At 35.1% G+C, this 72,089-nt stretch overlaps 3 protein-coding genes, 1 long non-coding RNA gene and 3 pseudogenes across 4 annotated transcripts; 2 read left to right on the forward strand and 5 right to left on the reverse strand.

Annotated features, from left to right (window-relative positions):
- Window positions 1-7,609, reverse strand: part of LOC100792765 (UDP-glycosyltransferase 83A1-like) — a 9,144-nt pseudogene extending 1,535 nt beyond the window's left edge.
- A 7,753-nt stretch (window positions 7,610-15,362) lies between these two features.
- Window positions 15,363-18,304, forward strand: LOC121175321 (uncharacterized). Its single transcript, XR_005892645.1, has 2 exons — window positions 15,363-16,011; window positions 18,186-18,304. It is a non-coding gene; the product is annotated as an uncharacterized lncRNA (long non-coding RNA).
- Window positions 18,305-18,368: 64 nt separating this feature from the next.
- LOC102670354 (replication protein A 70 kDa DNA-binding subunit A) lies at window positions 18,369-20,516 on the forward strand. Its single transcript, XM_006586380.2, has 11 exons — window positions 18,369-18,453; window positions 18,545-18,629; window positions 18,734-18,861; window positions 18,931-19,021; window positions 19,119-19,236; window positions 19,337-19,494; window positions 19,568-19,688; window positions 19,783-19,953; window positions 20,042-20,101; window positions 20,196-20,267; window positions 20,361-20,516. The coding sequence occupies exons 1-11, from the start codon at window positions 18,369-18,371 to the stop codon at window positions 20,514-20,516; spliced, it is 1,245 nt and encodes a 414-aa protein (XP_006586443.2).
- Window positions 20,517-41,450: 20,934 nt separating this feature from the next.
- LOC100794346 (uncharacterized) lies at window positions 41,451-42,234 on the reverse strand (annotated as a pseudogene).
- A 193-nt stretch (window positions 42,235-42,427) lies between these two features.
- Window positions 42,428-48,307, reverse strand: LOC102659424 (UDP-glycosyltransferase 83A1-like; annotated as a pseudogene).
- Window positions 48,308-51,573: 3,266 nt separating this feature from the next.
- Window positions 51,574-53,613, reverse strand: LOC100794866 (UDP-glycosyltransferase 83A1). Its single transcript, XM_003530384.5, has 2 exons — window positions 52,873-53,613; window positions 51,574-52,619 (listed from the first exon to the last, which is right to left on the reverse strand). The coding sequence occupies exons 1-2, from the start codon at window positions 53,363-53,365 to the stop codon at window positions 51,769-51,771; spliced, it is 1,344 nt and encodes a 447-aa protein (XP_003530432.1). The 5' UTR covers window positions 53,366-53,613; the 3' UTR covers window positions 51,574-51,768.
- Window positions 53,614-56,355: 2,742 nt separating this feature from the next.
- On the reverse strand, window positions 56,356-58,640 carry LOC100795401 (UDP-glycosyltransferase 83A1). Its single transcript, XM_003530385.5, has 2 exons — window positions 58,093-58,640; window positions 56,356-57,353 (listed from the first exon to the last, which is right to left on the reverse strand). The coding sequence occupies exons 1-2, from the start codon at window positions 58,571-58,573 to the stop codon at window positions 56,506-56,508; spliced, it is 1,329 nt and encodes a 442-aa protein (XP_003530433.1). The 5' UTR covers window positions 58,574-58,640; the 3' UTR covers window positions 56,356-56,505.
- Between the last annotated feature and the right edge of the window lie 13,449 nt (window positions 58,641-72,089).

Here is a 72,089-nt window from a genome sequence, read left to right on the forward strand (position 1 = left end):
GTGATTACATTTATCACCTATTGGTTCAGGTGTTGAATAAATAGTAAACATAAATAAGATCAATACTTCAGAAATATTGTTAATCTCATAAATGCTCTTTGCCTCAGCCTTTGAAAAAAAAAATGCACCTTTGATGATAATTGGTAGAACCTGAAATTTGAGAATTGCCTTGACCACGAGGTGTCAAAACTGACCGGACCTCAATGCCTAATTCAAAAAACATACACATATGGAATCAATATCAAAGGTCAGGAAAAAAATAATCAAACTATGTTAACCACACCAGCAAAATACCTCTGCTTGAATTCTTGAATTTCAACCATCGGTTGATTAATAAGTAACTTTGAAGCCTTCAAAGAATTATTCACTGAGGGTGGATAGGATCCTACATTTGTCAAAAATAGGAACATAAGATGCTATTTAATAAGCAGAAGAATCGAAAAATTCCACATGAAACTATACCCTAGGCTTCTTTAATTCTAGCATGGGTCAACAGAACAATTGTGGGGCCATCATTTTCAAGCTCATTTAAGTACTCTTAAAACTGCAAGCAATAATCTTCCTAGAGAGTGCAAGATACCAATTGGTCACTATCATAAACAAATAATGATGACAGTATTAGTCTACAATAATCCAACATGGACATAACATTACAAAGCAAGCAAATTAAATTGAGTCAACCATTAATAAGATAGGACCCAATTTTAAAAATGAAAGGGTAAATTGGACAACATAACCTCAAGTCCTTCAGTTTAAAAACAACCCTTGTACTCCTTGAGGAAACATGGCGGAAGATCACCTCATCAACGACACCAATAATGTCTTAAGAAAGTAGAAAAATGAAAGGCATGTTATAAAAAGATAGCTAGAATTTTGTGAACAAAGTCAGTGGCTGAATTGTAGCTGAACTTACCAACCAACAGGCCAGGTTGGAAGCGACCAACAATGACATTGGCAAATTCAGCAAATTTGAATTTTTTAAAAGGAAGACCATCCAAATCAGATTGCCTAACAACAGTAACTCTAGTAAATGCTAATTAATATTGGTGGTCACGAACTCTATATTGACCATCATTCTTGATGACTTTAAAATTGTGCATGACATAAGTACAATTTTCCTTCAAATCCATCTTCCAAGACTTTAGCTGATCTTGCTTACAAACAACATGGATTTCATCACCCTGGTCATGGGCAAAGTATATAACAAACTGTTAGAATGATAAATAATGGATCAAACACAACATAAAATCATACATCAGAGTCCACTATAACCATCTCAGCTTGTTCAATCTTGTCGGGTGTCCCAACAAACCAAAGATCAGTTATCCTCACAGCAAGTTTAAGGGTTTCTTTTGATCCATTGATGTCTTTTATCTTATCCGGAATACGAGCCATAATTCTGCATAAAACTGAAACAACAATGTATAATTTTGACCACAAAACAAACAGATAAGACGACAACAACTAACACAATGATGACACAAAAAAACAACAATAATGATGGAAAGAAAGAAGAAAAATAGAGATCAAACAACAAATGACATTCCTCAGCTATTAAGAACAATTTAAATCAACTGATCTTGTCATCAACCAACACAAAGGTTGAATAACATTAGGCAACAGATTGGAAAACACAAAAAACTTTTATAAACAGACTAAAGTACATGCTAAACATTGAATAAGACATGTAAAAAACGATTTGGACCAAAACATTTATGGTCAGAACTGCACTGAATATCAATGATGAATGTCAATGGCAAAACGAACAAAATAACAAAGAAGAAAATATTTAATAGGAAAAGAATATCGTATTAGGCACACAAAAATAGTTCTGTATGCTTCTTCCTGGATGACCTTGTAAATGGAAAAGCATCACCACTGGCAACAAACAAAGTCAGAGTATCAGTTACGAAGCAAACATGCATGACAATAGACAAAATAAAAACTTGCCTGATGTATGCTTCTTCCGGGATGACCTTGTAAATGGAAAAGCATCACCACCAGAAACAAACAAAGTGAGGCTATCAGTTATGAAGCAAATATGCATGACAACACACAAATAAAAAACTTGCCTACTGGATGGTTCTTCCTGGATGCAGTTGCAAGTGACAAAATCAATAAGAAAGCAAACATGAATAAGTATGAGTCAATGTTAGTGGAAAAGCGTCACTACCTGAAACAAACAAAGTGAGGCTATCAGTTATGAAGCATGACAATAGACAAATAAAAAACTTGCCTATTGGATGGTTCTTCCTGGACGCAGTTGCAACTGACAAAATCAGTAAGAAAGCAAACATGCATAAATATGAGTCAATGTCAGTGGAAAAGTGTCACTACCAGAAACAAACAAAGTGAAAGGTGTCACTACCTGAAACTAACAAAGTGAGGCTATCAGTTATGAAGCATGAAAACAAACAAATAAAAAACTTGCCTGCTGGATGGTGCTTCCTGGATGCAGTTGCAAGTGACAAAATCAGTAAGAAAGCAAACATGCATAAATATGAGTCAATGTCAGTGGAAAAACGTCACTACCAGAAACAAACAAAGTGAAAAGTGTCCCTACCTGAAACAAACAAAGTGAGGCTATCAGTTACGAAGCAAACATGCATGACAACAGACAAAATAAAAACTTGCCTACTGGATGCTTCTTCCTGGATAGCCTTGCAAGCAAAAAAATCAGTAAAGAAGCAAAATCAAAGCGGAAAAATCAGTAAGGAAGCAAATACACGAAACAAAGAACTATAACTTACGACGAACAACATGCATAACAGAAAACATAACAAAAGTAAAACCTTGACTCTGCAACCAAACATTCACAACAACAAAGTGGCAAAAAAAGGATGACCAGAGGGAAACTGAAGAACGAAGGAAACTAAAGAAGGAAGAAATAAACAATGATACAAAAGTGGAATGGGGTTTTCTGGATGGGACATGGGAGGAAGCGTGTTGCAGGTACACAAAGGTATACAATGACATGAACGGAGAAGGTTGGACAACAAAACATGTGGGAGAATTGGGAGAACCAACAGAGGAAAAAAATGGAGGGGCAAAATGACCAAAAAAATCGAGAAAAGTGCCAAGTGTCAACATTTTAGGTATGGGTATAATAGGGTTTTCATTGGGCATCTCTTTTATTAGAGTTATATTATAGATGGTAACATGGACTAGGAGGGTGTCTTAGGATCATTACAGGCTAGAGTATATATGGTCGTGGCTTGTGGCTTCATGTAAATACTAAATACTAGTATTTGTTTTAGAGATCACACATTATCTTCTGTATATGATAATTATGTTTATGTTGAATAAAACTATTATTAAGTAACAATTAAACTCATAATTTTTAAGGCAATTATAATTTTAAAATTTAAATTTGAGAAAATTAAAACAATTTTGCATTGTCGATTAATTTAAGTGTCCAATTGTAAATACTAAATAGCATAAACATAATACTAGATACACAAATCAAATAGAGATCAATATCAAGAAACTCATTCAATTTATTAAGTAAGATGTATGAGTATTATAAACCTTTTGATATTATATTCAATTTTTACATATAAAATAAATAGAGACTAACACAATACAAGTGTGATCAACTTCAAGGGAATCTCAAAACGACTTCAACCTATCATTTTTATTCGTCGGTTTATTGAAAATCATTTTGTATATCATTAAATATTCATATCGTATTCTAAGTATCAAATACTTTTTGCCTTTCTCAACTTAAAAATGCAAAAAAGTAGAAAAAAGGTTCGACGAAAAATACCATTAACCCTTGGCCCAAATGATAAACTTTTTGAGATTCTTTGAAGATTGACCACCTTCAGCAGAGTTATTCATGGTCAAATCCTTCTTCTTCAATGATCTTGCCTTTATCTCTTCATTTCCATGCAATTGCTCCACCTTCTTCCTTATCTACCTCCCTTCAATATTAATCCATTTTCATCCTTGTTTAGTCCTAGTCCAACTTTCCACACATCACAAACATATGACTTGTTAATGAATTGGTCACTGAAAAATGGCCAACATAAGAAAGGTATGCCACCACATACACCTTCAATGATAGAATTCCAACCACAATAGGTATTGAAGCAAGCTACGAGGGTGGTTCAATATCATCTTTTATGGAGCCCAACCAATAGTTTTACCTTTAGATCCATGGAATTCATTTGGGTATGGATTGTTTACCTTGTTGTTATCATTACTTGGACGTACAACCCAAAGAAAAGGCTTCTTAAGGAGATCAATCGACAAATTGACCAAACTGGGTAACTATTTCCCAATAAGGGTCCATTTTGAAACATATTACGAAGGGGTCTGTTTTGGTAGGCATTTCACCAATTACTGTTGGCGAAACAAGGACACATGGCAGCATGCAGGACATTTTGCCATTGTTGTTGGCGAAACAGGGACACGTGGCAGTCCTTCAGTGTATTTCGCCATTACGAATGGTGAAATATTTTCGCAGTACGAAAAGTTAATTGAACTTATATATTTCAAATCGTTGTAACTTTTGAAAGAAATGTTCGTTTGAGGCCCATAATATATCAAAATGCTTGAAATTGAATGAGGAATCCCTTGACAAATTCCCAAAGGGGATTTGGTCAACTGATTTTTCAAGGGATTTGGTCCCCTGAAAAATCCTATTTTTCACCTGGTTGAATCTTAAATCCTATTTTTCACCTACTTAAAAAAAACGCCTCTAAGTAGGTGAAAAATAGGATTTAAGATTCAACCAAGTGAAAAATAGGATTTTTCAGGGGACCAAATCCCCTGAAAAATCAGTTGACCAAATCCCCTTCAGGAATTTGCCAAGGGATTTCTCCTTCAATTTTGAGCATTTTGACATATTATGGGCCTCAAACGGACATTTCTATCAAAAGTTACAACCGTTTGAAGTTTATATGTTCAATTAACTTTCCATATTGCGAAAGTATTTCGCTATTCGTAATGGCAAAATATACTGAAGGATTGCCAGTGTCCCTGTTTCGTCAATAGCAATGGCGAAATGCCCTGCATGCTGCCACGTGTCCCTGCTTCGCCAACAGTAATAGCGAAATGCTTACCAAAATAGACCCCCTTCGTAATATATTTCAAAATGAATCCTTATTGAAAAATAGTTTGTAAAAGTAACCCAGTTTGGTCAATTTGCCGAGATCAATCCCAAGAGCTAGTTCTTTGAATTGGTTTGGGTCCACAATCATCAAACAATATACATAAAAAAATGCATATCAAGAAGGAAGAAAATTATATAATTCATCTAATTTCAAATATAAGAAAAAAATGATATAGTGATTAAAAAAAGTTAATTAATTGTATTAATTTTAATTAAAAATATTTTTTTAAATTTATCTTTCATTGAAATTTAGTATAATGATAAAAAATAGTTATTGAAACTAGAACATCAATTAAATCAAAGATATTTCAGAGATATAGTAATATTAAATAATGTGAAATTAGTTATTTTTTATATTTGAGATTAAAAAAATATATTTTTTCCTTATATTTGAAAACAAGGGAGTACAAATATTTTCGCCATTGATATTTTAGATGCTTTAATTGTCACCGACTTGCATGATTTCAATTCCTGGTGAAGTTTAATTTTTTTTTAAAAGGCAAATGATTTATTAATAACACTTAATTTAGCACAAGTGGTGCCCAACCAAGCCAAACACCTTACAACAAATTATGAATCTAGTACAAAGGTGATCAAAATAAGAGACACCAATATATCCACCGGGAATTTCACAACTGTGCAGTACGAAAACTACACAAAGCTTATGAACCATTACATACTGAAATATTAATATTATATGCCCAAAGCTTATGAAAAGTGAACCTTCTCAAACGCTGCCTTCAAAGGTGAGTTGAAAACACTTGGCAATAATAAACAACATTCAAGTTATGTAAAACACTTAGCAAGATCACCTAACATAATAGAGTCTTTTAATTAATATCCAAATAATAGGTCAACTAACATAATAGAGTATGGCTAATAAGTGTCACAGAAAAATATACAAAAAATTATAAAAAAAAATACAATTCTACACATCTCAATAAAAAAATTATTCTTAGTTTCTTAACTAGTGATCTTAGGAAACTAATTAACATTTTTCAACAGAATATAATATAGTAATTAGTTTGTTCTTACCAGTTTGAGAGTCTATAATTCCTTCATCAATAAGCCTTATGGACTCAAAAGAGGCCAATGAAGTAGCTGAAGCAGGCCACAGAAGAGCCCCTTTAATTCCCAATTTGTGTGCAACTTCCAAGGCCCATCCTATGTTCTTAGAAACAACCAGACAAGTGATCTTGTTGTTGTTGTCAGCATCCAAAGCATTATTATTATTGATGTCAAGTATGAGCTCGTGAAGCTTAGTAGGCATGGTGCTTTTGAGTGACAAAATCACCTTTGGCTGGTCACTTCTGTCATCTTCTGGATCCAAACCATGTGGGAGTGTCACTAATTTTATCTGTGCTCCCAAGTGGTCTATTTCACTCTTCATTCTCTTTTGGTTGAACTCAGTGATAAAAAAAATGTTATTTTGCAGCCATGGTTGGCCAGAACCTGAGAGAACTGAAGAAGTGGATTCATGTGTCCTAGAATTGGATAAGGCACAACAAGAAAGTGTGGATAACTCATGTCTGTTGATGTAAACGTGAAGAGATAATGAGAAAAGTAGAAGGCTGAGTGAAAGGTGTGAATTTTTAGTACTTGCTATTTGTTGCTCAGTGGGAAGTTATTTATATATGATGTTAATGATAACTTATTAGTTGTAAGGAAAATGATCTATGTGAACACTCACATGCTAGAAAGGGAAAATGATAGAATGAATAAAAATATAGGCATAATAGTAATATGTTGTGACAAAAACAAAAAGAGAAATAAAAAAAAAATCAATTGGGTATTAGCCAATTAGAGTGTCCATATACAAGTACTCTATTAAATGTTATTGTTGCTTGAATCAGTTGGCTTCTTCAAGTTATACGTGGGTTTCAAGAAATCAAACAAAAAAACAAAATATAATATACGTTTTTATCCGATTCTTAAGTATCCGTTTCTTAAATAGTGTGTGGGTCTCAAGAGGTGATCTACTCAAGTGATAAAAACAAATGTTTTTTTTTTCTCTGATTTACAGGGGTTTAACAACCAAAAAAAACCAGAAAACACACATACACCCTTCCTATTGCTGATTTCTCTGCCAGCAAAATAGGGAGAGCAAAACTAGGGGTTTGCACAAAAAAAAAAAAAAAATCCAGCCCTTGATGCAACCCAAGAGCATGTTTAGCAAAGGCATCAACTGATTCATTACATTCTTTGAAAATGTGCTTGAAAGACACCACCATTGGAGGGTCAATGCTGCTCTTTATAGCTCGACAAATTTGAAAACAACCATGATCTTCACTGGACCCATCAAGTATAAGCTGTATGGCTTCTGTTGAGTCAAATTGACATCCTACTTGTAAAATTTGTTGTTCTCTAGCAAGTTGAATGCCATGGAAGATGACCTATAACTCTGATTGAAGAACTGAAACTACTCCCAATAAACAAGCAAAGCCCACCATAAAATCACCTGCATCATTTATGAGAAGACCACCACACGATATAACTCCATTTGCTCGAGATCTAGCACCATCACAATTGAGAGTGAACTGATTTCCTTGGGGTGGACTCCAAATGAACTTATTAACTTGAGCATTGCTGGATCTATTCTTGATAATTCTTTTTTGGTTCTTGGTAGCATAATTCCAAGCTAGCCCATCTTATGTAGCTAGACCATAATATCCTTCTTGCTCCATTTGTTTTTTATCTTTGAGAACTTTAGCATTCCTTTGTTGCCAAAGTAAATCAATCGTGAAGCCAAACATCTGAGGCCAATTTAGAAGGAATGAACCACCATCTTTTAAATTTGCCAATGCCCATTGATGAATAATACTTGCAAAAAAGAAGTTGTTAGATAAAAAAAGGGTTGACCTCCATCCATATTGCTATTGCCTCATAATTTCTCAAGCAACAAAAAATTGTCTCCTTTTCACTCTCCCACATTATACAACTCCAACTATCAGTGAAACCCCTTTGCCATGTCTTTTCATTTGTAGCTAAGGATCCATTTGCAACCTTCCAAAGGTGAGCATGCACACGCTCAACACCATTCCACTTTCATATAAATTTGAATAATGGGATATTAGGTGAGCCATCAAATTTTGCAATTAACGAGTAAGTACTCCTAACAGAAAACACTCCATCAATAGAATTCTTTCACCTCATATCACTGAGCCCTATCATCTCACAATTCAAAAGAAAACAGTCCCACATATGTTTCACACCATTCCATAAATTTGACCCTGCTATCTTTTTCTCCACTATGGGCATAACTCCTTCCCCACAACCATATTTTGACCGAACTACCTGAACCCACAACATCCAACTTTATTACAGAAGTCCCAAGCCACATTCATCATAAAGGAGTCATTTAATATCTCCAACTAGCCTCAATCCCAAACCTCATTTCTCTTTCAGTTTACATAAAGAACTCCAAGCTTTCCAGTGAACTTTCCATGAGGATTCAAAATCTCCCCATAGGATGTTCCTGCATGTTTGATCCAATTTATTGCTCACATACCTTGGTATAAAATCAGATTGCATGGTATATAAAGGTAGTGCACTCAAACTAGACTTTGCTAACATCAATCTTCCTGCAAAAGAAAGATTCTTAGCCTTCCAAGCACTCAATCTTTGTTGAGCCCTTTCTAAAATATGATCATAAGAATTTCTAAACACCCTTTCATGGTGAAGTTTAACTCCCAAATACTTCCCTAGATCATCAGTGCGTTGAAAGCCAATGGTGTCACTAATCTCCTCCCTAAGTCTCCAATTAAAATTATTAGAGAAGAAAATTCTAATTTTCTTATTACTAACTTTGCCACCTGAGCTATCACAAAAGAAATCAAGACAAGCTAAGGTTACCCCTACTTGCTCCAAGGAAGATTCTGCAAAGAGAATATGATCATCTACAAAAGCAAGATAAGTCAATTCCGGCCTACATGGATTGACTTCCAAAGATTACTATCCACAACTACAAATATCAATTGACTCAACCTCTCCATACATAATACAAAAAGATAAGGAGATAAAGGAACCCCTTGCCTGATACCTCTACTTGGCGAGAAAGCCTCCCCTTTCTGAAGCATGCTGACAAAAAAGATGATATACAGTGATAGACTACATCAATAAAGGAAGTAGGAAGCCCAATTTCCTTTAGGGTGTCGATGATGAAGTTCCAATTAAGCCTATCATAAGCCTGTTGCAGACCAATGTTTATGGCCATCCAACCTTTCTTCCCTTTTTTCCTTCTCATAGAGTGAATGACCTCTTGAGTGATAATGATATTGTCCTGACTTTGTCTATTAGGCACAAAACTACATTGAGTTGGACTCAATTTTATCCATAACTAATCTAAGCTTGGTAGCCAACACCTTAGCAAAAGCCGTATATGAGACATTACACAGGCTAATTGGTCTAAATTGGTTCAACTGACTAGCATCTTCCTCTTTTGGAATCAAACACACCAAGGTCTTGTTCAAGACTCTTATTCCATAAGGTTTATTCCATAACCCCTTAATAAGAGAACACAAAGAAGGACCCATCACATTGACTTTGATAGAACAAAGCATGGAATCCATCCTCCCTTGGAGCTTTAAAGCTTCTCATACCAAAAATGCCCCTTCTAATCTCCTCATCTGTAATCCCCCTCCCTAACATCTCCACCTCTGTAAAATCAAGGCTAGGAAATTTACCTTTGAGGCAAAGTTGTTCATGCTCACCCTCTTCTTTAAATAAATTTTTGAGAAAGCTAGTTACCATCTCTTCAATCCTACCCCTATCAGTAATCTAATCCCCATTCCTATCCATCAGTCGATCAACCAAATTCTTTTGGTGATGGACAATGGTATTACAATGGAAATATCTCGATTTCTTATCTCCAAATTGTAACCATTTGCTCCTAGACTTCTGGAACCATAACGTCTCCTCCTGGAACAAAATATCCTCTAACTCACTCCATAATTCTTTTTGAAGTCGAGTAAGAAAATCATTTGGCCCCTGGACGAGAGTTTTTTCAATGCCTCTCAGTCTTCTATGAATATCTCTTTTCCTTCCAATGATATCACCAAATGCATTCTTATTCCATTGTTTAAGCACTTTAGTGAAATCTCCTAGATGTTCATTCCACTCCTTATCCTCTCTCCAATTATTTTTGGACTACAGAATCAAATCCATCATGTGATAACCATGTTGCTTGAAACCTAAAAGGATGCCTCCTTCTATTAATAGGCCTCCCACATCAAGATCGATATGAAGTGGTCGATGATATGACTTATAGTAGTATAGGTGTGTCACCTTTGCTTGTGGAAAATTTAGCCACCATTGTTGGTTCACAAGCATGCTGTCCAATCTCACTTAAAGATCACCTCTCTTCCAAGTGAACTTTGGTCCTTTGAATCCCACGTCAATCAACTGACACCACTCAATCACCTTCCTGAAAGCTTTCATCCCAATACTATTTGGACGAGCCACACCACCTTGTCTCTCACTGTCAGACAAAATGGCATTGAAGTCACCCATCACTGTCTAAGGACCACTTATACTTGCACTAATCCTTTTAAGGAAACTCCGCAAAGAATTCCTATACACAGGAATCGGACTACCATAAACTGCAGTAAAGAACCAAGGTTCTTGTAATCCATACCTTACTTCCAAAAGGACAAATTGAGTATCCTAATTTAGAATCTTTATTTTCCAAACATTAGAGTTGATCACATAATGAGAATCAAATCCCATTCTTTTTATAATAACTTTTGCTTTCTGTTTTGACATATACGTCTCTAACAAAAAACACAAAAAAAAGCAGATACTCTTGCATAAGATTATTAATAAGTTTAGAGAAACCTTTATCATGAGTCTCTCTTTCTCGTCTATTGCACCATAATAAGACAACTTCCCTTTTCTGCTTCATTCACATTCTCTCCCATCTTCTATCCCTTCCCCTTCTCAACCTCCATATCATCATTCGTTATTTGCACTTCCAATGAATTTTGTTTAATTTTCTCTTGTTTAATGTTATTCAGAAAATTAACAACTTCCATATCAACCTAGGTCTTAACTACTGGTAAAAATCCCAACCTTAGTTCATGCCATGCACTAAACTAAATCTTGTCATCTGATTCAATAGAGAAGGAGCTTTGTTTGTGCATTTAGTCATTTCTGAAACTTTATTATGATTATACTCATCCGAACCTCTAAGCTTCAAATTAGGTCCCTTTGCACTACTCACCTTCTTCATATTTTTTTCCTGTAAATTTTTCTTCCTATGCTGAGGATTTTTTCCACCATAAGTGTTCCTAATTTTAGTAACCATCATTTGTGGAACTGCATTCAATCCACTAGGTTCACCTGGCTTGTTGTTACTTGAACTACTCCATGGGATTGTTTTTTTGTAAATCATGTAATGATATCTCTACACCCATAATATCTTCTTTATTGAAATTCAAATCAATTCCATAACGACCATAGTAGGAATTAATTTGTTTTGATTTCGTTTATTCTCTCCCTCAATATTTGTTATTATTCTTTCCACCAATGCAGATACCACCTCAGATTCCTTGTTAAGAACCACAAATCTTGATCCAAAATCTACGTTACTAGATTTACTCAGATTATTCTTTCTCTCCAACATATTTTTATCTTTCCTTGTCCCCATGTGCGCTGGCTCATCCTTCTTTTTCAAAATCCCATTATTTTTTTACATTAACACTACTGTACAAAGCACTTTCTACGTCGATTAAAAGTCACATTCGACATTGGTTATTAATCGTCGTCGTAGCCAACGTCATAGAAAGTCTTCACCTTCTATAATGATTTTTCAGAAAACCATCTTAGAATATATTTTTTAAAAAAATATTTTGAGGATTCTAAGACAATTTTCCAAGACGGCTTTTCAGAGAACCGTCTTGGAATGTGTAATAATGCCAAATGAACACAATTTTGATTGAAAAATAAGTATAATGCCATTTATATTAAGTAATAAATAACATTTTCATAATCATTCACAGGGAAAAATGAAAAAGCAATCAACTGACATGATGCATGCAAAATATCTTTTTTGAAGACAATTACTCTAAAGAATATCACTAATTGAACCAAATGTCAGGGTGGATAACATAACATCAGAAGGTACCTGCAGAGGATAACATGTGGTATGGTTAGACAACATATATCAGCATAAAGTGAGGCACATGGAATGAATGAAAGCATATTAACCAGCAATAGCATAATGCATTTCATTATATTATAGGACAGGGTCCAATGAAATTTTAGAAACAACAATTGTACTTGCTGCTAACTTTGTTCCAGTATGAATAACATACTATACCAACATGAATAGCATACACCAGATAGTAAAATCACCTATATGCTGCAAAATTTAAGAAAAAGGAAGTCATCAAAGATGTAACCATTCAACATAGACAATTTATGTCCATAAATCCCACTAGGAATCATTCTATACGACAATTGCAAGAAACTTGTTTGAAGTACAGCCAAAAACTTCATCAAACTTAGTTTATCTACATGTTGATTGTTAAGTTTATTTGAATCAGCTGATACTTGGCCAGTTCATGAGTTTTCTAATCCAATTAGTGGGTTCAATAGTAGCTTACTAACCAATTGTAGTTGAAAAGGAAGCTCTCATCTCTGAGTGGCCTTAAGAACTAATTGTCCATGAACCTTACTAACCAGTAGTAGCTTGAGGGCTCTAGAGAAGGTATCTTCAAAAGACAAAAAATGTCATGAACATGTAGTAGTACAAAGGAGTGACCCTACTCATTATCTGCTTCGTGTTCCTCCGCTTTCACTTGGCATGAATGAGCCGGATAAAGACATAAAGTATTTGGACTTCAAGAGTCATACTGTCATGAACCAACAAGAATTCAAGTAATAAACAAAAAACATGTGAATAATTTTATGATTTACATCTTTAGTACTCCCCGAGACACAATAAATATTTGGACTTCAAGTGTAGATAATACAAGTCTACCTATGACGAAAAGGATGATACCATACCATACCGGTTATATAGAAAGACTAGTCTAAAAGTTAATACCATACCATAAGTGTTCAAACTATTACATAAAAACATGAGAATAATTTTATATAATATATATCTCTAACAATGAGCACATGAACACTATTCCACATTATTTGTAGTACTGTGCATCACCATTAACCATCGAATAGTTTTTTTTAAGCATTAACCATAATAGTTATAACTTATAAATAATGTATTTATGAAAAGTAAAAATATTTTAATAAAATTATTTCAATTAAAATAAATTAACACAACCTTGAAACAATTTAGAGTTAATCTAATCTACTATATTATAAAAGAGAACCACAGGAAAATTACTGGTGTGACCCTTCTTAGAACATTGGCACCTGTCCCTTTTGCTGGGTTTATTGTCATTTTTATGTGTTTTTGGTTTGTCCTCAGCTTCTACACGTGGGTGGTTTACGTGTTGATTTTTTTATCTGCAAGTGGTTTACGTGTTAATTGTTTTGATCAGCAAGGAATTTTTGTGCCATGTGTCTGATGGCTAAGGTAGCTTGCACTCTTTGATTGGGCATGTGGTTTGGGGGTTTTGTGCAATCCCATTGATTGTTGTTGTGTCATTTTGGTTTGTTTCTTTTTCAAGTTTGAAAGCAAAAATGGATTTGAAGGTGTGAGGCTCGACCTTGGTCGTTTCTTTACTAACTTTTATGTGCATGGCTGTGATTTTCATTTTAGTTTTGCGGTTTGGTTTTGTTCTGTTGTTGGGGTTGTTCTGTTTTTTTGTTGTGACATTTTATTTTGTTTCTTTTTCAAGTTTGAAAGCAAAACTGGATTTGAAGGTGTGAGGCTCTGCCTTGGTCGTTTCTTTTCGAACTTTTATCTGCATGTCTGTGCTTTCGTTTTTGTTTTCCAATATGGTTTTGTTCTGTTGTTGGGGTTGTTCTATTTTTTTGTTTAATGTCTTTGTGTTCGGTTTGGTTTTAGTTTGTATGTGTGTTAGTCTTTTTCGCTATTTTTTTTTCTTTGGTGCTTTGTTTACTAACTTTTATATTGTGCATGACTGTGATTTTACAGTTTTTCTTTGGTTGACAAGTTTCTTTTGGGGTTTGCTTTTCCTCCGTTGCTGGGTTTGACTGTGAGAAGAAAAGGTAATGTTTATGTTGTGCATGTGTGTTTTAGCTTTCGTTTGGCTTTTGCTGGGTTTGTTCTGATTTTGTTGTCCTTTTGTTTTCTTCTTCGGGTGGATCACGTCTGTGGTTTACGTGTTTGTTTTTTTCCTCAAAAAGGAGCTGTTGTGCCATGTGTCTGATGGATAAGGTAGCTTGCATTGTTTGATTGGACAGGTGGTTTGGGTGTTTTGCAGAATGGTGTTGGCCGTTGTTGTGTTATTTTCGTTTGTTTTAGTTTTCAGTTTGAGAGCAAAACTGTTTGTTTGATTGGTCGTTTGTTTTCTAACTTTTATGTTGTGCATGGCTCCTATATTATAAAAGAGAAGCATAGGAAAATTACTGGTGTGACCCTTCTTAGAAAATTGGCACCTGTCCCTTTGGTTGAGTTTATTGTTATTTTGATCAGTTTTTGGTTTGTCCTGAGCTTCTACAAGTGGGTGCTTTACGTGTTGATTTTTTTATCAGCAAGTGGTTTACGTGTTAAGCAAATGGTTTACATGTTAACTTTTTTATCAGCAAGGAATTTTTGTGTCATGTGTTTAATGGCTAAGCTAGCTTCCACTCTTTGATTGGGCACGTGGTTTGGGGGTTTTGTGCAATGCCGTTGGTTGTTGTTGTGTCATTTTCGTTTCTTTCACAGTTTGGTTTATCTATGTTGTTCGGTTGGTTGTGAGAATAAAACGTAATGTTTTTTTTGTTGAATGTCTTTGTCTAATTTTTCTATTGTGCATGGCTGTGATTTTACATTTTTCCTTTGGTTGAGAAGTTTGTTTTGCAGTTTAGTTTTGCTGAGGTTGATTGGGAGAAACTAAGGTAATGTTCATGTTGTGCATTCTTTGTTTGAGAGGTTTGTTTTACAGTTTGTTTCATTTTCAAGTTTTAGAGGAAAACTTTTTGTTTGTTTGGTCATTTGTTTTCTAACATTTATGTTGTGCATGACTGTGATTTTCCTTTTTGTTTCCCAGTTTGGTTTAGCTCTGGTGTTCCGTTGGTTGTGAGAACAAAAGGTGATGTTTCTTTTGTTGAATGTCTTCATCTAATTTTTCTATTGTGCATGGCTGTGGTTTTGCAGGTGTTTTTTGGTTCACAATTTTGTTTTGCAGTTTAGTTTTGCTGAGTTTGATCGGGAGAAGCTAAGGTTATATTCATGTTGTGGATTCTTTGGCTGAGTAGTTTGTTTTACAGTTTGGCTTTGTTTGGCTGTTAGTTTATAGTGTGACAAATGGAAATTATACTTTTGTACCCAAGTTTGGGTTTGTCAGAAAGAAGTTGAGGTTTAAGTTGAGGATGACTATTTTTGTATGGTTTGTTAATTTGGGTGTTAATGGATTTTTATATGTTAATTTTGTTTAGTCACATGTGCAGATGTTTTGTCCACATGTTTATTTTTACTGATTTATATGAAGTTTATTGTGGTCTTATATGTGTTTTATGAATTTTCTTCTTTGTTTTATTGGTGACAGGCTGTTAGCTTTGGTTTGCAGTGGTTGAGGTGGTAGTTTAGTTTTTTGCTCGTTTGACTATATGCTTGGTTTTTTTTACTAATGTTCTGTTTTTTCTTGGAGTTGTTGTTCAGGGTTTGCGATTATAAAGTTATGGCACGTGTTGTTGATAAAATAAAATTGATAGATGGATCAAGGGAAGCTCTTAAGCTTTCTATAAGGATTACTAATCTTTGGTTCATTGGGATTCCCGAAAAGACTGAACAAGCCGAAATGGTGGTTGTTGATTCTGATGTATGTTTTTGCCGGTTTTTTGGAATTAAAAATTATGTTATCATATTATTGGTCATCCAATGAAGTATTTATATGTGTCATACCTTAATTTCGTCCGGGGACCATTGTTTGATGGCATGCAACCTTCGTTTGACCGCTTCGAGGAACTTGACACTCATCGTTAAGCAATCCGTGAAGTTCCGCGACATGTCGGGAGTCGAAAGGAAACATTATTGCACAATCCGTAAAGTTTCGTAACATTCCAAAAGTCGAAGAGGGGATGGTTGCGTAATCCGTAAAGTTCATGATATTACGGAAAGAAAACAAGTATTATTACGTAATTCATGAGGTTCCGTAACTTTACGGAAAAAGAATCAGCAAAAAAGGGGCAAAAGGGGGTGTATTTAGTAAAATGGAGGATGCAAATAGTAATTTTTAAATCTGGGCCCTTCTAGAGGTTTCTGGGCATTTTCTTTCTTAAGGTGGAAGCAACCTAGCTCGCCTTGGCGAGCCGAGCTCACCTGGGCGAGCTAGGTGGCAACCACTTCCCCCGTTTTGTTAAAAAATGGGCTTCCGGGACACCCGTAATGCTTTCGTAAAATTTCTATAACCCTAAATAAGCAAATTTCACTTAATATGGGTGAGAAAGAAGAGAAAAAAAAGAAGAAAATCAAGTCTTATAGGCTTCCGTAACTTTTTCGTAAACTACGAAAGAAGGGGTGAACTTATCAAAATGGGGGGGGTGCAAATAGCAATTTTGAAATTTTGAGTTGGGCCTTCCTTAGTGTTTTTCGAAGCTGGATTGCTTCTAGAGGAAGCAACCCAGGTCGCCTAGGCGAGCTGGGCGGCAACCTCCTCCCCTTTTTCCTATAAAAAGGCAAAATGGGGCTGTTCTAAAGGTCCCTGATCCCTGGCTATGCTTTTCACTATTTTGGATGAAAAAAAAAATTTCCGTGAAGAAAATCCAAGCCGAGGTGCTTCCGTAATGCTTCCGAGATGTTTCCATAAGCAAATCCGTGAAGGTTTTCCTCCGTTCTTCACCGTTCTTCATCCGTTCTTCGTTCTTCAACGGGTAAGTTTCCAAATCCGAGACTTTTAATTCATTTCATGTTTTTTGGCTTTCATCTTTATTTCGTTCAATTTCGGTTTCTTTTCTTCCATTTTTAACGAGCTTTAACCGATCGTTTAAGTCGTTTTCTCGCCTAATAAATGATTAAATGAATTTCAACCGATCATTTGCGTTGTAATCTCGTTTAATCACTGTTAAAACAAAATCTAACCGATCGTTCACGCTGTAACCTCGGTTAAACCAAAAAAAGGAAAAATAATAATAAAATAATCAAAATATCTTTAAATAAAATAATAAAAAAAAATTGATCAGACGTTTTTCTTTGGAAGTTTCCTTGAATGAATTGACTAATAACCAAAGTGAAACTAAGGCTAAAATCAACTCACAAATCAAGCTTTGTCCGCAAAAATCACTAAAAACCATTTTAAGGTCCAACGCCTTAAACAGTCCTCTTTGCTTTTATCGGTTAACACGGACTGTTCAAAAGCATAAAATCAACATGTAACTTTACAATTTGCAAGAACTACGTAGGTCTGATTTCCTCTTCGATGGAGGATACGTAGGAGCAAAAACCCCGCTTTTGTTGACCTCGTGAGATGGTTAGAGGTCCAACGCCTTAGCTTTCTCACCAAGTAAAATGGATCATTTTTAAGGTCCAACGCCTTAAATGACCACTTTCCAAGTAAAAAGAATCACTTGATTCGCCCCTTTTGAAAGAACTACGTAGATCTGATTTCCTTATCACAATTGAGGAATACGTAGGAGCAAGGGAAACACCCTTGTCGACCACAAAAAGATAAAAAAATACAAGGCATAAAAAGACATAAACATAAAAAAGGGGAAAATAAAAAAATTTGAAGTCATCTTTGCACACTTGATTAAAGGTTGTCGTCCCTTGTGATGGACGTGTGGGGTGCTAATACCTTCCCCGTGCGTAAATACAACTCCCGAACCTTTCACACTTAAAGTTCGTAGACCACGTCTTTTCTGGTTTTTCCGACATTTTCCTCAAATAAACGTTGGTGGCGACTCCGCGCATCTTCCTCCCATGGAAGACGCACCCGCGAGCCCCACGTCGCCCTCCCGCCGAAGGGTAGGTTGCGACAATATGCTTTCTATATTGTAGGGAGACGAAATCCATGTTGTTTGCAAGCAGGATCAGCTGAAGTCTCGCAAGGCTGATTTGAAAGAAAATTTGACTTATGTGATGCATAATTTTAAAGTTATCAAGAATGATGGGAAATTCAGAGTTTGTGATCATGAATATAAATTATGTTTTACTGGAGTTACTGTTGTTAGGCAATGTGATATGGAACAGTTACCTTTTAGGAAATTCAGATTTGTTGCTTTTTCCAGTGTCATTGCTGGTCATTTTAAAATTGGACTCTTGGTTGGTAAGATCGTTGTTTGCAATTTGTGGATTCATTTTGATTGACTTGCTTATGGCTTTTCAAGTAAGATACGTTTACCTTGTGGTTGTTTTAGATGTTATTGGCGTGGTTGATGAAGTGGTATTCCGATATGTGTCATCCAAAAATACGAGGGTTGTTTTGAATTTAAAGGATTTAAGGTTATCTTTTACCATTTAATTTGAGTGTGTGTGATTGTTGCTTGTATCTAATGATGATTAGCTGCTGATATACTGATACATTAATTGTTGTTTCCTTCTGATAGTGGACAGGTGCTATCCTATACACTCTGGGAAAATTACTGCCTACAGTTTTTGTCTTATTTGAATGATATTGAAGATGAAAGACTGATCGTTATTCTCTTGACTCATGCTAGGATTAAGGAAGCACAGGGTCAGTGTAATGTTAGATTTCTCAATTTCCATGCTTGCCAGATTATATTTTTTTGGGTCTAATCTATAGGATCATATCCGGCATCGGTCAGTAATTCTTTCAAGGCGTCTAAACTCATGATCAATGACCTCATGCTGGAAATCCAAGAATTTAGAGAGAGGTATTTTGGCAATGTATTGCTTATGTGATTGTAATTTCAAATTGTTAGATATATAAGTAATGTTTGCTGGGCTTTTGCATTTGTTGTATTGTTATAGTCTTTTAGATTTAGGGATCGAGGTTAGATCAATTTTGACGCCTATTGGACAAGGGAGTTCACAGGTTTCAAGGTCATCTCAATTATCATCAAAAGATGCGTTTCTGTCAAATACTGAAGTAAAAAATATCTCTCAGATTAATGCCAGTTCAGAGGTGATGTTCTTATTCATTTGTAGCTTTTCTTTGTAGAAAATCTAATGTCAGTTTCTTCAAACAGGAGTTTGTTTGTGTTACTGTCGCCAAGATTACAACCATAGTGATGGACAACTATTCATGGTGCTATTTGGCTTGTGGTCAATGTTATAAAAAAACTGGCATGCAAACTGTGTCGTTCACATGTCTGTGTGGCAAAGAGAATGATCAACCTGAACTGAGGTGATTGATTCATTGTTTAATTAGTATGATGTTTATCAGCTACATTTTCTTATGCTGGTATCTATATTGGCAGGTATCGGGTTGAGGTGATTGTTAATCACAAGGGTGAACAAACCAAATTTTTGATCTGGGATTGTGAATGTGCACAGTTAATTGGTCAGTCCACGGATGAAGTCAACAGGTTCAAAATAGAAGTATGTTATTGTATTGTCATGCAATGTTTTTTAATTTACACTGAACATTTGTTACCTTGCTATCAATTTTCATTCTTTTTTTTTTCTGCGCAAGGATGGGGACGTTGATTTAAATGCCTCTCCTCAAGCACTAGATAGGCTATTGGGTTGTTTCCTTGCATTCAGAGTGAAGGTGCAACCAACGTTCAGGAATTCTGTTGTTCTTAAATATTCAAATGAATCAGACTTGATCAATGTTGTGCTAGATATGATTCCCGATAGTGAGGTTGTGTTTTGTCAAATCTATTTTAGTTATTGTGAGTATATGTATATATTCCATTTGTTTTTTAACTGTCGATTCATATATCATCTAGCCATGTTGCAAGATTGAGAATTCAATACTTGAGTCGACCGATCCTACAGTGCTTGAATCTGTGAGCTAACATTGTCTTTCTCTGTTTTTTTTTTGTGTATGTTGCAATGATGGCAACAAAATTTAGCTGACTCATCAATCAATATTTGATGCAGCAATCTTTGTCTATTACCGCTGATCATGATGGGCCAATGGTTGGCTCAAGTGAGCCTATAGAGTTTGAATCTGTAAGTTGGGGTTGTCGTTGTGTGTTTTTGCTGGTGTATTTTTGGATGATGTCAACAGAATTTACCTTACTGATCAATTAATATTTTATGCAGCAATCTGTGTCTATTACCGGGGATCATGACCCTCTTCTCAAGATTCCATTGACACCAATTAAGCGCGTATCTTCTGATGAGTTGGATAATGAGGGAAAAAACTTTCAGATTTCACCTGCTGAAGTTTCCTCGAACAAATTAGCCAGGCATTCTTAGCCTGAATGAATTATGTTGTTGAAATGTTGCCTTAGATGTTTTTTGATGATCGTATGGTCAAATTGTAATATTTACCCCGTCACAGTTTTTGTGGTTTTTTTAACTCTTTGCATGGAGGACGTTGTTGGAACATTAATTTTCGTTAAATAGATTTTGTAGTTGCAAACAAAACTGGTTTTTCCCTCTTTGATTAAATGAAATAATAGTTTTTTGGGACTTTGCATTACTCTATTTGTTAACCCTGTGATGAAATTCCAATCTGTGCATTGTTGTTGTCAAAAACTTAATGAATGTAATCAATTAAAATTAGCTGATTAATGTTAACGAGTTAAGATAACTGATAAAAACAGATTGAATGCAAGAATTATTTCAGTTCAATACAAGAATGCTGATAAATGTTAACAAGTGCAGATAACTCATGAATTAAGGCTTTTTTGGAGGGAATTGCACATGAACTAAAATATAAACTGACATTTACTAATTAAAAACTCAGTCTTTTGACAACTCAAATATTAATGGTAAGTCATTAGAATCAGTAAAATAGGAAATTGCTATTGCATAGCTAATTTGGAAATTTAGTATAATCAGTGCTAAGTGAGGACAGATTCAAGGAAAGGATTATTTCGATTCTATTAGAGATGAGAATTGCAAATATGACACATTGATCAATCAAAGAAAGATTGGACAACGTTCGATATCAAAGTTTTCTCTACCCTGCATCTTTAGTTGTAGTTTTGTGTTGTGATTTCAATTTAATGCTAAATTTTCTTTTTTATCTTTCTCTACCCTGCATCTTTAGTTGTAATTTTGTGTTGTAATTTCAATTTGATGCTCAATTTTTTTTAAAATTATAATGATAACTATAAAAATGTCTAATCACATTTAATCTAGCAAATGCAGATTTTATAATGCTAAATTACTGCTTATAGTTTTTGATGTATAATTTGGTCTCTGTGTATTTCAAATCTTTGTTGTGGTGAATTGATATACAAAACAGGTTCATTGATATCAACTGCAAACATGCAAAAGAATGCACATGCAAAATGCATGTATCTCAGGTAAAGCCAGAATGTATAGAAAATGTATCCTGCAAAAAAAAAAAAAAAAAAAACCTCAGCCTGACAGATCACATGAGGCAAGTATAGATTTCACTCTGAAAGGCTCTTTTAATTATGAATTTTTTATGTCATATATATTTCTCCATTAGCTTACCTATCAATACAGATGAACAAAAAACAATTTATCACAGAATTATCCAAGCTGTCAACAACAATGAAGGTGGAATGTTTTTCCTATACGGATTTGGAGGCATAGGAAAAACATTCATATGGAGAACATTAGCAAGTTCATTGAGAGCAGAGAATCAAATTGTTATTATTGTTGCTTCTAGCGGAATAGCCTCTCTATTATTACCAGAAAGCAGAACTGCACATTCCAGATTTAAAATTCATGTACCAATTTTTGAAGACTCAACATGTAATATCCATCAAGGGACCCAATTAGCAGAATTATTGAACCAGACAAGTCTAATAATTTGGGATGAAGCACCAATGGCCCACAAATTTTGTTTTCAAGCACTTGATCAAAGTTTAAGAGACATTATCACAAATAAATCAAGTTCAAATCAAATATTTAGAGGCAAAATTATAGTATTCGGTGGAGATTTTCGCCAAATACTACCAGTCATCTCAAGAGGAACCTGCTCAGACGTTGTAAATGCAACAACCAATTCATCCTATCTATGAGATTCATGTGAAATATTAACCTTGACAAAAAACATGCGCTTGCACAACAATCTAGAATCAGTTGATCAACAAGAAACTGCCACATTTGCTAAATGGATTCTAGACATTGGAGATGGAATTATAGGTGATGAAAATGATGGTTATGCTACAATTCAAGTTCCTGCTCATCTACTCATTACTCAATATGATGATCCAATCAGTGGTATAGTCAAATCAACATTCCCGGACTTAGATCAACACCATAATAATCCGGAATTCTTTAAATCCAAGCCAATACTAGCTTTAACAAATGAAACAATAAAACAAATCAATCATTACGTACTATCCTTCATTCTAGGTAATTATCTCATTACTTATTTAATTGACACTTGCTCAGTGAAAAATATAATCATTGAAATTGCAATTTTCCAAATCATAGGTGATCACATGGAATATCTAAGCTCCGATTCCGTTGATAAATCATAAACCAATGAAGATTTGTATTTCCAATCAATTACTACTGAATTCCTTAATTCATTGGATGGTTTGCCAACTCATTCTATCAAACTTAAAATTGGAAGTCCTATAATGTTGTTAAGGAACCTCAACCAAAATCAAGGTCTATGTAATGGTACTAGATTAGTGGTAACAAAGATGACAAAACATGTAATTGCAGCTGAAATTATCTCAGGTTAAAACATTAATCACGCTATTTATATTCCAAGAATGTCAATGTTTCCTTCACATTCACTCTGGCCATTTAAACTATTGAAAAGACAATTTCCGATTATGCTATCTTATGCAATGACAATTAACAAGTCACAGGGACAATTGCTATCTGTCATACCCTAATTTCGTCTGGGATTATTATTTGATGATATACAACCTTTGATTGACAGCTTCGAGACACTTGGCGTCCTTTGTTGCACAATGAATGAAGTCCCGAGACGTGTCAGAAATCAAAAGGAAGCAGGCTTGCGCAATCCGTGAAATTCCGTAATGTGGCGGAAATCAAAAAGAGGTGTTTTTGCGCAATTCGTAAGTTTCCGTAACTTCTTCGAAAGCTAAAAAAGAGTAAATACATAATCCGTAAAGATTCGTAACCTTGCAGGAGAAAAATAAGTATCGTTACGAAATTCGTAAAGTTTCGTAACGTTACGGAAAAAGAATTACCAAAAAAATAGAAGGGGGTGCATTTAGTAAAAAGGGGGGTACAAATAGCAATCTGGCCCACTTGGGCCTTCTAGATCCTTCCTCCAGAAGGCTGTTGCTTCTGGAGGAAGCAACCTTGCTCGCCTGGGCGAGCTGGGTGGCAAGCTCCTCCCCTATTTTGCTATAAATAGGGGGAGGAGTGAAGAAGAAAGGGGTTCAACTTCTTAGGCACTTCTCTCTCTCTCGAAATTGTTGAGGAAAATTGTTTCCGTGAAGAAAATCCAAGCCGAGGCGCTTCCGTAACGTTTCCGTGAGTAATTACGCGAAGATTCTCGACCGTTCTTCAAGATTCATCGTTCGTTCTTCGTTTTCTTCAGTCTTCAACGGGTAAGTACCTCAAACCGAGCTTTTCAATTCATTCTATGTACTCGTGGTGGTCCACAGTTTGTTTCATGTATTTTTATTCTCATTTTCATTTACTTTTTATACCCCCTTTTGATCTGCTTAAGCCATTTATTTAAGTCATTTCTAGCCTAATCTAAAAATAAAATAAATTTCCACCGATCGTTTGAATTGCATCATCCGTTAATTTCGGTTAAAATGAATTCCGACCGTTCGGTCGTGCCGTAACCACATTGGAAATCAAAAAAGAGGTAAAATAATAATATAATAATCAAAAAATACTTTTTTAGTAAAATAAAGCGAAAAATCAATCGGACGTTTTCTATTTGGGATTTCTCATTCTTAATTGAATTGACTAATAACTAAAGTGAAACTAAGGCTAAAATCAAACTCGCCTAGTCAAGCTCGTCCACAAAAATAGGTTTTGAAAGTTTATCATTTCAGTTTCTTACTAAGTAAAATGGATCATTTTTAAGGTCCAACGCCTTAAAATGATCACCCTTCAAGTAAAAAGAATCACTTGATTCACGCATAAGAAAGAACTACGTAGGTCTGATTTCCTCTTTGATGGATGGTACGTAGGAGCAAGAGCCCCGCTTTTGTCGACCTCAAAAAATAAAAAGAAATAAAGTTAAGGTAACACAATTTCCACAATTCTAAAAAATAGGTTGTTGTCCTTCGAGACAAACGTAAGAGGTGCTAATACCTTCCTCAAGCGTAAATACAACTCCCGAACTTAGAATTTTCATTTTGACCGGTTTCCTTCGATTTTCCCGACGTTTTCCACAAATAAACGTTGGTGGCAACTCCGCGCATCTTTCCTCCTTTGGAAAGCGCACCTGTGAGCCTCGCCTCGCTCGCCCGCAAAAGGGCACGTTGCGACAGTTGGCGACTCCACTGGGGACTAGTTTTGTGAGTTAGGCCTATTTTAAGGAATTGTGGATTTGTAAAACTTCGTGTGTGCATTTGTTGGACTGTGTAAAATGTAAATAACTGTTGTCTATTTCACATTCTTTACACTGCATTCTAAGCACCCACGGGTTTGAGTAAAAAAGGGGCCATACACCCGGGTTCATGGGAATTTAAGGAGTGGAGGTGAATCTATCATCATGCTAGGTCTCCGACTTGCTTGATAATAGTGAAACCTCGTCTAGAGCTTTCTCTCTTTATAATGTGTTGTCGCTGGTATTCCATACCGCCACAATATTATTATCTTGAGTGATGATACCTCTAGAAAACAGTCATGTGAGTTATGAATTGTTGGGGAGTAGTTATTAGAGACCCCTAGATATTGTCCTATAGGTTCCCAAATAGGGGCAAAGAGCAAACACGCTCCGTGCCATTCGTTCTCATGCATTTTTTGGTAAATAGCACTAGTTTATAGTTTTGCTAGTGATGTTTGGTTTCTTTAGAGTAATACGTAACCTTTTTAATACTACGTTGAGGCGCCATCATGCCCAAAACGTAGCATTAAAGTTGGATCTCTGCAGTCTCGTATGTGTGAATTACCCCTTTGTGTTGTTTTCTTTCCGTTTCATGCATGCGCATCTGCATCATACCGTCACACATGCGTTGTATGTGGGTCTCGTCTTTTTTCATGGGAAGCCGAAAGATCCATATCGTCTTCTTAAGTGCACACATGGGGCACTGTGCCCCCCCAAATGCGCAATAAGGAGAGATAATTTTTCGGGCTCTCGTGTCCGTAAGTGCATTCATATCATGCACCGCATAAACATCTCTTCAGCATCATAATGAACATATCGTTCCTACATTTGTTCGTTATCATATTCCAGCATCACATTTTGCATGAGTCATTGCATCATCATGCATATGTGTTCAACAAACTTTTTATTCTACAAACTGCATACCTTTTGTTTTCATGTTCGCTCATGCATGATCCTTGTATTTTCCTCTGCAAAACAAAAAAAGGGGGAAGCGTGAAAATTCACACTACATTCTTAGTTGCATGGTACCATGAGCCAAACCATGTTGGGATCATAAACCCATTTCACTTAAAAAAACAAAATGATTGAACATGGTACCTAATGCATGGTTAACTAAGAAAGGATGTTTCTTCGGGCATCTCAATCTCATAATTACATTTTCCATGCATAGCATGCATAATCCCGAGTCTTGCATCCCTATGAATTGTTGATGAAGTATTGGCGATCAAAATTGCCATTCCCTGGGTTATGGGGTTGAACCAAGCTCGCGCTTTTACGAAAAGGTTCATCGAGTCAAGTTGAAGTATGAAAGTAACCATCTTGCAAAAAATTGGGGCAAAAGATGGATCGTGTTACATCGCTCCTTCGTCTACTGCCAAACACATTTAGGGCTGTCGATGTTCCTGTTACTTCCAGTTTCACCTTGACGGAGATGTCATGGACCATGTTGAAAATCTAAATTGATTCAACCCCATATCTTGTGTAAAAATTCGCAATACTTCAATTGTGCATCATTCGCATACATCCATGTTGTTCATTGGTTGCATTGCTCATTGCATTCTTTCCTTGAAAAGAAAAAGAGAACCTAATCATTGTTATAAAAAAGAAAAAAAAAAGCATGCTTTACGGTGCCCTCACCGAACCTATGCTAGAGCTAGAGTAATGGGTAAAGCGGAGGAGGTACAAGAGTAGATGGAGGCCGACATGGAGGCCATGAAAGAGCAAATGGCCGCAATGATGGAGGCCATGATGAGCGTGAAGAAGATAATGGAAGCCAATGCGATTGCAATTGCCGCTACCAGTGTTGTTGCTAAGGTGAACCTGATGTCCCCATCAACCAAATGAATCATCCAACCTCAGATATGGTAGGCAAAGATTTGGAAAGTATGGGCGGCCCCCATGATGTGCAAATTCAAAACGAGCACGCCTTCCCGCCATATGGCTTGCCTCTCAACTATACGCCACCCAATGTGGCGTACACTCCCAATAAGAATTTCAATAACTCCACTCCTATACCCATTGAGAGCCAGCAACCCCAAACTGATCATGCACATGTCTCTTAAACCGTGGGGGAGACACATGAAATTCCCCATCACAATCTAGCTGACTTCGAGCCTTGGCTCGGATATGCCACTGAAGGGCAAGCAGTTGGTGGTATACCCCTACAAAACCCTTCGGAAGGCCCTCAGTATCACCCCCAGCTACACCTCTTGCATTCCACAACAAGTAAAAACCCTCGTGCTATGGCAGAAATGGAAAAGTTGGATCATTTAGAGGAAAGGCTCAGGGCCATTGAAGGAGGTGAAGATTATGCCTTTGCTAACCTAAAAGAGTTGTTCCTAGAACCCAATATCATCACCCCTCCCAAGTTCAAGGTGCTGGACTTTGACAAGTACAAGGGGACTACTTGCCCCAAGAACCATCTAAAGATGTATTATCGGAAAATGAGGGCATGTGCAAAGATGAGGAATTACTGATACATTCCATCCAAGAAAGTCTTACTGGGGTAGTTGTTACCTGGTACACTAACTTGGAACCTTCTCGAGTCCATTCCTGGGAGGACCTAATGGTTGCCTTTGTTAGGCAGTGTTGGTATAATGGCTTTGGATAGGATGCAACTACAAAATATGTGCAAAAAAGGGGGCACGGATCTTTCAAAGAATACACCCAAAGGTGGAGAGACCTGGTAGCTCAAGTGGCACCTCAATGACAGAGAAAAAATGATAATGATAGTAGACACATTACCAGTATTCTACTATGAAAAGATGGTGGACTACACACCTTCAAGCTTTGATGATATGGTCTTCACCGACGAAAGGATCAAAGTGAGTCTAAAAAGAGACAAATCTGATCATCATACTTTGATAAATGCCAAAAAAACTAGGGCAAGTGAAGAGGATGAGAAGAAGGGAGAAACATATGTTGTGACTGCCATTCTTATACGACCAAGTTTCCCACCAACCCAACAATGTCATTACTCAGCCAATAACAAACCTTCTCCTTACCCACCGCCCAGTTATCCACAAAGGTCATCCCTAAAATCAACCACAAAGCCTACCTACCGCACTTCCAATGACAAACACCACATTTAGCGTAAACCAAAACACCAACCAAGAAATGAATTTTGCAGCGAGAAAGCCTTAGAATTCACCCTGATTCCAGTGTCCTATGCTGACTTGCTCCCATATCTACTTGATAATTCAATGGTAGCCATAACCCTAGCCAAGGTTCATCAACCTCTATTTCTTCGAGAATACGACTCGAACGCAACGTGTGCTTGTCACGGAGAAGCCCCGAGGCGTTCCATTGAGCATTGTAAGGCTCTAAAGCGTAAGGTGCAAGGTCTAATTGATGCGGGCTGGCTGAAATTTGAGGAGAATCGCGTGTAAATACCGACATTTACAAGAGATGCCACACATGGGGCAATTTTGAAAGCTGTTGTTAGATGTCTCTAATGACTCATCATAATTTTCAAGTGCAAGCCATTGGTCTGTTTGCTCAAGCGACCTGTGCTCTTGAGTTTGGACTTCCAAGACCGTTCAATCAGAGATTACTCGTCTTGCACGTTGGTGGGGGTGCCGTAAAACAACGAGTAAAGTTCAAAACAAATAAGTTTCAAAATAAAAAAAAGGGGTTCAAAAAGAAAAAGAAAAAGAAACATTTGATTGACTGTGTTTTCAAGACGTTCATATGACCTCATTCCGGAAAGTTTGTCTTTTTAGAGAGAAGTGAGTTATCAAGAATATGATGTTGGACAAAGGGCCTCAGTTAACTTAAGAAAAATGGGGGTTGAATTAAGATACAAAGGCTATTCCCCAATTAAACTTTCACTCTCTTTTTGGATGACGTTGCTATTTAGCAACATTCTGCCCGGCGACCACAATGCCAATCTCCCCTTGCAGATGTATCGGTTGGTCTGTGCCGTCATGACATAGGTAAGTATACACATGGTTCAATTGATTTCTGATGTCATCTATTGTTTGCAGGGATCGCGCCCACAAGACGCCCAGTGGGCCCGAAGAAGTCCAACAGGGCCCTGGGGTTTCCAGCTCTGGTTACGGGCCTCTGTAGTCCTACAGGGTGCCCGTTCCCCCAGCGAGGTCATGCCATCGTGACATAGGTAAGTATACATATGGTTCAACTGATTTCTGATACCATCTATTGTTTGCAGGAATCGCACCCACAAAGACACCCAGTGGACCCGGAGAAGTCCAACAGGGCCCTGGGGTTTCCAGCTCTGGTTACGGGCCTCTGTAGTCCTACAGGGTACCCGTTCCCCCCGGCAAGGTCACATCATCATAGGTAAGTATGCACATCGCTCAACTGATTTTTGATTTCATCTATTATTTGCAGGGATCGCGCCTGCAAGACACCCAGTGGACCCGAAGAAGTCCAACAGGGTCTTGGAGTTGTCAAGCTCTAATTACGGGTCTCTGTCAGTTCTATGGAGTACCTGTCACTTCCAGCAAGGGCATCAGGCCCCCTACTAATCGAGCTTTTATCAAGAAGTACTGCATCCATAGGCAGGCGCAAGGCGAAACACCACAGCAGCCTGAGGATGGCCGGCAGCGGGCAACAGACGCACCGCCATCACCTCTAGAGTTCACCTCAGCTCATCCACAAAAAGGTTAGAGCGTTGCTTACGACCCATGGCCGACCAAGTCCAAAGTCAAAGGTAAGCAAAGTACTAGGTCCGTGACCGACAAGCCATCAAGCGTCCAGCTCAAGACGTTAAAGAAGCGCTACTAGGAGGCAACCTAGTACCTTTTAAATCTCTGCTTGTTATTTGATCACTTTTTGTTTCTCAAGTCATAGTAGGACACACCTAGTTGCTCATGATCCTAGGAATTTAAATAAAACAAGCACAAGCTCGGAAGGTAGTCATACCTCACAAAATATATATATGTATGTTTAGGTAGTGAAAATACCTAAGATATGCATGTATGTAAACAAAAATACTTCACAAAATATATATATATATATATATATATGTATGTTTAGATATGCATGTATGTAGCAAAAAGATATCTCACAAAGTATATATATGTATGTTTAGGTAGCAAGATACCTTGGATATGCATGTATATAGCAAAAATATCTCACGAAACATATATATGTATGTTTAGGTAGCAAGATACCTTGGACACGCATGTATATAGCAAAATGTCTCACAAAAATATACGTATGTTTAGGTAGCAAAATACCTCATGGAAAAAAAGAGAGCAAAAAGAGAGCGAGCAAGAAAAGAATAAGAAGGAAGAAAAAAAAAGAAAATAAAAATAATAAAGGTTGTCTAGCTAAAAAATGACATGCTTGTGAAAAGAGATAACTTCCAGCTTTTCTTTGAAAAATTCACTGATCATAACCAGTTTTTGAAAAAATGTGTATACATTTGAAGGGTGAGTGTTGTGAAAATTTTCCCGAACGCCCAAAATGGACTCGGATGAATGCATGAATTGATAAAAAACATATTTTGGAAACACTAGGTTGACTTAAGTAGGGAAAATGAATCCTGTGCCCTAGTGTCACATGACCATAAAAACTTGATGCTTGAGTGTCCACATGGGTTCATGCATGACCAATTTTGCATAAAATTTCCTAATCATCATTGTTGCTTGTATATCATGGAAATAATGTGGGACATCCCCTTTATCCCCGAACCGCTGGCCAAACCCTGACATATATCATGACCACTCGTTCTACAAGCCTTGAGCCAAAATCCCAACTTATCATAAACCTTGACCCAGGGTGAGAACGTCAATCCTCGCCCTCGAAAGAAAACAAAAAAAAAAGAAAAAGAGAAAATTCTCAATCAAAGAAGGGGAGAAAGAAAAAAAAAGAAAAAGAAAAAGAAAATTCCCGATCAAGGATCGGGAGAAAACTGAAGAAACATCCAGAAAGGTCTTTGGGCCAGACAATATCTAAACAATACATAATTGTCACCAAGTGAACAAGAAAAAGGAAACCACAACCTAAAGTGGTCCTCTCCCTTTGATTGCCGACAAAATCCTGTGCACTAGCGACTTTCTCGCCACGCACTAAACAAAAACAGAAAAGGAAAAGGCCCAAAAACACTCAAAGCCAAATTTCCCACCAAAAGAACCCATTCCCATGGAAAGTCCTATTGATCCATGATCACGCATGTAATCTTTGATTTGATAGGAAATGATTTGCAAAATCAAGTCATGACATATCTATGGTTCGAAATTAGGATAAAACACTTACCTGTGTGAGATTGATACACTTTGAGTGATTTTCTTCTATTTTTGTTGAACCCAGTGCTTCCTCTAAATGGTCATTTAGAAACGAAATGCTAATATCCAAAATCTCATTTACGGTTATGAGAAAATTTTATCAGCATACTCTCCTTCCCCGATAGACACATCATTTTTCATCCAAAAAACATTTGATGCTCTGATCAGTTGGAAGTTTTTTGTCTCTTTACTAAAGCATGTTCGCATTTTGGTAAAGAAAACACCGAGACTATTTTTAGTCTCATAGTTATCAAGAACTACGTAGGTATGAGTTCCTCATCACAAATTGAGGATACGTAGGAGCAAAAGCCCTGCTTTTGTCGAGCACCCCACTTTTTGTTACCGTGACCCAAGAGTCTGGGGGCATGCGGAGCCACATGATTGGGAGATCCCTTGATCCATATTTCTTTTTGTTTCCATTTGTTTTTTTCTTTTACATATCATCTTATTTTTGTTTGACTAAGGGACTAACGTATTTTTCATGTTTTGACTTTTGTTTTGTACATACATATCGTTTGAGTTGTTACGTCGGTACTTGTTTCGTTGTTGTCAATAGTGTTTGTTGAAATTTCGGAACCGTGTAGAGTTTTTCATTTAGGAACGCCGTCCTAAAAATAAAATGAACCAAAAATCCTAATAAAAAGAAAGAAGCGTTGTGAATAAAAGTCATGTTCATAAAGAAAAGAAAAAGGTTTTTATTTATACATGTATGTAAAAGGAAAATGTGTATAGAAGGATTCTTTGTGTGTAAATGATGCGTGGAAAGGAATTCTTGTGTGTGTGAGCAACGAGTGTATATGAAGAAACTTTTGTGTGAACTATAAGTGTGTGTTGGGAAAAATGAAAAATCTTTGAATGTAAATAGGGTTTGTATATAGACCGTGTGACGTAAAAAGAAAAGTTCTAATGTGTGTACAGAAAAAGTTTGTCATGTATAAAAATATAGATGTACAAAGAAAGGTTTTCCTCATAAAGGACCACAGGTGTATAGTTTTAGTGAACATATATAAAAATAAAACAAAAAGTAAAGAGAAAGAAAGACCGCAAAGGTCGACATGTTATAGTTAAGAAGTATAAATTATTCGTAAAGAGCAAACGTATCTTCTGGAAACAAGGGACTGATGCTAAGAGTTTATTTTCCGGAATGAACCGAGATAAGGATGGATGAATTCATTGAACTGATGAAAGAACATAACTTGGAAACGTTGGGTCTGTCTGTGTAATTTCCCAACCGTAGTATCACAATGCCATAAACAGGATGCTTGAGTGCCCACCTGGCTGTAGTCATGACCAATTTTGCACGTTGTTTTCAAATCATCATTATCACGCGTGCCTTATGGAACAATGTGGAAGCTCGGCCCGAAATCGACACCTTGACACCCAAATTTGTTTCGCCCCAGATATCAAGATTGGGTTCCCACGATAAAAGACCCCATTGAAACACAACCTTAGACCTTTTTGAACCTTGGCCTTAAAAAAGGAATCCTCATTCTTTCCCCTAAAGCAAAGGACAGCGGAATCTCCTCAAGGGAGAGCGAATAGAATGCTAAAACCCGATTTCCCAAAGAAAGGGATGGGGAAGGAGAAGTAAAAAGAAAGAAAAGGAAGAAATGGAAAGAAAGAAAAAGAAAAAGATGAAAATAAAGAAAAGAACAAAAGAAAGGAAGGAAGGATTCCCGATCAAAGATCGAAAGGAAGTGAAAAGGGAAAAGAAGCAATTCTCGATCAATGAAGGAAAGAGGGCAAAAATTCTTCAAGCCAGATTGCCACTCGAAATCATTTTTCGATTGGCAATATCCCACCCCACGTAAACAAAGAAGAAAAGACCGAAACACCCAGCTTCCTCTCCAAAAACACCACCCTCGAGAAAATCCTATTGGTCCGTGATCATACGTTTGATCTTTGATTCGATAGGAAATCGTGTGCAAAATAGAGTCATGGTGCAGTTATGGTTTGGGAATAGGATAAAACACTTGCCTTGTGAGTTTTATACACTATGAGTGATTTATTTTCAGCTTAGCCCGATGTTTCCCCTGCATGTTCATTTGAAAGCTAAAAGTTGACGTCCTGCCCTTTATTCTCGGTTACAAGGAAGATTACCCTTGGCACAAGTATATTGTTTCTCTAAGATATGGTGCTCTCGCGAATGATTTATTTTTCTTTACAAAAAGCATGTTTGCCTTTCAGGTGGAAAAACCCGGTGGACCGTTCGGTCCCGCCAACCCCTTTTTTCGGAGCCCCATGAATGTTATTGCCTAGGGCTGTTCATGTGTCCTCCATTTTCGAGTTTGGAGCTGTGTTTCATGATTGCCTAAGTGAGGACCCTCAAGGCAATCCTCCATTCTCACTCTTTTTCGGAGCCCCATGAATGTTATTGCCTAGGGCTGTTCATGTGTCCTCCATTTTCGAGTTTGGAGCTGTGTTTCATGATTGCCTAAGTGAGGACCTTCAAGGAAATCCTCCATTCTCACCCTTTTTTGGAGCCCCATGAACGTTGTTGCCTAGGGCTATTCATGTGTCCTCCACTTTCGAGTTTGGAGCTGTGTTTCATGATTGCCTAAGTGAGGACCCTCAAGGCAATCCTCTATTCTCACCCTTTTTCGGAGCCCCATGAACGTTATTGCCTAGGGCTGTTCATGTGTCCTCCACTTTCGAGTTTGGAGCTGTGTTTCATGATTGCCTAAGTGAGGACCCTCAAGGAAATCCTCCATTCTCCACCTTTTTCGGAGCCCCATGAATGTTATTGCCTAGCGCTGTTCATGTGTCTTCCACCTTCGAGTTTGGAGCTGTGTTTCATGATTGCCTAAGTGCGGACCCTCAAGGCAATCCTCCATTCTCCCCCTTTTTCGGTTCGAGTTTGGAACTAAGTTTCATGATTGCCTAAGTGCGGACCCTCAAGGCAATCCTCCATTCTCCACCTTTTTCGGAGCCCCATGAATGTAATTGCCTAGCGCTGTTCATGTGTCCTCCACTTTCGAGTTTGGTGCTGTGTTTCATGATTGCCTAAGTGCGGACTCTCAAGGCAATCCTCCATTCTCCCCCTTTTTCGGTTCGACTTTGGAGCTAAGTTTCATGATTGCCTAAGTACGGACCCTCAAGGCAATCCTCCATTCTCCACCTTTTTCGGAGCCCCATGAATGTTATTGCCTAGCGCTGTTCATGTGTCCTCCACTTTCGAGTTTGGAGCTGTGTTTCATGATTGCCTAAGTGCGGACCCTCAAGGCAATCCTCCATTCTCCCCCTTTTTTCGGTTCGAGTTTGGAGCTAAGTTTCATGATTGCCTAAGTGCGGACCCTCAAGGCAATCATCCATTCTCCCCCTTTTTCGGTTCGAGTTTGGAGCTAAGTTTCATGATTGCCTAAGTGCAGACCCTCAAGGCAATCCTCCATTCTCCACCTTTTTCGGAGCCCCATGAATGTTATTGCTTAGCGTTGTTCATGTGTCCTCCACTTTCGAGTTTGGAGCTAAGTTTCATGATTGCCTAAGTGCGAACCCTCAAGGCAATCCTCCATTCTCCACCTTTTTCGGAGCCCCATGAATGTTATTGCCTAGCACTGTTCATGTGTCCTCCACTTTCGAGTTTGGAGTTGTGTTTCATGATTGCCTAAGTGCGGACCCTCAAGGCAATCCTCCATTCTCCACCTTTGGTCGGAGCCCCACGAATGTCATTGCCTAGCGCTATTCATGTGTCCTCCATTATCAAGCGCGAAGCCTCTGGTGACTGGGAAATACGTTATTCTGTTATTTTCCAGATCGGTTCCTTCGCCAAATATGTGTATATATGTATATGTATATTATATTCGTTGTTCTTGTTGTTGTTTGTGTTTTGTTTTGTGCAGAAGAAAAAGAAGGAGTAGAGACGAGGGTCGTCATCATGGAAAGGGCAGGACGGACAAAATCAGTGTCCTATCTTTGCTTTCCTCTTATCTTCGATGAGAGGTAAGTAAAAAGGGGCAACTGTCATACCCTAATTTCGTTCGGGGATTATTATTTGATGATATAAAACCTTTGATTGACCGCTTCGAGACACTTGGCGTCCTTTGTTGCACAATGAATGAAGTCCCGAGACGTGTCAGACATCAAAAGGATGTAGGCTTGCGCAATCCGTGAAATTCCGTAATGTGGCGGAAATCGAAAAGAGGTGTTTTTGCGCAATTTGTAAGTTTCTGTAACTTCTTCGAAAGCTAAAAAAGAGTAAATACATAATCCGTAAAGATTCGTAACCTTGCGGGAGAAAAATAAGTATCGTTACGAAATTCGTAAAGTTTCGTAACGTTGCAGAAAAAGAATTACCAAAAAAAATAGAAGGGGGTGCATTTAGTAAAAAGGGGGGTACAAATAGCAATCTAGCCCACTTGGGCCTTCCAGATCCTTCCTCCAGAAGGCTGTTGCTTCTGGAGGAAGCAACCTTGCTCGCCTGGGCGAGCTGGGTGGCAAGCTCCTCCCCTATTATGCTATAAATAGGGGGAGGAGTGAAGAAGAAAGGGGTTCAGCTTCTTAGGCACTTCTCTCTCTCTCGAAATTGCTGAGGAAAATTGTTTCCGTGAAGAAAATCCAAGCCGAGGTGCTTCCGTAACGTTTCCGTGAGTAATTACGCGAAGATTCTCGACCGTTCTTTAAGATTCGTCGTTCGTTCTTCGTTTTCTTCAGTCTTCAACGGGTAAGTACCTCAAACCGAGCTTTTCAATTCATTCTATGTACCCGTGGTGGTCCACATTTTGTTTCATGTATTTTTATTCTCGTTTTCATTTACTTTTTATACCCCTTTTTGACGTGCTTAAGCCATTTATTTAAGTCATTTCTCGCCTAATCTAAAAATAAAATAAATTTCCACCGATCGTTTGAATTGCATCATCCGTTAATTTCGGTTAAAATGAATTCCGATCGTTCGGTCGTGCCGTAACCACATTGGAAATCAAAAAAGAGGTAAAATAATAATATAATAATCAAAAAGTACTTTTTTAGTAAAATAAAGCGAAAAATCAATCGGACGTTTTCTCTTTGGGATTTCTCATTCTTAATTGAATTGACAAATAACTAAAGTGAAACTAAGGCTAAAATCAAACTCGCCTAGTCAAGCTCGTCCACAAAAATAGGTTTTGAAATTTTATCATTTCAGTTTCTTACTAAGTAAAATGGATCATTTTTAAGGTCCAGCGCCTTAAAATGATCACCCTTCAAGTAAAAAGAATCACTTGATTCACGCATAAGAAAGAACTACGTAGGTCTGATTTCCTCTTTGATGGAGGGTACGTAGGAGCAAGAGCCCCGCTTTTGTCGACCTCAAAAAATAAAAAGAAATAAAGTTAAGGTAACACAATTTCCACAATTCTAAAAAATAGGCTGTTGTCCTTTGAGACAAACGTAAGAGGTGCTAATACCTTCCTCAAGCGTAAATACAACTCCCGAACTTAGAATTTTCATTTTGACCGGTTTCCTTCGGTTTTCCCGACGTTTTCCACAAATAAACGTTGGTGGCGACTCCTCGCATCTTTCCTCCTTTGGAAAGCGCACCCGTGAGCCTCGCCTTGCTCGCCCGCAAAAGGGCATGTTGCGACACTATCCATGGTTGGACTTTATTTGCCAAAACCTGTATTCACTCATGGCCATCTATATGTTGCATTGTTAAGGGTCAACTCAGCAAAATGATTAAAAATCCTGATTCATGATGATGAGCAGAAAAGCATGAATTCCATTACCAATGTAGTATTCAAAGAAGTGTTCAGAAACATTAAAAGATAAATTTCAGTTGTTTAATATCAGGTTCAATTCTATTGTCATGCTTTTTCAAACAGTCCTATTCTTTAATAATCAATTCTTCCACATTGCATTATGACTGCATTATATAATTTAACTTATTACAATCTTCAATACAATTCGATTGATATTAAATATTGAGAATTGACTATCAGTTTCAATTCTTTTGTCATGCTTTCTGAAACAATGCTACTCTTTTGTGATCACTTCTTGCAGACAATTCCATTGATTTTAAATACTAAGAATCCACCAACAATAACAACAAGCAATCTATAATTTTTTAAAAAGTGCCTCCTTAATGAAACATAACCGCTTTGACACAAACACACAGTCAGAAAAATACATACATATATACATCGTCCTTTTATTAATAACAAAATAATAATCATCAAGAAATTTAATTACCACCACAAGAACGTGTAAAATAGTTTAGTCATTGGGTAAACTTTACATTATTAATCTATTAATTAATCCATTAAGGCGAAAACCTCATAGAAAAAATTAACCCATTTAAGGCCCAACTATTACATGCACACCACAAACAACACTAAAGTCCAATCAGTTCTGAAACCATTCAAAAAAAAACCGTTTGGTTACTTCCATAACTATTCACGTTCAGACGCTTCACATCATCACTAGCTTTCCCATTCAAGAAGCAACTATTGAGTTGCACCATTTCCAACAAAAACCTACCGCCACTTATGGCATTGAGAAGATAAATCAACTAATCAAGTTCACTCAAATATTAAGCCATATTACAGGTTTCTTTGGAAACTTCATTTCAACAGCCTATCACCATACTTTCACAACTTCAGACAAACCCAAAATGAGTATCGCATCTTCCACCGCCTCAACCAGAGTAAGGAGTGTCTCTTAAAAAGTTGATATCTTCCAACGGATTATTTTTTCACTTTAAATTTTTTACATTACTAAATCTTGTGTTCATGCAGATCATATATCCAATTGTAAGACCACCTGCAATCATCCAATTCAGAGTGGCTTTGCACAATGACCAGGTTATAGTTTAAAATAGAAAAAGTTTTTTTTTGTTCCCTTGCATCTGTTTGTTATTCCTTACATTCCATTTGCATGGTTTTTGATTGATCATATTATTTGTTTAGAGTTACAATTCTTTTGTTTTTTTTCCCTGTTTCCTGCCTTCCTTGTTCTATTTTTGTCTCTTTTTGCTGGCTTCCATGCTTCCATTGCATTTGCATGCTTTTCGATTTACCACATTATTACTTTAAATATATAGCATTTTGACTTTGCTTTTCAATTGTATATTCATCATACTTCAGTTATGCTTCAATTATAGTATTTTTGCTCTATTTTGCATTTCATTCTTGACATTTCATATATTACTGATTTTCAAATACTTTAGTTATCCTTTGGTTGTAGTTTTCGCATGGAACTTTATATCATTTTGGTTTAGTTCCTTTAACTTTTTCCATTTTCTCTTTTGACATATTATTTCTTTTCATACAATTTCTTCCTTTTTGTATCCAGACATTCATAGAAATACCCCCATTCTACCATGAACAATGGGCACCGAATTACCCACAAGAAGTTCGGTTCAAATACAATGGAGCAACCTACCCAATATGAGTCCAACAACACCGAGGCAGATATTTTTTTGCAGATGGACTCGTAGAGGTCAGGGCAGATTTAAAAGTCTATGAGTCTATCATCATCAACTTCTTTGCCTGCGATGATAACACCATTTTTTATTTACATTTTACACCTCCCTTGAATCAACAGACATGTGGCAAACCAATACTTCATTCCCGCCAACATATCTGGACAACAAAAATAACCCAATGTATACTGGGTGCTCCCCAACCGCTAGTAACATGCAATCAGATTAACTTGCATTATTATGAGAATTTCAATCACATTATTAATCTATATAAATGATATGCAGGAAATCCCATCACATGCAAGGAAATATCTGAAAGAATGTGACAATCACTTGACAATTATAAGGAAGAATGCACCTCCTTTGCAATGGGACGTCGTTACGCTCGACCACGGCATTAAAGATAAAAGTATCATCCGGCCATGGTATAAGTTTCTCAGGAAAAATGATTTCCATCATAGGGACGAGGTATCATTCTACTACCGGCCACACGAAAGAATTTGGGAAATAGTCATTAGAAGAGAAAGGAAGTGGCAATAATTTTCATTTTATATGTAATTCTATTTTGTTTATTTTGTTTGAACAAGCTCTCTTTTACCAACATTATAAATACATATCTATCTAATCTTCAATTATACTACTGTGATTGCAATTTTACTAACTAAGTCCCTATTAATCAGCCTTATCATTTTGGTGTCCATGAAAAACAACCCGTGCATGTGCACGGGTTGCAGACTAGTTATTTTATAAAGGTAAATCAGAGTTAATAATTATGATATCTTAAATATCAATCATTTTAGAGTTATTTAATCTTATTTATTTGGGATAATTAAACAACCCTGAACCAAATTATACATGTGAAATATTGGTAGGAGCGTATTTTAATTCTTATATTCATTCATTTTATTTTTCTCATTATATCATTCATTATTTTTATTATATATAAAGCTAATATTCTACGCCAAATCAACGATAAATGAAAAATCAAATGGCAGCTTAAGCTTGATATACTATTTTATAGATGATGACAAAATCAATGACAATAACTATAGAAAGGTAAAACATGTCATTTACCTTGTTGCAGCCATGAAACCAAATGCTATCATCATTTCCCATCCATTGATGTTAATACTATAAATAATAAAATTTAATTTTAATTATGCTAAGAGAGAAGAGGTCAAGACTATAAAATATACAACAACTTCCAAGTTAGGAATACATATGATAGCAACACAAGCCAAGCTCCCAACAGCAGGCCCAAAAGGATACTAAGGAAGCATGCCCATTTCCTGGACTATCAGTGACCTTATCTCATTCTTGCTCTACAGAATTAGTTAGGATCACTAAATTAGTTACCTACTCCACTACCTATTATGGTTATTATCCCATAACAAAATTTGTCATATTGTGAACAGCCAATGATTGGCTTTGTATTCATCAATGACATCACTATATAAACCATATCAGTGAATAAAATGAGCAAGAAAACGTTTATCAATTAGCTCTTACTTACCTTAGTGTAGCTCAGTCCTCTATCATCATATACATTAATCTATATCCAATTTCCTATATAAAGGAAATCCAAATTTATTCAGCAATCATGGCATTTATAAAGAACTTATTAACCCCTTTAGTTGACAGAGAAAAAAGCTCACGATAACATGGCACCAAATGAAATGGAAAGCTTGGAAGCAGGCCAAAGATCTTTGAATGCTAAAAAAGAGAAACCTTTCCATGTTTCAGGGCACCAATCACATGTAATAAATATCAGTTGACCAATATTGGGAATCCAGTATGCCAAAATTGTTGAAATCATTGCCCTAGGAATCCCATACTTGAATTGCATGGTGAATAGCCAGGAGAGGGACACGTGAATGATTATTGATAAAGCTGCCAAAAATGAAATAATGACATTATTGCTTTGAGATTGAAGGAATGTCTGGCAGTTGTTTGAGACAATATAAGAAAATAAGATAGGAATTGAGCAAATACAAATGGTTCTTGCCACTTCTGTTATGCTCTCATCTTGGCCTAAGAGAGTCAAAATTGGGCTTGTGAAGATGAACAACGGAAGAAGACATATTGCAGTTAAGAATAAAACTATCCATGATCTTTGAAGATACACTCATCATGTCATATTCTTTTTGTGTCGTATGCTTGTCCACAAAGTGTTGACACAAGCAAAAAATTTGTGTTATTCCTCGTCAATACTTATTCATTGAATAAATTGTAATGGTGGCCAATAGCCATATGCAAGTGAAGTATTTAGATTTTTATACACACTAAAAAAAACTGCAGTACATTATATACTAAGAAATTTGGTGGAAATACTGAATTACACATGCACTACCAAAAGCGTATTAGAGGAAAATGATTTAACCATGTTTTACCCTTGTACTTCATGCAGACTCGAAACTTTTGTATCTATGGTCATACAACAAGAATGAAGAGGAATGTGGATTTTGGATGTCAAGATCTATCCCCTACAACCAATATACACAAAGCAGATTGTAACATGTTAGAATTAGATTGATGGTCCAATACATGATTAGTCTGTTCATACATGTAGTGAACCACTTGATTGGCTTCAAAGTATCCATATCTACCATAGCACTTGACCTTCTTGCTCTCTATACCTCTCTTTGTCTCCTCCACTCCATCAGTTTGTGTCCAAAACCACTGAAAAGAAATACAATAGCCCCCTTTGAAAGGAATTTAGAGCCACTTTGTCTATTGACATGTACAATGAACACTTTCCAGTTCCAAATACCAAAAAGAAGAAGAAAGAAGCACTTGAACAAAATTATAGGTCGTAGAAAAACCTCAAAACTCAAAAGAATACCACTTAAACATGACAATAAATTATTAAATGTTAGGACTTACTTCTTGCACCTAGCCTTGAGCTTTCATAAGATTACCCAAGTTGCTATGGGCATGAACCTGTTGTAGTACAGTAGAAAAAAATCACATAAGCCACATGATAAAACAGAATGTAGAACAACAACAACAACAACAACAATAATAATAAAATAAAACTAAAACAAAAGAGCTCTTCCTCCATGGTCCTACATTATGTGAAGAGCCTTCGCAAGAGGATAACTAATTGCAAAACCTCCTCCGCCATAGGCCATGTTGTAAGAGAAGAAAATGTTTTGCAAGTGACTCTCCGACAAACTCCCCATCTAATAGAACGATTGTGATTGTATTTTCTCAAAATGTGAATTAGGTTTTCGGTGAAGAAAATGGAGTCGTCATCGCTCATCATGAACCACTGCATGTCCTTCATCCCCAGTCGCAGCGCCTCTGACACGATCCGTGAGATCCTAATCGCCGACCGATGCCCTTGCTTGTTCGTGTACTTAAGCATTGTTGTGTCATCAGAGATTTGCACGACAGGAGTGTGTCGCTATTGTTTTCCTTTGATTTCACCTTCTCGTCGAGCCACACCACATCGTGCATGTCCCTCGCTATGTACTAGAGTTTGATGTAGCTTTTCCTTTGGTCCCATAGCTTGGTCGACGCCGCGATTCCGAACACCAAGTGGAAGAGGTTGGTCCGGTCCTCAAGATTTGTCTCACGGGAGCCTCGTTTGAGAACTGCGATGGCGGAGGCGATGGCATTGACGGCGATGATGGTTTTGGAGAAGGTGTCGGTGGAGAATAGGGTGTCTTTGCAGGTGCGTGAGGTGGAGACAAGCTTGAGCGTGTATATGATGTAGGTGACAAAGAAGAAGAGAATGAGAAGGACAAGAAGTTTTGGTAATGTTGGGTGTTGTGGTGTAATGGGAGTGGCAACTGTGGGAGTTCTCATTTGTTCCCAAATTAGCTTCTCTGACTCTTTCTCACCCATTTTGGAAGGAATGAGAAATGCAGGCCTAAAAATCCCAAAATTGAGATTCAGTGATTATTGAGGGGGAGGCATGGGTGGTGGCATTGCTAGCCTAGTTTCAAATTCACAAAATGCAGGATCGTAACGGCAGAAGAGTGAGTGACATGGGTTCCTGCTTGATGGAGAAGAGCTCGACACAATCTGCAGTGAACTACTATCGAGGGGTGTCGGCAGAGCTGAGAAGCTGCAGCTGATGGTGGTGGTGGTGGTCGCCCTGCGTGGAAATCATGGTTCCGGCAGAGAGGTACAGCGAGAGAGATCTCTCGTGATGTTTAGGAACCCTAGAAGTAAGAATAAAGAAAAACATATTTAAAAAAAGAGAATATAGAGTGCTAAAGAATATAAAGCGGGAGCTACATATTAAAAAAGAGAACCATCAGACAATAATGAAGGTTAGTGAAAGATAGGGTACTCAATACTCTAGATTTTGCTGACTTTAAGACTTGTGTGGACTGCATTAAGGGTAAGCAGACCAACATGTCTAAGAAAGGTGTTAATAAGAGTTCAAGCATAATAGAAGTAATTCATACTAACATTCGTTGTCCAGATATGGATACATGTGGTCAAAACTATATTTATCACCTTTATAGATGATTATTCATGATATATGAATGTTTATTTGCTTCATAATAATAATGAAGCATTGGATGCCTTCAAAGTCTTTAAGGCTGAAGTTGAGAACCAATGTTGCAAACAAATAAAAATAGTGAGATCAGATATAGGTGGAGAATATTATGGCAGATATACTAAGAATGGAGAAGTACCTAGTCCCTTTGCAAAGTTTCTTCAAGAATATGGGATTGTTGCCCAGTACATTATGCCTGATTCTCCAAATCATAATGATGTTGCAAAAAGAAGGAACCAAACATTATTTGACATGGTACGAAGTATGCTTAGCAACTTTAATCTTCCTAAATCCTTGTGGGTTAAAGCACTAAAGACGACAGTGTATACATTAAAATGTGTTCCAACTAAGGTTGTCCCAAAGACACCTTTTGAGTTGTTAAAAGGTTGGAAACTGAGTTTGAAACATATGCGCATTTGGGGTTGTCCATCTTAGGTAAAAATATAAAACCCATAAGAGAAGAAACTTGACCCGAGGACTATTAGTGGGTATTTCATTGGATATGCCAAAATGTCTAAAGGTTATAGGTTTTACTGTCCACATCATATTACTAGGATTGTGGAATCAAGAAATGCCAAGTTTCTTGAAAACGACTTGATCAGTGGAAGTGATCAATTGAGGGACTTAAGTTCTGAAATTGATCATATATAGTCTTAACCTTCCATCAAGTGAAAGATTGGTTGTAATTCATACCCCTCAAGTTCAAAGGGATGATGAACAACAAATAACTGACATTCCACAACTTGTTGCTGATAATTCAGTAGATCAAGTTGATCATCAAGAAAATGTTGAACAACCAACTGAACAACATGATCCATAAGAAAATGTTGATGTAGCATTAAAGAGATCTACTAGAGTAAGAAAATAAGCTATTCTTAGTGTTTATATTGTATATTTGCAAGAATATGACTATAATATTGGAGCTGAAAATAATTTAGAAACTTTTGATCAAGCCATGAGTTGTAAAAAGTCAAATTTATGGTATGATGCCATGAAGGATGAAATGAATTTCATGCAAAGTAATGAAGTTTGGAACCTTGTAGAGTTGCCTAATGGGGGCAAAGGCCATTGGCTATAAATGGGTCTTTAGGACCAAAAGGTATTCATTAGGCAACATTGAGAGATACAAGGCAAGACTCGTTGCAAAGGGATTTACTTAAAAAGAAGGAATCGATTACATAAGAGACATTTTCTCCTATATCTAAAAAAAATTCTCTTTGTATTATCTTGGCATTAGTTGCTCATTTGACCTTGAGTTGCTACAAATGGATGTGAAAACAATCTTTCTTAATGGTGATTTAGAGGAGGAGGTTTATATAAAACAACCTGAAGGCTTTTCCTCTAGTAGTGGTGAGCATTTGGTTTGCAAGCTTAAGAAATCTATATATGGTTTAAAATAAGCCTTCCGCCAGTGGTACCTTAAGTTTCATGGGATAATTTCTTCATTTTGTTTTGATGAAAACCCCATGGATCAATGCATATACCATAAGGTTAGTTGGAGTAAAATATGTTTTCTTGTTTTATATGTAGATGATATTTGCATCCAATGGCCGGGGTTTGCTTCATAAGGTGAAACCATTTCTCTTTAAGAATTTTGACATGAAGGATATGGGTGACACATCTTATGTCATTGGCATTAAGATTCATAGAGATAGACCTCAAGGTATTTTAAGTCTATTACAGGAAACCTATATTAACAAAATTTAGAGAGATTTTGGACAAAAGATTGTTCACCAAGTGCCACTCCAATTGTGAAGGGTGATAAGTTTAATTTGAACCAATGCCCAAAGAATGAATTTGGGAACATATGAAAAACATTTCTTATGCTTCAGTTGTTGAAAGCTTCATGTATGCTCAAGTATGCACAAGGCTTGATATTGCTTTTGTAGTTGGAATGTTAGGAAGATATCAGAGTAATCCAGGTATTGACCACTGGAGAGTTGCAAAGAAAGTGATGAGGTACCTTCAAAGGACCAAAGAATACATGCTTATGTATAGATAGACAAACAATCTAGACGTGATTGGTTATTCAGACTCAGACTTTGTTGGTTCTGTTGATTCACACAAATTAACATTTGAGTACATTTTCATGATGACTGGTAGAGATATTTCATGGAGGAGTGTTAAGCAGACTTTGATTGCTACTTCTACCATGTAAGTTGAGTTTGTCTCTTGTTTTGAGGCTACATCACATGGTGTATGGCTTAAGAGTTTCATTTATAGGTTGAAGATAGTTGATACTATTTAATGGCCTTTGAGAATTTTTTGCAATAACTCAGCTGCTATCTTTATGGCTAAGAATAACAAAAATGGAATTCGAAGAAAGCACATCAACATTAAGTACTTAGCCATTAGAGAAAGAGTAAAAGACAAGAAAGTGGTCATTAAGCATATAAGCACAGAGCTAATGATAATTGATCCTTTGACTAAGGGCATGCCACCGTTTAAGTTCAAGGATCATGTAGAGAGAATGAAACTTGGTTCCACTTTATGATTGTATACATAAAGGTTAGAGTTGAAACTCTTATATTGTGAAATTTCTCATATTCAGGTGCACATTGATTTATTTGAGAAAATTTATGTTTTAGACCAAGAATAAACATTGGGTTTATTCATTAAGTTTTATTACCACATTGAGTATACTATTTGGAAAATTGAACATGTCGTAATACTTGGATGATATTACTAGTTATAAGAGAAACTATTGCTATGATTCACATGTTCATTTCTTAAGTAAATTGTGCATTGACTTATCTTAGCCAATGAGTCAAAACGTTTGGACCAAGTGGAAGAATGTAATAATTTTTAATTAAAAACTTTGATTAACTCCTATATAGTAGTCTGTACATTTTGGACTTGGAAGGTCAAGTGCTCCATTAGTTTTAGAGTTGAAAGGCCGAATACTAAATGACATCAATGGGTGGTAATGACTACTAAATGCATTCTTGATGGTAGAATTTTCAAGAATGAGGGAATGATGAGAATTCTAAGACTGCCCAAATACAGAGACCTATAACTAGGAGTAGGACCAAATAGTCAGTGGATATCCTCCAACAAATGGTATCAAACATACTTAACAAGGCCCAAGTAGAGAAGGATAAAGGCCTAGTGACAGAAGTACTACCAAGAATCTTAATTGTTGCTGAAGGTCCAAACTAATTTGAAGGCCTATGCCAAATATGTTTTTTCTATTTCTATTTTTTTCGTTGTCATTTTGGCCCAAACTAATTTGAAGGTCCATGCCATTTTTTTTCTATTTTTCATTTTAATTTTAAATTAAATAAAATTGGTGCCTTTCCAACTGCACCTCATATACACTATATGTATTGAACTCGTTTTCAATAGAGGGTCTTTTGGCATTTTGTGAATATTTTGGAAAGCTTCTTTCTGGGTTCTTGTTGAACCAATCTCGGACTTATCAAGGTAATCTTTGTGGCGTCTACCCTTACTTATCTTCCCTCTCTGAAAGTGGCGTCATCCAAACTCTGTGACATGTATCAAGCAATCCGCTCCTAGTAAGGATCACATCAATTTCTTAAGGAAATTGTGCATTGACTTATCTTAGCCAATGAGTCAAAATGTTTGAACCAAGTGGGAGAATGTAATGATTTTTAATTAAAAGCTTTGATTAACTCCTTAACAGTAGTCTATACATTTTGGACTTGGAAGGCCAAGTGCTCCATTAGTTTTAGAGTTGAAAGGCTGAATACTAAATGACATCAATGAGTGTTAATGGCTACTAAATGCATTCTTGATGGTAGAATGCCTATATATAGTACATGTATTTGGTCCCTAAGCTCATATATTTCATTTTCGTTTGATACACCATCTATAGAAAGAGAGTGAGAGCTTGGAAGAATAAAAAACAAAGCAGCTCTTTCATGACAATGGCTGGAGGTATATTCTGAATTTGTTTTCTACATTTTTTAATGACCTGTGTTTCGTTTTGTTGGTTGTAACATTATAGGTTTGATATTTTAGTCTTACATTTATGTCTTCATTCCCAAGCAATTGGTTAACCTTCTTCCTTATCTCTCCCTTCAATATTAATCCATTCTCACCCTTGTCTAATTTCAATTCAACCTTCCACACATCACAAATATACGAACTATTAACAAATTGGTCAGTGACAAATGGCCAACACAAGAAAGGTACGCCACTACATACACCTTATATAGTAGAATTCCAATCACAGTGACTAATAAAGCAAGCTATGGTAGGGAGGTTCAATATCTTCCTTTGAGGTACCCAATTGACAATTTTGCCTTTACTTCCAAGGAATTCATCAGGGAATGCACGATTTACCTTGTTATTATTACTGGGACGTACAACCCAAAGAAAAAGGCATGTTAAAGAGATCAAGTCCTAGAGCTAGTTCTTTGAATTGGCTTGGTTCAACTATTGCTAAACTTCCAAAAGAAACATACACAACAGATTGAGGTGGTTGTTGATCCAACCAATCTTGGCAAGGTGTGTCTTCTTCCCATAATGAATTTATGTTGGTGTCATTTTCCATCAATGGGCCAATTGGGAAGAGCCTTGGAGATATGGCAAGTGCTCCTGGCTCAAGATCAAAAGTGTTGTTGCCAAGTCACCATTCTTCTGACTCCAAGGTTTTCATCTCTTGAGCTATGTGAGGGAAGTAAATCTTACCTAGGCCACCCCATGGGAGGTCTGTAGGATCCATCATAGGCATATTTGGGGAAAGTTGAATTTCTTGTTTTTTGTTTGCTACTCCTGCAATTGCAATGGAAAAAGTTAATAATTTTTTCTTTCATTTTTATACATTTGCAAATTAACTGAAAAAGCCAAATCCATCATTATGCATTTTGGATTTCTAAATCAAAATAATAACATTGATATTTTCTTTTTTTGTAATGAAAATGTATGCACCCCCATGTTGGGGTGATGTAAGCTCCCCTAGTTTTTGAAAGCAATCAAAATGGACTACTAATTTTTTTTTAGAATTTAAATGCAAGCCTAACTCAATTTCAAAAACTAGCTAGGTTGAAGGTTTTACTTTATTTATATAGAGTGTGCAAAACCGGACAACATAGTCAAATGACGACCTAATGTCCAATAATGACCTAATGTACTCGTATGGTTTATTGCAAATCAAAATCACTTTGCAATATCCAAAAGGAGTTACCATAGTAACAAAACTTGTTTGAGTGACATATTAATTAGACATTTCAAAATCAAAAGTGCATATTGAAAGTATTTGAGTATAAGTGTGAGATGAAGTCCTACATCATACAAAAATGAGAAAGTTGAACACTATATAAGTGAATGATAGACCCATAAATTTGAATTTTAATGTTTTAGGTTAATATGCAGTGTCACATACATTTAATTGTTCATGATCTATTAGTATAAATCTAATTGTCATGAATCATGGAAAAGACCCATGTGTTTATCCCCGATTTTTTGACAAATAAATACTCATGTACACATACAACATAATTTGGTCATGGTAAGGTGAGTACTTTTAATACCTTCCACAAATGTGAAACAAAAATTTTAGAGTATTATTTTCTTAACTTTGGCAAAATAGACGCTTGATGAAATTTGTATGTAACTAGAAAAATAAAATTAACTATAACAAGATTGAGTGAAATATTATTCTTACCTTCTTCAAGTTAGACCAAATGTTTTCATGAACCTAACATCGTTTTCCTCAATTAAGATAGGCAATATTCAAATTCCGTATGCGTATTTTAAATTTGGTTTATCATGATCACAGTAATATATAAATCGTCCTAACAGTTCTGATTAATTAATTGCATGAATACTAACAGGATTAGGTCTAATAACTAGGGGTGGGTAAGCGAGTCGGCCCGCTCCGCGTAAGGCCCACCCGCATAAGTCTGCATTGGCAGCGGACCGGGCCAGTCCGCCCCACTTCTTACACGGACCAAATAAATTGGTCCGCCCCCGCCCCGCAGACCCTGCGGGTCAAACGGGCCGGTCCGTGGGCCTAATTTTAAAAGAATTTCAATTTTAATAAAAATACAATGTAATGAAATTAAGTTCAATACAAATGTAAATAAAATCTCAATAACTAGTCAATTACATCAATAAAATAAATAATGTCTTAACAAAAGAAAATTCAAACAATAAATCTAAAATTTGAAATTTAAACATCTTCATCTCTGATGTGAGCTATTTTTTATAATAAAAATATATTGAAATATCTTTAAAAATATTTATTTAACAATTATTTTTGACTTAAATGATAAGAATTGATATTTTTATTATTTATGGCTTGCTGATATAAAAATGATAGATTAAAAGAGAAAAAGATCAAGAAAATATCAAAAAGGAAGATTTTTAGCATGTTATTACTTATCTTTTTTATCTTAATCTTTTATTTTTATTATCTTTTATTTATCTTATCTTATTCTTTTTTATCTTTACTATCTTTTAATTTAAATCTTTTATTTTTATCTTTAAATCTTTATCTTATCTAATATATTTCTTTATCTATTGTTTTAAAAGAAAAGTTTAAAGTGAAAAAGAGAAAATTAAACCTAATATAATTGGGTCAAGGTCACATAAATCAAACTTAATGCGGGCTTTGGGCAACCCGCGGACCCGTGGGCCAAACCCGCATAGTCCGCGGGTTAAGCGGGGTGAGCAAAAATATATGACATAATCATGGACCGTTTAAAAAAATTGATCCATAACCCGCGCGGACTGCGAGTCCCACGAATTCAAATTCTATTAAAGTATCTTACCAAATATGTACTTTAAAAATAATGTCCACATTTAACATTTAAGAGTGCCAACATTAATTGTGTGAAGCCATGAAAGCGTTAGATTTCTCCTTCCAATCCAAGGAGACTTTTATTAGTTTGTTGTTGGCTGTAAAACTTTATACTATCAGAGTCACATGTCGTAATAATGTTGTAAGTTACTTGTCAAGCTGAAATGACTAAGTGACACTCAGGGCCATGCTGCCAGGGACAAGTCAAAACTCAAAAGTATTTAACCATACTTTTTTTTTTTAAATTGCAAATTTAGTTCTTTTAGTTTTCTTTAATTTTGATTTTGATTTTTTTTAATTATTTATGTATTTTGTCATTTTTTTTATCGGTAATCTTGGTCCCAAGTTTAAATTTAGACGTTTACGGTTACACACGAATATTGATTGTTATCAGTCGTGTTCTAATTGGATGATAATTATCATATGTCATGTTCTGATTGACCGACAACAATAATGTATTTCATCGTTCATAGAGTCGATATCCAATCATGACTCGTTCAATCAGGATGTGACATGTGATCGTCTAACATTCCTGTCATCGACGTCTAAATCTGCGCTTGAGAATTAAGAGTACGTGATTGGATAAAAAAAAGATAAAATAAATGAATAATTTTAAAGGGAAATCAAAATAAAAAATAAGGGACAAAAATATAATTTTGCTTATTTTTTATATGGTAGTATTTTATATAGTTTTAATTTTTCAATTCATATCGTGTAAGTGCATACGCATTCAAGTAAATAGCAATAAATATAGTTCAGCGAGCAAATCAACAAGAATGCTCTTCAAGAAAAGTCAACTAAAGACTACGATCGGGGAAAATTTCTGATTTAAAGTTTAAACCGTAGATTTTAAAAAGGACAAAAAAAAACCCTTGTAAATCAAGATGAAGTACATACGCAAGAGAAAGCTGCACCGAACTTTAGGATGTATTTGTTTTGAAGAAGAAAAATAATATAAAATAATTATATTTCATTTTGTGAGATATATCTCTTAAATTCTATTTTAACAAAAAAAAATATTTTCTTCCTCTAAATCAAAAATATTTTTATTGAGGTATTAAATAAAGTTCTTACTACATTCTTTTAGTTTACAATAATTTTCACACACTAATTAACTAACCTATCCATTAAAGAATAATTTTTTTAAAAATTCTAATATTCATCTTTATCCATGTATGTCTTACATGTTAATAAATCACAAAAACATGTAGTGAAAACTGAAATGAGAGAAACATTAAAACAGAGCAAACATTTATTAGTATTATTACATAAGAAAAATGTTGAAAATTTGGGACAGCACAATATAGTTTTTTCTTCACAACAAACAATTGTTTTACCTTCTTAAAAATTGTGGGACGAAGAATTGTGAAAGAATTTATGCGGGATTCTCCCTCCCTCTATAGTTTTATGGAAAATAATATGATGTTTAAAATCACAATGATCTATAGATATGATTTGATAGTAATTTGAAGTTCGTTCTTTTTTTATTTTATCAGAAGGATTGAAACGAATTCACCAAAAAAGAAAAGAAGAATTAAAACAAAACAATTTATGTCAAACATTTATTAGTATTATTACATAATATAAACTATTTGTTACGCAATCTAATGATTCACCTAGAGACTAGACATACACAGTTTGCCAAAACTTGTATATACAGTCTCAGTTCTTGCTTCTCTGACTTTAGTCCATTTATTTTCACAATGCACGTATATTATATTTTTGGACCTTGCGATCACATACTAGTGAGGTTTTGAAAATGTTTCTTAAAGTCAATACTGGGTACAAGTTTTGGCAAGAAAAACCATGCCCTTGGCCTTACTCTGTTCTGACTAGTGTCAGCTGAATCAAACCAAAAGAAATTATTGAAAACTCTACAATTATGTAACACAGCCAGATAGGCTAGTAATAATGAATAAAAGGGACACATGATTCATTGAATGAACTCCATAATACAAATGGGATGTATACGATAGCTCCTAACATTTTCAGAGATTAAGTTGTCTACTTCATAAATATGTGTACGAAATAAATTTCAAACCTTCAAATAAAAATAAAATAAAACAACAACTTCCAATCCAAACTATTGCCAAAAATATTATTATTACTTTGCCCAGTTGATAAACTTTTCAAGATTTTTTGAAGACTGACCAAATTTGCCTATGTTATTCATAGTCAATTCCTTCATTTTCAACGATCTTTCTTTTATGTCTTCATCAAGAAGTAGTTGATCCACCTTCTTCCTTATCTCTCCCTTAGAAATTATTCCATTTTCATCCTTATCTAATCCAAGTCCAATCTTCCACACATCACAAACATAAGATTTGTTAACAAGTTGATCCTTGGCAAATGGCCAGCACAAGAAAGGTATGCCACCACACACACCTTCCACAGTAGAATTCCAACCACAGTGACTAATGAAGCAAGCCAATGCAGGATGGTTCAATATCTTCTTTTGTGGTGCCCAACCCACAACTTTGCCTCTACTTCCATGGAATTCATGTGGGTATTCATTAATACTTACCTTGCTGTCATTACTTGGACGTACAACCCAAATAAAAGGCTTGTCAAGAAGATCAAGTCCAAGAGCTAATTCATTAAATTGGTTGGGGTCCATCACTGCCATACTTCCAAAGGAAACATATACAACAGATTGAGCCAGTTGCTGATCTAACCACTCCAAACAAGTTGTGTCTTCTTCCCAGAATGAACTCTTGTTGCTGTCACTCCCCATCAATGGACCAATTGGTAGGAGCCTCGCTGATATGGAAAAAATTGCTGGCTCAAGGTTATACGTAGTGTTGCAAAGCCACCACTCTCCTAACCTCATAGTTTGCATCTCTTGCACAAGATGGTCAAAGTGCAACTTATCATGTCCACGCCATGGAAAGTTCTGTGTGTCCATCAAAGGCATATTTGAGGAGAATTGGATTTGTTGTCTTCTGATGGGGACCCCTTCAATTCCAAAGAAATTAAAAACAATGAAACCTTCCCATTAGTAGTTAGTATACAAATACGATTAGTAATTTCTCAAAATTTTGACACAAAAGTACTATAATGTGTAACAAGAATCAGAAAATATAAGATTGATTGAGTAATTATAAAAGAAGAAAACAAATCACACAAAAAAAAAAAGAAAAAAAAATCTAATAACAAAAAATAATAAATTAATAATTAATATTTATTGAAAAAATATTATTATTCTTACCACGTGAATCTATAACCCCATCATGAATCAGCCTTGGGATGAAATCACACAAGGCCAAAGAAGTTGCTGATGCTGGCCATAGAAGAGCCCCTTTGATTCCCAAATTGTGGCCAACTTTCAAGGCCCAAGTCATGCTCAATGTGGCAACAATACAAGTGATCTTATTGCTAACATCTGAAGCATTGACATCTTGTATGAGCTTGGGAAGCATAGAGGGCATGTTGGTTTTGATTGAGAGAACAACTTTCTTCTGGTCACTTCTATCATCTTCTGGGCCTAAGCCATCAGGGAGTGCCACGAACTTTATCCCTGATCTCCTGAGGTTGTCAAGGCCAGCAGCACCAGTGTTGTTGTTCAACCTTTTGTGGCTGAACTCTGTGTTGAGAAAAGTGATGTTGCAACCATGTTTGATTAGAATCTGAGACAACTGGATAAGGGGATTCACATGGCCTAGAACTGGATATGGTATAAGAAGAAAGTGAGGGGTGGCCATGGTGGTTGAAAAAAATTGGCTCTTGGAGAATGAGTTCTTGGGAGATTGAAAGATATAGTTAGTGTGAGTGATTGTTGCTTGGGCAAGCGTTTTATTCAGTTGTCATAAAAGATGTATTGACTTTTTGGTACAATACTACATGAGTACTAGGTTCATCTACATCCACGCTATTGCAGGTACAAACATATCGAACTAAGATTGTCTCATTTTCAGAGAACACGAACAAAAGCCAAAGCCTGGAAAAACGTTAGCTCTTATAAGGTAAGCATGTTTTTAGTCTAATTTTTTTAAAGTGCCAGTGCGCTTATAAAAAATTTTAGACCGTCAATTTATTAGAAAAGAAAATAGTACAAATATCACTTTTGAAATAATTATTATAAAAAAGTTACATATTTCAGTTAAATTTTAAAAACAATTTACTGTCTTTTCAGTAAAATTATAAATATAAAAAATATTTCTTTGCAAGCTAAGAGCATTTTTTTTTTGTATAAGCATTTATTTTATTTTCGTCTTATTTGCTCTGCATCAGAAATTAATTCCTCACGGCATATACATATTTTAATATATAATTTTTTTAGTATATTATTTTAAATACATATATTTATTTACTTTTAAGAGAATAATTTAAAAAAAAAATTGTGTGTTGATACTGTAAAAAAAAATTGTATTGTATACGCATATATAAATTTAATACCAACAAAAATTTAGTGTTCCATAGTATCTTGAATAAAATTATCTTTGAATCAGGATATATGTTTAGACAAAAATAATTATTATTTATATAATTTTATTGACTTTTATATAAATTATCGTAAAAATCATATAAAAAATAATTTTTTTATTGATATAATGTATGAAAACTGAATTAATAAAATATCTACAAACAATATAAAGAATTTTATACTTATTTAATTGCAAAACATCACAGTATGTTTTTTTTCCCGAAGAGATAGTATGTTTGTTCCTAATCATTACACTAAAAGTAAAATTCATACAAATTAACGATAATTTTTAATTAATTGATGATAATGTAAAAAAATTTACTCTGTATATATAATTAAAAACAATAAACCTGAGGTGTATTAAATTCATGATTAAAAACATTTAAAGCAAACGGACGTGTTACGACAAAAAAGCTCGTTCTCCATGAATAGCTCTTCGTGGACAAACAATGCTCCGTTGGCTTCGATTATTAGTTTTACTAGGGACACGCACAACGGATTTAGCTACGGTCACAAAATTGACTGCTCAAAATCTTTACACTTAATTTTTTTTTCATACATTAAAAAATTACTTTATTTTATATATATAATCAATAATCAATTATGCACATATACCAAAGGATGGAGCCCTTGGTTGATATCCAAACAATTTGGTATATGAAATATAAGATTTATGGCAATCTCCTGCTCTGCTACCTAGCTTATCAAACCGCACCGTTGCATTGCACTGATTGCATGTATAGGCACCGCACCAGCACTTAATTTGCGAGATGATACTATATGATTTTAATTGGACCGCAAGCCATTCTATCTTCAGTGGATTACACTTGCCTTAATGTTTTAATTGCTTCATTGTTAACTTTTACTCTTTTTCCTTCTCATTATTTAATCTTATTACAACAAAGGAGGTTATAAAGGACTCGCATGAGTGGTGCTTGGTGCATTAATTCAAATAAATTTAAGTGTCTTGCTCTCCCGTGTTGCTTTCGTGGGCGACATATTACATTTTCATATTTGTGAGTTATATTTTTACATGTCTCCCTGTCCCACTGTTATTATTATTATTATTATTTTTATATAAAATTTCATACAAGAATATATATTGTGATTTCTTGGTCAATGCTTACATATCTTGGGAGCAATGATTGAAGATAGGAAGTTAAACGTTGAATATCTTGAGTCACACAGAAAAGGACACTTAAAGTTTTCAACAACTTTTTGCCATTTTATTAGAAGTTTAAAAACAAGAAAGCAAGCTTTTTTCGAACGTTTTGGGAGCCAAGAGTTTTGAACGACCCAAAAGGAACTAGATGCAATTAGCTAGATGATTTCATTCTCAATTTCTTTTTTTTTTTTTTTTCATGTTTAACTAAAAATCCAAGCGGTTAAGGTTAATGAATTGAATCCATATCTCTTTCAAAGAACCAGTTCATTCATGACAGTAAGTTATAGGATCAACCATACAGCTAGCATTGACATTAAGTTGTGTTTATCTGATATACAAGATTCATTGTGCTAGACCATTTTTTTTCCCATTCATTTAAGTTAGAAATTACATTTTTGTATTCCTTCTTAAAAAGCCATTAGTAAGTGACCTCTGTCTCAAGTAGAAATAGGCACCTCCTCTGTTCTTGACTCTTGAAAGGGTATCTCTAAGGCTAGGTGTTGGAGCAAATCCACTTCTACAAACCGATATCTTCTTCAGCAAAGAAACAAATAGATTTCTCCGTAACTGATTTCTTGCTATTATCTGAAAGAATGTGTTTGAGTGTGTTCTAAGTTCTAACCAAATAAATGCACAAAAGATGCCATGGGGACACACTTAACGTTTCTTTTTTTTGAAGTGGAATGTGTGATTGTTAGTAGTGAACTGAAAACCACATGTTTACATGTTATTAAACTGCAAAAAAAAAAAATAAGAACTTTGACAGAAATCAAAGATGATTTGGTTGTGTGCTTGAATTCGTACAAATTAGCATTTTCATTTAGGAAACTAGAAATAAATCTAAAATAAATGTCTTCCCTTCAAAATAGTGAACAGCTACCAATTTTTTCTCTGAGACAATTGTATATATAAGGAATGTGTGGGAGAACAACACACATAGACACTGCTTTTTTGTCAGTAAAGCTGCCATACAGAATAAGGTTTCTTAGTCATCAAAGAAACATTGAAAGGGAGAGAGGGGAGAAAACCACCTTCGATGATCAAGAATCAAAGAAAGGAAAGAACAGAAAATATGAGAAAGACATCAAGAACAAGATCATGAATCCAGGTAAAGGTCTCTAATCCTTTATCATGGAATGGAAATGATGATATTTATAATATTCAATGTCCTCAAAATACTACATAACGGAATGAACAATTTTACTAACTACATTGCAAGTTTACAACGATTTCCAAACTATACCAAAGCATTATTACTCTGCCCAGCTGATAAAGTTTTTGAGATTCTTTGAAGAGTGACCACCTTCTACTATGTTATTCAAGGTCAATTCCTTCAGTTTCAACGACCTTGCTTTTATGCCTTCATCGCCAAGTAATTGCTCTACCTTCTTCCTTATCTCTCCCTTTGATATTAATCCATTCTCAGCCTTGTCTAATCCCAGTCCAACCTTCCACACATCACAAATATATGACTTGTTAACAAACTGATCCTTGGCTAATGGCCAACACAAGAAAGGTACGCCACCACATACACCTTCTATGGTAGAATTCCAACCACAGTGACTAATGAAACAAGCTATGGCAGGGTGGTTCAATATCTTCTTCTGTGGTGCCCAACTTACAATTCTGCCTTTACTTCCATGGAATTCATCAGAGCATGCATTGTTTGCCTCATTATCATTACTCGGCCGTACAACCCAAAGAAAAGGCTTGTCAAGGAAATTGAGTCCTAGAGCTAATTCCTTAAGTTGGTTGTGATCAATTACTGCCAAACTACCAAAGGCAACATATATAACTGATTGAGGTGGCTGCTGATCTAACCAGTCTAAGAAAGTTGTGTCTCCTTGCCAGAGTGAACTTTTGTTGCTGTCACTTGCAATCAATGGACCAATTGGTAGGAACCGTCGTGATATGGAAAATGCGGCAGACTCAAGATCATATGTTGTGTTGCAAAGCCACCAGTCTCCTAACTTAATAGTTTGCATCTCTTGTGCAATATGATGAAAGAGCATCTTACCTAGGCTACACCATGGCAAGTTTTCTGTGTCCATCATTGGCAGATTTGTGGAGAGTTGAATTTCTTGTTTTTTGATGGGGTTTCCTAAAATGCCAAAAAGGAAATCATAAAAAGCTCTCATGTTTGTATTTACACTAGTAATTAACTGAGAATTACAGATCAGCCATAGATAAAATTTTCTCAGAAATCTCAACTGTAGGTGTTAGCAACTTAGCATCAGAATCAAGAGGAGCATTTCATAGGTTACATTTGGCTTGCTAATTTTAATGTTTTTAGAAGTAATACTTGAAAAATGTTAGTGAAGCATAAAAAAATTGAGCGTTGCTTTAATCTGATATGGATGCATGTGATACCAAAGAAATAAGACGGTGTTGGAATGTGTCCAGAATGTGTGGCATTTGTGGAGAAAGGTTCATTCGGTTCATTCGTACATATTATTTTGTGTTAACTAGTAATTATAAAAATTTTGACATGAAAGTAATATTGGGTTTATCAAAACAATAATTGTGTATCCCAAAACAAATATATTACTTATCTAGGTATACTTTGGCATTCTAAGATGAATATAAAAACACCAGTATCCTCTTAAGCTACCCTACTTCTAAAAGCATCTCTTTACAGCTGTTTTCAGAAATAACATAAAATTGTAAAACAACTAAATTTTTACTTCCTTTTTCGCCATAGTTAGACAAAACAAATAAAATTGATACTTCTTGTCAACTTAAAGAGTACAAGATTTAGGTATTGGTCAAAATGGTACAAAAATTTCAGTTCCTTCTCAGAATGTAACAAGAAATAAATATCTATAGTTAGAAAACTTTACCATCTGAATCTATAATTCCATCATGAATCAACCATGGGATACAATCACACGTGGCCAACGAAGTTGCAGATGCAGGCCACAGAAGAGCTCCTTTAATTCCCAATTTGTGGCCAACTTCCAAGGCCCAACCCATATTCACTGTGACAACAATGCAAGTGATGTTATTGTTAGCATCCAAAGCATCGATATCTTGAATGAGTTTGGGAAGCATAGGAGGCATGTGGCTTTTGATTGAGAAAATAACTTTTTTGTGGTCACTTCTGTCATCTTCAGGGACCAAACCATCTGGGAGTGTCACAAACTTTATATGGGCGTTGTCTATCCCAACACCTGCTGCTGTATTTGCTCCTTTGTGGTTGAATTCTGTGTTCAGAAAAGTGATCTTGCAGCCATGTCTGGCAAGAACCTGAGACAACTGCATAAGGGGGTTCACATGTCCTAGTGTTGGATATGGAATTAGAAGAAAGTGAGGGACGCCCATCAAATTAGAAATTGGCTTTCAGTGCATGAATTATTGGGAGATGAAAAGTGTCTTGCGTGACTACTGTTCCTTGATTTAAAGTTTGTACTTGACTGTGGTTAAGGGATTTTTTTTTTCGAAACAGAGAAAAAAAAATTATATACCCAAACATATGACTCTTTCCATTATTTATCAAAAACATATAATTTTACCGTATAAAGTGTAAATTCAGGGACTCGAATTTATATTATGTTTCTTAAAATTTTTTTTTTCAAAAACTCATTAAGAGTTCGGGTTCACCCAACTCAAATTCTATGTGATTTATTCTAGGAAAAACTATTTTTTTAAAAAGATTTAAAACAATATAAATAAAGAAAAATAATAAAATTAGAGAATATTATCTGATTTTTTAGTTACCGTATAGCTACTTAAATAAATTGTAAATTACAAATTTAAGACACATAACATGTAAATTTATCTGAAGTTTAATTTTTGTTTTGTTGATGATTTTGTTTTCTTATGTACATTAATTTAAAAAAAAAGAAAAATAATTAGTTATCTTAAAATAAATTTTTAAAAAAGGGAAATGATTTAAAGAAATTATATTAATTAAAAAACACAATGAATAAATAATTATTATATCTTAATTATATAATAGACATAAATTAAAACACTACCCTAGATAAGATAAGAGATAAAGAGACACGCGTAATAAGACAAGAATAATAAAAACGTAAAAATAAAAATGATAAAACTAATGATAGTTTAAAAAATGTTCTGTAGGAGATATACTTCTTTCTTTATTTATATTATTTTTAAATCTTTTGAAAAAAAAATATTTTTTCTTAAAAAAAAATCGAGTTAAGAATTCGGGTTGAGAGGATCTGAATTCTCAACGGATTTTTGAATTAAAAAAAAAAACAGTGTATGATAAAATCATATGTTTCAATAAATAACGAGGGCAGTTTTATGTTTGGGTATATAATTTTTTTCCAGTATGTTTCGGAAAAAAAATATTGTGGTTAAGGATATCTGCATCTTTCAGAAATTATTAGATTATCCTGATTAATATATGTTTATAGTTCCAATGAATTTCTACAAGTTGAATTTTTTAATTTATAAAAAAGAAAGTAATAACACTACTATGTTTTGTGTAAAGATTAGTTTTATTTGAAAATATAACTTTTTTTACTTTTTTAATTTAAATGAGCCTCTCAATCAAGTGGCCTTTGAGGCTTTGGAGAATGATTTGAGTTTGCCTTTCAAAGCATATTATTAGTTGATTTTTTTCAACACATATTAATCAAAGATATAAATTAAATAAGAAATTTATAACAATTCATAGATCAGTTAAATTCCATTAATATTGAAGTACGGATGACTTTGATTTTTCTTTAAATTGATTTATGCATTATATCAGTTTAAGGAAGGGTTTTAGCTGTTACATTTTTTTGACTTATCATTTTACTTTGGTTTTTATGAATATCAGTATTCAATTTTTTGTTAGTGATATTGTAAAAATTCTTAACCATGACTATTCTTTTATCAATATAAAGTGGGTCTTTTAATTTTGATCGGTTTTGGTTTTTAGCAATATGCAGTAAAATCCCAACGTGATATAAGCCCTTTGTCATCCAAGACAAATCCCAACCTTCCACACATCACAAATATAAGACTTGTCAACTAATTGGTCAGCAAAATAGGGCCAACTCAAGAAAGGTACCCAATTGGACACACCTTCCATTGTAGAGTTCCAACCACAATGACTAATAAATCAAGCTATTGTAGGGTGGCTTAACACCTTCTTTTGAGGTGTCCATTTAACAATTTTGCTAAGAGTACCATGAAATTCATCTGGGTATGTGACTTTGGTGCTTCCATTAGCATCATCCCCACGCAAAACCCACAGAAAAAGGCCTATTTGTGAGGTCAAGTCCAAGTGCTAGTTCCTTGAGTTGATGAGGGTCAAAAACAGTGAAGCTACCAAATGAAATGTATATGGCCGAACAAGGAGTTGTTGATCAAGCCAACTCAAGCAAAAAAGTCTTCCTCCCAGAATTGCCCGTGATCTAAACTCATGATCACCACTCTCCATGAGTGGACCAATTGGTAGGATCTTTCGTGATAAAACGCTCCGGCTTCAAGTTTTCTAATGGTATTGCAAAGCCACCAATCTGTTAAATGTGAATATTGTGTCTCTTTGAAAGATAATTATATATCTTCTGCATGGCTGGGTCGCCTATGCAGCACCATGGAATGTCAGCTGTGTCTATAATTGGCATTCCTGGGGATAGTTGAAATTTCCCTTTATAATTGGAAACCCTGGAGTGACACCACTGAGAACTAGGTGATGCATCTTGTTCTGTATACACATATACGATATATATATATATATATATATATATACTATTTATTATAATTTTTTATTCTAATAATAATAATTATTATGGTTAATATTATAGGATAAATATTAGTTATTTATTATTAATGGGTTTTATTTATGTTATCAAATTAAGTTACATAAGATGATATAAATATATGTCTCTTGACGCATTAGGGAATAATGAGAATCTTATTAGATTAGCACATCGAAGACTAAGGTCCCCAATATACGTCAATATATAATATTTCTTCTCCCTATTTGAAGAGCTACATTGTTCATTGGTTGTTCGGGATGGATAGCCGCAAAAATCTTATAACAATTGTCGAAAAACATTTAGATCAGGAATTAAATATCAATCTTATCCTTACTAATCAATTATGTTATAGATCCTAGTGTTTTTTGGTGAATTATTCTAAGTTATAGACATGTAAGTTTTTAGTTTTCGCATAAAGAATAAAAAAAATAATGATTAAAGATTAAAGATATTTCAACACTATATACTAAAACAAGCACTGATCTCATGACTTCTATATAATTATACAAACAAGGCCCTGCCTACTTTTTCTCTGTTCTGTTGACACCTGTCCACTGTCCATTCTCTGTCTTGTTGACACATGTCCACTGTCCATTCTCTGTCTTGTTGACACCTGTCCAGTTATAGGCCTTCTTTTGCTCATTGTCGTGTTTAATGCTTCTTTTTTCCTCATTCTCGTGTATTGCCACCTGTCCTATTGATTGCTCACTTCAGTGCACGTGTGTTGTCTCTTTGTTTATGTTCGTCCGTCCTGTCCCTTTTTGCTTCTTCCCTTTTCTGCTTTCCATTTTTTTCCCATTTCTTCTTTTCGCATTTTCTGTGCTCACTCCGTTCACTATTTCTCTCCTTTGCGCTTGCTTTCTGAACTTTTGATTTGTGTTGCATTTGCTTTTTTTTCGGTTATGTGTTCATTGTCAGTTTAGCTTTTTTAGTTTCCTCTGGACTAAAGTGTTGAGAACATGCGTGAACTTTGCCTGATTTTGATTTACATTGCTACTGTTTATGCCTTTCTGTTTGTTTTGATGCCTACAACTGTTTCTATTTTGTTTTTTTTAACAGGTTTGCATGCATGTGTTCGTTTTGGCCTTTATGTTCGTTTGCATGCATGTGTTCAAAAACATTTACCTTTGTGTTTATTTTTTATGTGTATTGTTTTGGACTCTTCATTTTCCTTCATGTTTAAAGCTTTGCCTTTGTAGTTGGTTTTTTTTGTGTATATTTGCTTTGTACTGAAAAAAAAAAATAATTGAGCTTTGTCTCATTTTTATTGTCATTTAGTTTCGTTGTATTTGGTTGTATATTGTTTTGGACTGAAAACAAATGTTGTCTCATTTTGATTTTTGCTTTGGACTAAAAACAAATGTAACCTTTGTCTCATTGTCATTCTCATTTTGATTAGTACTGTTTGACTTCTTCTATATCCAGCCGTGAAGCTGTCATTTGATTCTTCTTTTTCCAGGTTTGTGTATGGTTATTGTGTTTTTGTCCGTTTTCATTGTTGTGTTAAAATCTTTTATTACTTTTGTATTTGATTTTTTTTTTATTTCCTCTGTTCTTGTCCATTTTTTTCCCTGTTACCCTTTACCTTTTTGTTGGGCTTTACTGACGTGTGTTGCTATTTTCTTCTATTATATGTAGGTTTCTATTTTCGTCCAACTTTTTTTGCCGGATTGCTCCTGTTTGCCACTATTTGCAAAACCAAAAAGGTTTGCTAATGTCTGCTGTTGTTTTGTTCTTACCACGTTTTGAGTTATGCATTTCTGTTTGGCGAGGTTTTTTTCAATGACAAAAAGGTTTTTAATGTTGGTATTGTCCCAACTATTTGTTCCTGTTGAATGTGATTCCTATTTTCTTTGTATTAGTCTCTCTTTTTGTGATTCGCAATGGTCTTTATTATCTGTTTTGTAGTGATGTCTCGCAAAGAAAATCTGATATCTGAGTTACACACCAAAAAAGGAACATGGAAAATAGTTGTGCATATCACTGATCTTTGGCAAGCTCGAAAGCAAAATAGTAAACAAACAATTGAGATGGTGTTGATGGACCAAACGGTTATTTTTTTGTTCTTTCTGATTGTTGTTATTACTAATTTGTATTGTATGTCATGTCACTTCATTTTATGATTTAAGTGTTTCAGGGTTCAAAAATTGGAGCTACTCTCTGGCAAGAACTCTTCACTGAATTGCGGGACAAGTTACAGTGTGGTTCTTCGTATTTGATTCAGAACCCGAGGATTGTTGACAACTAATCTGAATACAGAGTCAGCCCAACTCCATATTTGGTTTATTTCCTAAAAACTACATCTGTCAAGGAAATTCACCGTCCAGAAATTCCTTCTAATGTTTATCTCATAACTCTTTTTACTAATATAATCTCTGGCCTCGCACCACGCCATACTTTAGTGGGTCAATTTGTTTAGTTTTTTGTTTAACCAACAATTTTATATGCATCTTTGTGTCAGACTAACATTTGTCTTGCCTGACCATGTTTGACAAGATATTGTTGGTGTCATTGTTGATCTGATCGATGTTAAGACAGTTAATCCCCCTCACAGGATGACATCAAGCTCAGGGATAACAGGTATTCAAATATGCTAATTTTACATATACATACATACATACATATATATATATATATATATATATATATATATATATATATATATATATATATATATATATATATATATATATGTTCAGACACTAAACAAATCAGACGATTGATTATTTTATATGATATATGATATGATGAATGGGTTAGCAACAACTAACATACTGATTGTGATTGTTTGGTCATAGTAACTGCGACATTCTAACAACTGTTTGGGAGGACTATGCTATTCAGCTACATGATGCTATTGACAAAAACCTTCTGCTTTAGGAACCATTGGTTGTTATGTTGACCTTAGGTAAAATCAAGGATGCTACAGGTGTGTTTGGTGTTGGTTAGTGTTTATTATATAGATTGATTTACTCTGGGTAATAAATATGTATGTTGTTGATGATATTGATGGATATCATTCCAGACAAGTATCCCCTAAGCGTGCAGAATATCAAATTTGGATCTAAATTGTATGTCAACGCTGATATTACAGAGATACATGAATTTCATCAAAGGTTTGTCATTAAATTTGCATTTTAACAGTGTTGGTATACTGCAGCGTTTATGTTTTTTAGTTCCTTTGCATTTTTTATACGCTTTAATGGTTGAACTCTAATTTTTTATATTGTTGTCCATTCAGTTTGTCTGTGCCATTTTATTCTGGTGGGATGATCAATGATAAAGATGGTTCTCAGTCCCAATCTAGCCAGAGTAATGTGGTGGAAAAATTTCTGTAGAATGCTCAAGTGGTCAGTATAGGTGAAATCAACAATCTCAGGCACGTTAATAGTTGAACAATGCTTTTGTTAATATGGCCTCTACCACATGTTTGTTTCTTCATCTATTATTCACCATGTTACAGGATTGTTATTGCTTAACTGTTGGAACAGTTGACGAAATCATTATTGATGCTCCATGGAGTTAGGACAGTTGTCCTAACTATACAACGACATTTGATCCATCAAAAGGTGGCTCAACTTGCCATTCTTGTCATACCAGTGTCGTCGATACAGTTCCACGGTTAGCCATGATCATTTTTTGTACTGATTATTTATTTACACGCTTTGCTGTTTTAGCAAATTTCCCTGAAATTTCTATGGATGTCAAGGTATAAATTAAATGTTAGGATGGAGCATAATGGGGACAAAGGAAACTTCCTTCTCTGGGATGCAACATGTATCAAGCTGTTTGGTAAAACTGCTGGAGAATGACGAGATGAGTTGATAGTGGTATGTTCTACACAATTGAACCATAGATTAAATAATGATTCTGTGATTTGTCATTGATACCATTTATTTCACCTATCTAGGCTGGGGATGATATTATGGTATTTCCAACGTGTATTGATGAAATCCTGTTGAAAACTTGGGCTGTCAGATTTAAGTTTCGTTCACAATTACGCCAATCATCTGTGTTGGATGTGAGTGAAGAACTCCATCATATTCAATCATTGATAGCCACCCTTGGGTTGAAGGTAATAACTAAATAAGTTTATCACAGTATAAGGTCAACAACAATAAATGGTGTTTCTCCTGTGTTAATATTTTTCATGCAGGAACAATCAAGTAAGGGAAAAGGAATAGCTGTTGAGCCAGAAAGTTCACCACCAATTTTTGTTCCCACGGTGGGTCTTTTGTTTCAATATTGCATCATGTCAAATATTTACTTATGATATTGTTCTTAATATATATATTGGTAAATGTGTTCACAGCCATCATTGTCACAGTCTTCTGATTACGATCCTGGAAACTCTACCTGTTTAACTCCAACCAAAAGGATTAGTTGTCAGCAAACCAGTTCTGATTTCGATTCTGATGAGCATGCACAGTATCAGTTATCAACTAACAAACATATCAAGGCTGAGTAATTGGGACTTTCACAATCCTGTGGCTTCAGCTTCTATGTTTTGTTTATCATCAATTTGATCGTATTGAATCTGCTCACTGAGTAGATATGACAATATATTTTGTGCAGTCCACCATCATTTCATAGCAAATGATGTATAAACAATCAAATATCAAATATATATGATATATGATAATATTTGATTAAACTTTAACTTTTCATTGATATTCATCCGTATTATACTCTTTACCATCGTGAATACCATCACAATTTCACAATTATTAATTAAATGAATAACATACAACTATATCAATTAACTATTCAAATTGTGATACCATAGCATATAAATCGATTGGGTTTGCTTTATTTGCATATTACTAAGTCAAGTTTGATTGTATGACGAACAAAATACTTGGTTTCATGCAATAAACTGCTGTTGTATTTTATCAATTAGCTTTTAAACATCTATGAGGAGCAATCAACTTTAAATTCTTACAATCAATCAATTAATTTTAAGATTTTAAACATGAAACAAAAAAATTTAACTTATGTCATTTAATGGTTTAATTTATTTTTATATAAAATTATATATAATTGGCAAGGGATAACACTTATAACAGTGTTTCGTTCCTTTTTCAAGTATATGGCAGGGTTTGTTTTTTGCTTTCAAATATGTTGGCATATTACACTGGAATCAGTATTATTATATATTTATATATGGTTTTAAATTTTAATTCAACTAGTATTAGTATTAATATTAATATTATTATTATTATTATTATTATTATTATTATTATTATTATTATTATTTTAATAATTATAATAAATTATACTAATTATATAATAATAATAATAATGATAATAATAATTTTTAAAAAAATTAACTCATGCTTAATGTATCCCAGACTTCCATAATTTATTATTATTTATATACTATTATTCATATATACAATATTCAATGCACTGATTTTTTGGATACTTTACAATTGTTATTATTTTGTTACTGACCTCATTATCTGCAAATGCATTTAATGTGTGCAGCTATGAAAATATATGGTATCATTATTCTATGTTTTATAGGCGGCTATTTTTTGGAATGCCACACTCAATGCCTCGATGCATTTAATAGAACACATATAGATACACGTTTACCGGCAACACTGACTAAGCTTCATGGGTTAGCTGGATTCACCAACTCTACCAACTTATTTCCCTCATTTGACGGCCTTTGTCAATTCCCCATTGATGTCAATCAATCAATATCAATATCAATATTAATATTAATGTTATGCAAACAATTGTTAAAAAAACATTTCTTACTTCCGATTCATTTGGCAATGCCCCATTTATTTTCCAACATTTTGTTTCCTCCCTCATAAAAAATTACATGTTTACAACTTCAATAAGAAAAACGATGATCATAAATGTTCACATGACAGAGAATTTGCAAACCTAACATTTTAGAGCAGCAAATCATTCGTGCTGCACTAAACCATTGAGTATGAAATTTAATGCGTTTGAATACAATTTTTTCTATTGTTTTATGCTATTTTGCTTTTTCTATTGCAAATACATATCCCTTTACTCGGTGAAGCAAATGCAAATAACTATAATGTTGGTATCATTTTAAAGTCAGCCTACTACAACAACTTATTCAACTCAGTTTCAACATTTGATTTTCCTGTTGTTTGGCAATTATAAGGCAGTTGTTGCAGAAATCAACTACTCATGGACATATATGCTGAACGAAGGAAGCGTAGGAAAACTATTTTACAAGAACGAAAAAGACAACGTTCAGCTACTAATGGTAATACTTAATACAGATTTGTAATTTGTAATTTGTAATTCATTTATAGATTATTATTATTCTTCATATCATCACATTAATATTATATTATACTTACAAAAACTATTGTTATAGACAACTTGCAGTGTATCTCACAATGTAGTCCAACCATTAACCATAATAATAACCCTGCTACAAGCTTCCAATCTACACCACCATCGCACGGGACTTTATCTATAGATGATTCTAAACGATGTTCAAAAAGACATGCAGTCAATGTTTCTTCCATCCAGAGAAATTTGATGTCATCTTATGACAATCAAAAAAATATAACTACTGCTTCTACATCCACATACCAAGCCAGTAATACTTATTCCAATATGACACAGTTAGACATTCACAGAGGTAATTTTTATTCTTAAGCTATTATCAAATATCTACATGCACACATTTTATTTATTATTGCATTCTTTTCAGATTTTGTTCTACAATCAACTTATATATAGAATGCCAAATTGGCTATTTATTATCCAGATGAACATCAGACACCAACTAACACTACACAGCATGATCAATTTGTCGGCTATGACAGCTCAGATTCCAGTGATGATGATGTAAATATGACATAGGAAAACATTGATATAGGTATTTATCCATTATTTATATTTTTTTATATTCTGTTTCTTTGATGATCAAATAAATAAATCAAATATTTTCGGCTGATGTGTGTTATACCATATCAATATGCATAGAATACTCATTAAATGACCCAACAATAGATGATCTTGATGATTATGATGAACAGACCTTTCTATCTGCCTCATCTGCATACCAAAATACAGGTTTGATCTTCCAACTATAAAATTTATTCAAATGTGTTTGATATATTTAATTATTATTCATACCTTATTTATAGGTGGTACTTACATTGATATCGGAGATCCTGTATGGGAATGCTCACATTGTAAGGCTATGATGTGGTATGATGAGAGGATAAATAAAGACAAACAAACAAACAAACCAAGGTTTTCATTATGTTGTTCTGATGGAAAAATACAATTGCCTCTGTTGCATGAACCACCCCATCCATTAAATCACTTACTTTTCAATAACCAGGATCCTAAAGCTAAGAATTTCCAGCAGTACATACGAATATATAATCTAATGTTTGCTTTTACATCTCCCGATATCAAATTTGACAAATCCTATAACACTAGAAAAGGACCTCCAACTTTCCTTATACATGGACAAACACATAATCTTATTGGAAGCCTCCTCCCTATGCCTAATAACCCACCTAAGTTTGCACAACTATATATTTATGATACAGACAATGAGATCATCAACAAACTTTCGCAAAACCCGTTAGTATTCATACTTATGTCACACATGTAAAAAATTACATATTCAAATAGCTGTGTATGCTGTTCTGGCTAATTTTTTATTTACAGGATGCATGATATGCTTGATGAACAGATTATCATTGCAATCAAAGACATGCTTGATCATCACAATCACTATGCTCAAAGGTTTCGAATGGCAAGGGACAAATTGCATTCTGCTGTAGTTCCAGACCTGAAGATGAAACTCATTAGTCAAAGACAAACAGACGGAAGGTTGTATAACTTACCAACTACCACTGAAGTTGTTGCCTTGATTGTTGGTGATGAACACTCAGCTGATAAAAGAGGTATTATAATAGAAAAACAATCCGAACTTCTGAAGAGAATACATGAACTTCATCCTGCATATTTTCCTTTGCAATATCCGCTTTTATACCCAAAAGGAGAAGATGGTTACAGACTAAATATACCTCACAAAGATCATGCCAATATACATGCTACAAAGAGGAAACAAGTCACATTACGCGAATATTTTTCTTACCGCCTACAGTCAAGAACTGATGAAGCATAGACTATACTTCATTCAAGAAGATTATTTCAGCAATGGATTGTTGATGGATATTGTATGATTGAGTCTCAAAAACTAAACTATGTCAGACAGCATCAACAACAACTCAGGGTTGACAAATACATCAATTTAATTGGCTCTAATGATCATCCTGAAACACTTGGTAGGGACATAGGAAAGAGAATCATACTGCCAAGTAGTTTTGTTGGTGGTCAAAGATATATGGAGCAACTATATTTTGATGGCATGGCAATTTGTGGACATCTTGGATTTCCAGACTTATTATTAACAATGACATGTAATCCAACATGGCCAGAAATACAACGCAAGGTCACACAATCCAATCTGACCCCCAGTAATTGCCCTGATATTATCACACGAGTTTTCAAAATAAAACTCAATCAATTAATGAATGACTTAAAACATGGCAATATCTTTGGCAACATTATTGGATGTAAGTAATAAAAAATTCTATGACTTTTTCCCTACTTTCTAAGTTGATGTTTATAATATCACTGATGCAAGTTTATTTCAGATATTTATACAATTGAGTGACAAAAAAGAGGATTGCCACATGTCCACATTTTAATTTTTTTGCACCCTTCAAACAAGTTACCAAACCCACACGATATTGATCAAATGATTTCAGCAGAAATACCTGACAAACAGAGCCAGGCACAATTATTTGAAATTGTTTCCAACCATATGATGCATGGACCATGTGGGTTTGCAAATAAAAAATCACCATGTATGGTCAATGGAAAGTGCGTTAGATGTTTTCCAAAAAAATTCCATGGAGCAACAATTGTTGACCAGGATGGATTCCCAGTTTATAGGAGAAGAAATGATGGTCGTACAGTGATGAAAAATGGAATTGAACTAGATAACATATTTGTTGTACCATACAATCCACAACTTTTATTAAAGTATAAAACACACTTAAACGTGGAATGGTGTAATCAAAGTACATCCATTAAATATCTGTTCAAATACATCAACAAAGGTTCTGACCGTATCACAGCTTCTCTTGGAAATCAAGATGAAATTAAGCAATATCTTGATTGCAGGTATCCTTTTATTCTCACCTGATTTGATTAACGAAATCATTTAACATAAATTAATTTATTTGATGTTATATGTTTAACTCAAACTTACCAACATCTGATTCTATCTTCAGCAATATATGTGTGCTGCTTGAATCAATAGATATGTATCTCCCCCAGAAGCATGTTGGAAAATTTTTGCATTCCCAATGCATGCGCGTTCCTTGGCAGTGGAGCGGCTATATTTCCACCTTGAAAATCAACAACATGTTTACTGGACAGATGATCAACAAATAGGTGAAGTCCTATCAAAAAACACAATCAAAGAATCCATGTTCACAGCTTGGATGCATTCTAACAAAATATGTTCTTATGGACGGGATCTTACATATCATCAATATATCTCAAGATTTGTTTATGTCGCCCACAAAAGATGCTGGCAACCAATAAAACAAGGGAATACAATGGGCAGACTCATATGGGTCCCACCTTCAGTTGGTGAACTGTTTTACCTTAGAATGATGCTATCCACTGCTAAAGGTGCACAGTCTTACAGTGACATTAGAACAGTCAATGGTCTGGTATATCCTACATTTAGGGAAGCATGTTTTGCAAAAGGCTTTCTTGGTAGTGATCAAGAATTTATTAGTGCTTTACAGGAAGCTAATAATTGGGGTACTGCACACTACCTAAGAAAATTATTTGTCAAGCTTTTATTTATGAACACCATGGACAGACCAGAATATGTTTGGCAACAGACATGACAATGGATGGCAGATGATATCATATTCAATCATAGAAAACAAGGTGATTTTATATATTCTAAATAAATATTGTTTACTCAAAATCATTATGTTTATTATTTTACTAATCACATGTATTCGCCTTACTGAAAAGGAAACAATTCATTTATGCTTAACTGAGATTGAGAATATGCTACAAGCGAACAGAAGGAGCTTGCGAGATTTTCCATCCATGCCATACCCAATAGGATATGCACGAAACCAACATCATAATAACTGATCCATAATGAAATGACATATGACAAAGAAATGTTAGCAGAACAATACAACACGGCATACCAATTGCTCACAGGTACTCACAAATTATGACACATTTGATATAGCAACTCCTTAATCACAATAGTATATATTACTATTTGTTAATATGTGAATATATAATTACAGATGAGCAAAAAACTATTGTCGATACCATTATGTCTGTGGTTAACACTCAATCAACTGCAGTTTACTTTCTCTATGGATATGGTGGAACTGGCAAAACATTTATTTGGACAACCTTATCATCTGGTATACGCTCCAATGGTGGAATTGTTTGTACAGTTGCTTCAAGTGGAATTGCTTCATTACTATTGCCTGGTGGTCAGACCGCACATTCCAAATTTGCTATACCAGTCCCTGCAACAGAAAATTCAACATGCAATATTCATCAAGGCAGTGAGTTAGCTGAATTATTAAAGGTTACAAAACTAATAGTCTGGGATGAAGCTCCAATGTGTCATAAATTTGCATTTGAGGCACTAGATAAAAGTCTTAAAGAAATCATGCAAAACAATCTGCCTTTTGGAGGGAAAATTATGGTTTTTGGTGGAGATTTCCGACAGATCTTGCCAATTGTTCCTAAACCCTAAACCCAGTCCCTGCAACAGAAAATTCAACATGCAATATTCATCAAGGCAGTGAGTTAGCTGACTTATTAAAGGTTACAAAACTAATAGTCTGGGATGAAGCTCCAATGTGTCATAAATTTGCATTTGAGGCACTAGATCAAAGTCTTAACGAACTCATGCGAAACAATCTGCCTTTTGGATGACGGGTTTTCAGAAATCACTATCCCAGATGAGTTTCTTATAAAAAATTATGATGATCCTATCCATGCTATTGTTGAAGCCACCTATCACAGCTTGATAAATA

The sequence above is a fragment of the Glycine max genome, chromosome 8 (assembly GCF_000004515.6).
Source record: "Glycine max cultivar Williams 82 chromosome 8, Glycine_max_v4.0, whole genome shotgun sequence".
Taxonomy (NCBI): Eukaryota; Viridiplantae; Streptophyta; class Magnoliopsida; order Fabales; family Fabaceae; genus Glycine; species Glycine max.

Excerpts from the sequence above, each read along its gene's own strand:
- LOC102670354 (XM_006586380.2), top strand. The coding sequence starts at position 18,369 with ATGGAACAGTTACCTTTTAGGAAATTCAGATTTGTTGCTTTTTCCAGT. Across the intron at positions 18,630-18,733 it reads TTGAATTTAAAGGATTTAAG|TGGACAGGTGCTATCCTATA; the intron begins GTTATCTTTTAC and ends TCCTTCTGATAG. Across the intron at positions 20,102-20,195 it reads ATCCTACAGTGCTTGAATCT|CAATCTTTGTCTATTACCGC; the intron begins GTGAGCTAACAT and ends TATTTGATGCAG.
- LOC100794866 (XM_003530384.5), bottom strand. The coding sequence starts at position 53,365 with ATGGCCACCCCTCACTTTCTTCTTATACCATATCCAGTTCTAGGCCAT. Across the intron at positions 52,620-52,872 it reads TGGGGTTATAGATTCACGTG|GGGTCCCCATCAGAAGACAA; the intron begins GTAAGAATAATA and ends TTGGAATTGAAG.
- LOC100795401 (XM_003530385.5), bottom strand. The coding sequence starts at position 58,573 with ATGGGCGTCCCTCACTTTCTTCTAATTCCATATCCAACACTAGGACAT. Across the intron at positions 57,354-58,092 it reads TGGAATTATAGATTCAGATG|GAAACCCCATCAAAAAACAA; the intron begins GTAAAGTTTTCT and ends TTGGCATTTTAG.